This window comes from Falco biarmicus, chromosome 15 (assembly GCF_023638135.1).
Source record: "Falco biarmicus isolate bFalBia1 chromosome 15, bFalBia1.pri, whole genome shotgun sequence".
In the NCBI taxonomy this organism is placed as follows: Eukaryota; Metazoa; Chordata; class Aves; order Falconiformes; family Falconidae; genus Falco; species Falco biarmicus.
This window is the reverse complement of record NC_079302.1, coordinates 17,522,077-17,594,165: the sequence shown is the minus strand read 5'-3', so window position 1 is coordinate 17,594,165 and position 72,089 is coordinate 17,522,077. Positions and strand designations below refer to the sequence as shown.

The following is a 72,089-nucleotide window of genomic DNA, read 5'->3' as shown; positions in this document are numbered from 1 at the left end:
GAATGCAAAGTTTGTACAGTGAGATGTTATTAACTGAACAATCTAATTTTCAGGTTTTTAGTATAACTACTGCAATTCAGAAAAACAGAGGGAAGCTCTTAAATTTATTATAAATACAGCTGTACAGCAATGCTCTCTCAAGTTCTTAATAGGGCTCTGCCTTTTTTTTTTTTTTTTTTCTTACAAATGAAATAAAATCACTGGCCTGTTCACAGAAAAAAAATATCTTTGGTCTCAAGTCTTTTGTATTCAATAGGGAGGTTGGACCATGCTCCAACAAACAGAATTATTCAGCAAGTCATTGCCTTCGAGAAGTAATGTGTAACACCTTGTTTTGTTCCTTGGTTCAAAAGGCACTGTCACTGTTGTACACCAGTGGTTTGGGGTTTTTTTAAAAGACTATAATTCATATGCAAACTAAGGGGGGGATTCATGATTTCATAATAAAATGTTGAAACGCTTTGATCATGAGCTGGAAGGAGGTGTGAAACAGTGCTTCAGAAACAGACAGATATTTGTGTAATCAGCCTTTATGTATTGCCAGTTCAGAATAATAACATATAAAAAGCCCCAACTTACCTCATCTGCCTGGTACAGCCAAGGCATAAATAAAAGAGAACAATGGAATTACTATTACTCACTCACTGAGCCCCAGCTACATCACTGTATTCTTTATAATTGCTGGCAAGAAGATTAATGTTTTGTTAAATATCAGAGTAAGGTCACAAGGGGGCTTGCAGGGCTGTCTAAACATCTAGGCTTTAAACTCCTTCCTTCCTTCCTTCCTTCCTCCCTTCATTTCTTCCTTCCTTCCCTCATTCCTTCCTTTCTTCCTTCTTTTCCTTTTCTGATTTTTTAAATTTTAATTTCATGGAAATTCACTTGTAGTGTTTCCTTTATTTATGGGGAATTTTACATTTTTGCGTTTGCAAGGCAGCTTCCAGTTTTGACAATGCAAAAAATAAACAAGGGCAACAATTGTATGACTGCTAAAGTTTAATCACGATATTGATATGAAGATGGTAGGTTTTTTGTGTGTTAGAAATAGACCCAAGTTCCATTTTGTGTGCCATATCTCTTATCTTTCATGTCTGTTAGTTTTGTATTCAAATTAGGGTTTTTTTCACCTATCAGTGTCAGTTATCCTAAATAATAACATATTCAATTTAAAAACAGTCTTTTTAAATTTCTATTAACTTACAGCTCATGAACACCAGGACAATAACAGTTCAGGAGGAACCCTTATAGTTTTGCAGAATGAGGAGATTTATACTTTATGTACCACCAGGCTGAGTTTATCTCCAATTTCAGATCTTTTGCAGCAAACAAATACTGATATTTCTTCTTTGTATAGACAAAATCTTACAGTTATCCATCTTCCCCATCATTCTTGGCCTAAGTGAGCTATGGAAATAGTCAAAGAAATATTCCATCATAATTTAACTGATTTTTAAATTTATTTTTTTTTTAGGGTAACTAAAATATCTGATACATATGGTAGACCAGCTTCACTTGGGTATGAATGCTAACATAGGAGATTTCTGATAAGTATAAACACAGTTGTTTCTGGTGAAGGACAAAGAAATTATATAGTCATCTTAATCTCTTGTTTAGACTATTGCCAGTCATTTGAAAAATGCAGTATCTTCCTCATTTGGCTAAGATTATCCTCCAAATTATACAGGAGCAGTCTGGGCAGCAGCGACCACTCCCTTACACAAAAATGGTAAATGCATTTTACAGACCTCTATATGTTTTAACTTTTTAGAGGTGACTAGCCCCAGATCCACCTAGCGTTATCTTTACTTTGCAGAAGGCTTCTCTGAAACAGGTGCTTTTAGCCCTGGAGTGCTCAGCGTGTGGGGCAGCACAACAACCGGCGGGTACCCGAGTGCCACAGGAGCAAGATGCCCCCCCTCTTTCCCTCTCGTTGTGCTCAAGAAGCTCCCTGAGCAATCGCTTCTGTGAACATTGAGAAGGGCATTAACGGGACCAGCAAAGCAGAGAAAGTTGTGTATTCAGTACTTATTCCTTGGTGTCACTTGCATGCTAAACCACCCTGAAGTCCAGAATTGAGAGAGGTCCATAACAGAACAGTGTCATTAGGAATCAGTTACTGGTTTTCAGGGGAATAAGTCTTTTCTTGAAGAGGGGTAATTTTATGTAGTCCTACTAACTTCTATGAGCATTATCTTCAGTTATCTAACATTAAGCAAAACTAAGGACCTCAAAGAGCGATATATGGACAGCAGTGGTGAAAGCTGTACATTTAAATTCTACTGCTTAGCACAGAAATAACAGTGCCGCAGAAGAGCAACAGCTTTATAAGCTGTCTGCAACACCTGGGCAGCTCTGAGTGGTTTCAGAAAAAAAGATTTAGTGATCTGAGTTAAAGGAGAGAAGAGATTCAAGAACCCCTGTTCTTGATCTAGTTTAACCTATGACTCTTCAAAAAAGTATTTTATTCCATCTTACTTAGTTTGCCTGTTAGAAATGAAAAATAGTGAAAAATCTGTTCCTATTTTCCTAGAGGTCTGTTGTGAAAATACCATGTCAGTAATTAAGTACCAACAGGCATCAAAGTGTTGTTATAAGAATTCTGTTCTTTACATTCTTGGATGTGGAACTTGAAAATTAGCTATAGAAAATAAGATTTGAGACCTAGACTGACTAATCTTGAAAATATCCTTTAGTTTCATCGATTCCTGCTATCACTATTAAGTGTACCAAGTGGTATTATCACACCACAATCATTAAGTACTGGAGTTTTTCTATATGGTTACAATCCACTAGAGTCCTAAGGAACAGGGAAGAAGCCTGGGAAGAAATGGAAGTGAATGGGATTTGTTACAATTAAAAAAAAAAAGAAGAAAAAAAAAAAAAAGACCACTTGCAGTTCATATAATATGTAAGAATTCTTTATGAATCATTACAATATTGAGAACTAATTACTCCATAATTTCAGTTTGTATGTCTCCCCTGGAGACATGGATGCTATTCCTATTTCCATCAACTAAGGGTCTGGTGCATTTTTCTCTTCTTAGCCACAAGTGCAGTGAAAGGTATGGACTGGAGAACTTGGCAGTCTTGCACCTATTTCTGCAACAGAAAAATTACTAAATATCAATCAATAAATGTTAAACATAAATCTGTCTCTTCTGATGTTGCAGCTTCAGCAGGGCTGGCAAAGAGCCGGGATGTCCAGTCAGAAGATGTTTCGAGCTTTAACACAAAGCTGGGTTGGTTACTTTGTTCTCTTCACAGGGAACATCCACAGTTATGCTCACTCTGATGTCGCAATTACATATTACCCCATCTGTTCTCGATATGGTTTATCTAGAGAGTGGAGCTGAAGCCCAAGACTCTGCAGGGAAAATAAATGAAGTAGGAAAACAGCAGGGGAAATAAATGAAATAGGAAAGCAGTTTTAGGGAGCAGGTCCAGTTCTTTAGCTCTTTCTTAGCACTAGAAATGAAGACGTTGCCAAGATTTTCAGTCTGCTTTCAGAATGCTCGACTCAGTAACATAAATCTTCCCAAATATGGGATTTCTTAAGGCTTCCTCTCTCAGAGATACCAGCGAGGTCTGCTTATCAAGTTTTGTCAGTCCAGGTCACATAAGTCTGAAAACTGCCTATTATTACTTTCATATGGTTGATCATGAAGCTCATCTGTCAAAAGCCCTTTACCTTTCCTCACATTTTCTTCCTTGTGCATGTTTCTTTGGTAGAGTTTCTGTAAGAATCATGTCTCTGGAATTATTAATGAGATTTAAATGAAGAGACAGAACCTAGGTTTTGCCAGAAATCCGAGTGGTTTTGGACTAAGCCAAACCTGTGGACAATCAGCTGAGACCTGCAATCCAGAGTTATTTCAGCTCTTTTAATTTTGGCTTTTGTTCAGCTAAATCCTTAACCCAAGCCCTAGAAAACACGCTTCTTAACCATCCTCAATGGCTCTGTTCCATTGTGTGAATAAATTTCTTTTCCAGTTCCTCTGGGGTGGCAGGAGGCAAGCCAAGCTGCCGTCGTAACGTCACTGCATTACGGGTCCCTGAAGGGCAGCTTCAGCCATACAGCATAGCAGAATCAAATATTCAGAAACCTTGTAGGCAATGTTTTAGCTGGAGTTTTGTTTTATATGGTCAAGATTGGAAAGGAAGATGGTGGCAAAGTCAAGAATGGGAGTTATTTTTCTGGACTCTCCTTTCTCAGCTCTAAACGTGATGCCTCCCAACAAAAAAAGTCTTTGTTGTACATATAAAAGTCAAAGGAAACATTATTATTTTCAAGTTGTGAGCATTTTTCCATTGGTTGAAAACCAAACACTTGGTTAAAACTATTGATATGTGGTCAATGAATGAAAGTATTAATCAGTGAAATAAATAAAAAAAAAAGTAGAACACCTTTAAAATAGAGAATCCTTTATAGACACAGTAGGCACAGCATTTGAAATATATATATATATATGTAGAAGTACGTATGGTGTGGATAGAAGAAAAATAAGGTTGAAGAAACAACCCTAGCAGTTATTTATTAAAGACATGTGACACAATAATACTGAAAAAGTCAAAAGACTGTTCAGGTTGAGAACCTATAAAAGGTATTAACATGTACAAAACCCAAGAATGTGAAATTAATTAGTCTTGCTTTAAAGGAGAATTTTCCAAACACTGGAGCCCTCATGATTTATGTTAGGCAGCTATGGGAAAGCATAGTTCCACTTATTTGTTGATCCATTCAGCTGAACTTACTGTACTTATTTATCACCTTGTTAATTCAGACAGATGTGATGTCATCTCTCACTGCTCTCATCCAGCCTCTCTCGGCTGCAGTTAAGTTAAACCACTGGAAAAGAACAGTCGGGAGCACAGAAGAGTGCCATAATTGAAAATAGGTGCATTTTCCAGTTGAACATTCCTGTGATTTGGATCTGAAAACAAAAGTGAATATACAGCTTTGCTCCTGGGAGGATAAGAATGGGAATTATTTTCTCCTATAAGTCTGTTCATTCTATAAAGTTCAAGTCAGTGATCATATTTTAATAAGTACCATCTCTCCAGTATTTCTACTACTTTGAAGTACAAAAATGCTACTATGTCAACTTTTTTTCTCAAGTGACTTGTGAACAAATAAGGCATTAAATGCCTAGAAGAGGGAGAGGCACTATAAATATCAAAGGTAAGAATTAGTAAACTCAGAAATACAGTGTGCCAGTGATAAACATCAGAATAGAAACTGCTGGTGGTATCATGGCCCTGTAAAACATATTTTTTTAATCAGAAGACAATACTGGCTTCTGGGATTCTATTTTGCCCATCACTTTGTGATAGCTGTTGGTTTTTATGAGTAAATATCAAAGAAAACAAGAAAGACACTGGCAAATGTAGAGTGAGTTCAGTGGGGGGCCACCATGAGTGGCTCAGGTGTTGGGACTTGTCCAGCCTAGAGAAGAAAAGACTTTGGGGGGACCTCACAGTAGCCCCCAGTTTCTTAGTTACGAACAACTTTACCATAAAATCTTTGATTTCTTGTTAAACTTTAGACTGAAAGAGAAATTCTGAAATGGAAAAAGAGGTACTTTTATTTTTTCCACGAAGATGAATGTGGCCTGGATTTTGTTAAGTCACAGCTGCCCTTAGAATCTGATGCTGTGAGTAGATAAGTAGGAATAAACTTTAATTTTAGTTGCAAGACAGGTTAGACAGCTTTTATATCTCTGAGGAGCATTTGGAGGGACACCGTGGCAGGCCCTGAAATACTATAGACCTCCAACGGTCTGGTTTCCAACGGTCATCACATTACTTGTTTCATAAGGTCAAACTTTACAATGCAGTTACTACCATAGATAATTCCTTCAGAGATATTTTATCTATTTCATCTTTCCTGTACATGAATATGAGAACTACTTTTGCAGAATTGCAGTTTGGAAAGATAGACCATGTGAAATTTAATTTCTTAAAATGCCACAAAAATATGCTGTTACAGGTAGGCAGAAATCAGTGATAACTACAAATATTTTAAAAAATTATAGTAAAAATAAATAAAAAAGAAGCAAACTGTTGAGAGAGAAAAATAATAATGGCTAAGGATAAAAGAAAAAGAAACAAACCCCTGGTTTATTAACTACTCAAGGAGAAACAGTCTCTCAGCATTCTGAATATTTACATTTTTTTCTGTCATTCCATATATTCAAAATCCAAAATAACAAGAAGTATCAAAACTATTGTAATGAGAAGCACAGGAGTAAACCTAAATCAGTTATGTGGGGCATAATCTTTTGAATCTTACTGTGCTCCAAAGTCACCTACTGTAATGGATACTCTCTTTGGATCTGGGGAAGAAAAAAATAAAATACTTTTGTCATTTTTTCCTTACAGTTAACACTAAGGAATTCAGGAGGCATGCCTGCCTACACGTGATGAAAGGCTTCAGGCTCTGAGACTCACCACGATAAAAAAGTATGACAAAGTCAAAAGGAAAAGCATCAGGTAAGGTGTGTTGAGTCAAGGTGGTCTGAGACCTTCACTCATCTAAAGCCAGTTGAAAATGAGTAAGAGAAATAGCAGTTGGAAGAAATCAGAGTGAGAACAGGAAACCTGGTGGGGTTGGAAAGGGTGGATGTGAAGAGAAGTCTCCAAATTTTCACAGAAATTTCTCATCTGAATTTTTCTATCAGAATTGCCAGATCTTTATACACTTCCATCATTCCTTGAACACCACCATTATCATGCGGTCCTGGGTTTGCATGAAACCCCCTGCTACTGAATATCTAATCCGCATTCCTGCTCGGAGGGCTCCAGCCCTTGCAGTAGGAAGTTCACTGAACAGCAAGGGATGGGGTGTATGTTACTGGGCGTGCACACTGGAGGGTGCTAGTATTTAGAAAAGAGTATAATAATTGTGGTGGGGTCATCCCACACAGCAATTGGAATGGAAGGTCTGAGGGTTTGTCATCTAGCTGCTGCAGGAGAGCAAGCCGTGACTGCCTGTCATGCTTATTATCCAAGGCAGGCAAACATCAAGCAAATTTTAATGCTTATTAAAAATTTGGAGTCAGATTATGATTTCCATTGCTTATATTACACATGCTTAATGTACCTATATGCAAGCCTGTAGCTTATATCATTTTGCTATTAGTGTCTTTGTCCTTGTTTATATGTGTATTTATTTGTGTTTTCCTCAGGCTATTTTGAATGTCATTGGGGAGTTAAAGATGATATATGGCATGTTCTAAAGAAATGTAATAAAAGATAATATAGCATATTTCTTCTATGCCTGAGTATATTAATTCTTGCTTACATAAGAAAACACACAACAAATTGTAAACAAGGAATCATTTGGAATCAGATTATGCATAAATAATGATATGCATTCTCATCTCAGATATATTAAAAAAATAATCTAGTTTAACTACTAATGGGTTTAGGAAACATTTTTCTTTTTCAAAGGGAATTACTCAATGTAATAAAAACATGCTTTTTAAAATAAATGGATTAATTCCCTTTTGTTTCAAGATAAATAAATAATCATAAATACTGTACTTAGCCCTAAAAGAGGTATAACTCTTTCACACATGCTTGTCTTGGTGATGGAGTTTGACCTTGGCTTTATGACACTCATGTCTATCTGCTTTAAAAACTCTTTATGGCTTTTATGGCTGCTGCTTTACCTGCAGTCCTGTTGGTCACTCTGCAACTGATTCAAAGCTTATCAGTGGGGAAATTCTTCCTGTCTTCACTGGGCTTTTGTATCAGGCTCTGTAGGTTTGATCGTTTTGCCCATAAAGCTTATTGCAAAACTTCTACATACTTCAGTATCTCTTCTGACCAGGATTTTTTTATACCATTATGTGCATACAGGCATAGTTTGTTCATCGACTTTTCCAAGTCTGTTGCACCAGAAATCTTTTCCACATAACGGTAATTTTTAAAAAGATGCCATTTCAAAAACATTGTCGAGTTGTTTGCTTTCTTTGTAACGTATAATTTCTCCCTTGACTATATGTTTTTAACTTTAATACTGGATGATGAAAAAAAACCCCAAAAAATAAAAAAAACAAACATTGTATTTAGGTTGCAGATTCAGTTTAAGTGTGTGAGTATAGAAAGAGAATTTTTTTTGTTGTTGTTGTTCACATGAATAAAGCTCCTTAAGTGTTTGCAGGATTGAGGTTTTAATTTGTAACCCTGATCTGGCTGCACGTACAATTCTAATAAAGTTTAATGAACATTATTAAAAGTTTATATGCAGGCAAATAGGGTTGCACATTTGGAGTAGTCATTACTAACCTCCAGAAGAGAAGTAGCTTGAGGTAGCTCCAATTTTCCATTCACAGAAATAGGGGCATCAGGACAGTAAGGAGGAGAATAGGATCCCCTCATTTTCCAAACAAAACCCAACAGTATATTGGGTTTTTTAATGGACACCAGAAGTGCTTCTTTTGCAAAGTAAAATAGGAAAGAACACTATTGTACAATACCAATTCAAGTTTATACCTGAAGTATAATACATGTGCTGTAATAACGTTCAAATTCAGTAGTTTTAGAGCGCAGAAGGAGAGATCTGGCCAGTCATCCCCGAAGAAACCGCTTGTTCACACTAGTAGTGTAGAGTAAGAAGGAACACCAGCAAAGTGCAGCTCACCTGTGTTGCACTAAACCACACCACGTAGCTGTTTCCCAATCATTGACTAATTTTGCTGCTCCAGTTGACAAAAATATTACAAATACTACTCAAAGACTCTCACTGGAGCCAACTTAGCAGTACAAAGCCAGTTTAGCTTTGCCCCTTTGTTGCTTTGGCTTTATCATTCATAACCTGGAACAAAATACTGCTGTAGGATTTGCTAAACCCAAGTTACCGAAACTCGGTGAACTGGATTCTACACCTGTGACTTAAGACTGAATTTCTGAGACCAGAGGGTCTGGTCTGGAAGAGATAATCATGTCAATAAGTTGATTTTTTTCTAAAATTGTCACTGATTCCAAGGGAGGGTAGTCCTGCAAATGAAGTTACTCATGTACTTCACTCTTTGCCAGATCAGGTACTGTAAACTCTCTGGGGGAGGACCCATGGTTTTTTTTATTTGTCTGTAAAGTGCCATGTATACCTATGGCACTGTATAAATAAATAATAATAATAGAAACAATAAAAACCATCTAGGGATTAAGCAGGCCTTTTAAAGAGGCCAAATGTTCTTCACATAAATCTTGGATCTAATTTGAGCTCTAATAAGCTCCATTTCCTGCTTTTCCAATATTTTTAAGCCGCATTGCAATAGCTATCTTTTTTTTTTTTTTAACAGTTGTTTTAAGAGAGCCCTAAGGCAAGTATCTAATCAACCTAATGGAATTTTCCATGCAGTTAAGTGTTTTATTCAGCTCAAAACGTTGTCTTTGATTAGACTTACCACCTTCCCTTTTGCCCTTTTACATTATTTTGGCAGGCTCTGCAGGTGTAAAAGCTCCATCTCCACTGCAGCTCCATCATGTGTGAAATAGCCTCGCTGTGCGTGCCTGCCTGGTTGCCTCTGAGCTATGGGAAAAAACATCGAAGCCAGCTCTACAGTTCCAGTCCCAACCTTGGATCTGCCAGTGCTACGTTCTAGACCTATGACAGCCCTTGATAGAAGGTACTCAGGTCAGCTTTTAATTAGCCAACTTGTATCCCGCTGGTGACCACAGAGTGCTGAGTGCAATCCAGGCTAACTCTCCCACAGCATTTGCCTGGAGTCTGGGGTATGCTTTGTAGTCTTGTTGAACCCGAGCTGTCATGTTTGTGTTGAGTCCATAGTAGATTAATTAAAGCTAGCTCATGTTGGAATTAGTCCTCTTAGATGGCCGCATATGTTCTCTTCTGCAGAATGAGGCCAGCTCAGGTGCTTTAAACCCTTTTAGCCTTCTTTTTCTTGGTTTAAATATATGAGGGCGTAACTTAATACATTATACTTAATATTTAACCACCTCATGAGGTGTTGAGAGGATTTTTAAAGTAATATTTATACAGCATTTTGAAGATTGCATTTTGAAGAAAGCATTGCATAAGCGATAATTATTATCTACATTTATTTTCATGCCTCAGTTGAAACATCTTTTACTTTTTGTCTAAGGTACTTAATTTTTCTTTTGCTCCTTTTTTAAAAAAATAATTATTCTGTTGTTTAACTTTATATGAGATTTTTGGGATATAGTTTTGGAGAAGAAAGCGGCTGTACAGGTTATATTATACTGTGTCAGATGGTTCTTCTCTGTTATTTTTTTCATTCCATGATGAACTGATGCTTTCACCAATCCAATTTGCAGCCAGAGGTTTATTCATGCCAGAACGGAAGAATAGGTTTGATTCTTCAGGAAATCAGCCAAGACTCAGGAGGCCTAGATTTTCTCTGTTCTGATACAGGTTTGTTGTTTGACATTGGAAAAATCACTTCTTCATGTCTCAGCTGACCATCTGTAAAGCAGAAATGGTGTTTCCCTACTGTGTACTTCAGTTGTAATATTACTTTTCTATATTAGGCAGTGTTCATAAGTGTGATAGGAGAACCAATATACTTCAAAAGGCATTGTTAATCTCCTGTGTGCAGATCACTCATAGCATCCAGTGACCTACAAAATGGATATGGGGCCTGTATTTCAGAAATACATATTAATTTAACTCTCACTTAACTAAAGAAGACAGCTTCTATCTTCTTTAGAGAGAATCAGTAAACAGTTTTTCCAAGATAATTAATAGGTGTATCTCCAAGTTCTCTGCCAATGTCTGCTTACAAAAAAAGAAGATATATACAGTATTTATGGTTTAGCCCCCAGGAAGATGATTGTGAAGTTTTTTCCGTGAATTTTATTTTGGCTACACATTTCTGTGATTTTTTTGTCAGATACAAGCAGTTTCATTCTGTAATCTGGAGTTTACTTGTTCTTGCCATGATATGCAAAGCCATATCTTCTGGGGGATGACATGTAACACTGGTTGCTAGTGATGGACCGTATATTAGTAAGTAGATATGAGGCCATACATATCCATCCACCTTTCTAGGAGGAAGCTGTTATATTGAAGTTATTCCCTACTATAAGTAGTAGGGGAAAAATATGAAGGCATTGTACAATGTGATCAGACAAAAGCTTCTAAACATAAACAGTCATGCTTTTATCAGTTTTTTGATCAGCATGCAATGCTGAAACTGTGGGTAAGGTGGAGATCAAAATTTATCATATTTTAACTGAAATCCGTTATGCTTTTCAAATGGTTGCTCTATCCCGGTGGGAATGATCCATGGCAAGATAATGTTACTTAATCGTTTTATTTCTAAAACGCACCTTCTTTTCTCTGTGCATGCAAGTGCTTTACAGCTCAATAAAAACCATTGTGAAACAGACACTAAAACATTACCCTAAAAATCATTTCACTTTCCGCCTTCAATGTAGCCATTAAAGTAATAAAAGGAAGTCTACTACACAAGGAAAAAAATGAAAAAATGAAAACCAGAAAAGTTTATACGTGGGGATAACAGATCATTCTAATCATGCTGAAGTTTCTGTCAGCTGCAGTTTCGCTATCCTGAAATCATACTAGACAGACTCAGATCCAATATTCCTCACTCAAATAAGTTTGGTTGCTTGAAGATGCAGACTTTTTCTGAATTTATTACTTTGGAAGAATGAAAACAAACTTATAACCTATGAAAAGGTATGAACTCTTTATACTTTGGCAGCTGTTACGTTCAAAAAATTAACTCGATTATTATTGGAAGCTGATCCAGTAGTATCATTGCATTCCTGTCCAGTTCTGATGGTCTTCCCCTGTACATCCAATACAGAAGGTGACACGTGTGCTTCAGCAGAGCCAAGAGAATTTGCAATTTACATGGTAAAGGCAGGAATTCATCCTAACTCTTTCAATTTGCCTTGCTTTTCTAGTTAATATAAGAGATGTAAAGGAGTGATAGAATGCTTTTCTTTTTGTGAACCATTTGAACTCAGAATCTACAATGCTCCTTTCTGAAACCAGGTTGGTTCTAGGTTATCTATTGAGCTTATTCTAGAATAGTATCTCAACACATAGTATGCAATTGTACCTTATTGCTCTAATATGAAATATTAATGTCCTCCTAACATTTCCTTAGAGATGTCCCATCTCATGCACAGTATTAAGACAGGGTTTGAAGTTTTTATTAAGACACTTTTAAAGCTTGATACTTGTTTCCGGTTTTCTCCCAGACTTTTCAGAGATTGGTACTTGATTGGGCTGTCCCCCCATTCTCATCTCTAAAATATTATTTTCAAAGTTTCTAAAAGCATGATGCAAAACCTGTATTTCCTGTAAATTTGAGATCAGGAAAGTAGAGGTTTCAGAATCTTTCTGTGAATCAAAGAATTATTTCTTGTGATCATACTACATGATGTCCTCTCATAAAAGTATTCTCCTCAGATGTGACTACAAATGAGTTTGGCAAATATTTTTAAGCTTTAGACCTTAGAATGTTTTAACCTGGTTCCTCCTTTTCTTATTCACTTTGTAACAGTATTTTAGCAGCTTTTTTGCCACAGCAGCTGTTAAGGTAACATTGTAGAAAGTATTTTGAGTTCTTAAAGTCTTCAGCTGTAATTATGCTTCTCAGAAGAATCATTCTGTACCTATACGTGTGTATATATGTACATATGCATATGCACATATATATACCCATATAAACAGAGACCATCAATGGCCGTAACTCCACTATATAATCCTCTGCATTTGGTCAAACTGACTAGGGAACCTGCTTGTAACAAAGAACTATCTGTTTAGAAGAAATATGCCTCAAAAATTAACAATTCATTCATTACTGGTCTGAAATATAGACTACATCCAGAAATTTTGTATGTTCAGCATTTTTTTACAAAAACAGGTATTGACAGATAAATTTTGTCACATTATGAACGAAGCACTCAAAAAGACAGCTTGGAAATTGTGTCCTGCAATCTATTTTTACAGATAGAAATAACGGATTAAGTTAAAATGATTATCACCATGGCAGTAGGTCTGCGCATCAAATAGCATTCTCTTAGCTGATGGTAGCACTGACTCCTTACAGAAACCTGTTTTCTATAAATTATGTACCAATTTGCAATACAAAGAACACCAAAGTATTTTACTGTGTTTTGATATCTACTGGCTTGTGACAGATGCATTTTTTTTAAACCTGCACATTGCTATCATTAAACTGCCTAAAGGCTTGATTTTCAACTGAAGCTTCTACAGAGCTGCAAAAGATGAAAATGCCTCAAAAATTAATTTGTTTGCCATTCACAGTGTGTGGCAATGCAGGAATCATAAGACAATACTGTGAAATCTTGAATAAGAAAAAGTAGCTCCCTTTTAAAATTCTTTTGCCTAAAACTTGAAGCTAAACTTCCTTGTGTGAGATCTCATAAAAAATAGCAATGAAACCTCATTGAGAAATGAATAGTAAAAAACTGAGGTGTTGAACAGAGCCCTGGTTAGCTTAATTTTAATTGTAGGTTTGACAGTTATTAAACTTTCAGAAAAGACACCCAGAAATAAAAAAAAAAACAGAGTAGTAAAATCTCGATATTACAGAACCGAACATGTACTTACTAAGCATGTAAGTAAATATTATCATGCCAAGTCAGTCTTTGAGTTAAAGGGTTGTATGCAACTCTGGATAGTTAGCAGGAGACAGGATGATGTCAGGAAGTTATTTCCTATAGGTTAATGGCCATGTGGTTAAATTGCTCAGTTTCCATACATTGGTAAGTATTTTGATGTGTTTGCCACCCACAAGCCCAGAAACGCCACGTGGGACTCCTGATAAACAACAGTGCAGGCTGAGATCAAGCTCAAGTAATGAATCGACTGAAGGATTGCTTTGGTCCCAGAAGCCCCAGGGGTTATCTGTAGTCACTGCTTGGAGTGGTATCTCATTTGAATGCTTCAAAACTAAGAATGCTTTCCCAGGGTGAAAAATCTTCAGACATAACCCTAAATGTCTTTTCCCCCCTTCATTGATGGAAGTCTTCCATTAGCTTCTGCTGTTTGTCACCTTGGCATCACTTGTACTCATGATCTTTTTCCATACTGCTCCACACATCACCCTTTTCATTACAGAAATGCACTCTCCTGAAGGAATTCAAGTCAAGTGGTCCCAAACATCAAAGGTATTTGAAAACCAAACCTAACTCTACATCTAAATTTTACAGTCCTTAAAGAGAATAGAAACAAAATTCATGGGTGAAATGTGGGCTTGGTAACATGATTAACAAATTTTTAGTCAGATTTGCACCCAAAATATCAACAGCTCTACCATCAAGTTTTGAAATAAGAAGCTGGATGTGAATCCCGCTTTATTAATTTCTGTTGACAGGTGAATTGCACTTTGCAAAGTGTTTTCTGCTTACATTTTATTTAGTTACTGTCCCAACTAAATTTAGCTTTCCTAAAACAATCACTGAATTTAAATGAGTTTCCTGTCCGCACACATTTGTAATTTTTGTACTAATAATTTCTTTTTTGATAGCACATTGTTTTATTCTTTCAGTCTTGAAAAAAAAAAAAAAGATAAAAGAAAAACCTGCCACCAAAGTGAATTTTTTTTTATTGCATTTCATTTTAAGTCGTCTTTTTAAAGATCTGTCATTTATACAATGACAAGAAAACTTTCTAAATTGGAACTAATTTATGAATTCCTTCTTTTTGGCATAATGTCACTTTGCAAGTTAAAATGATAATGACTGCAAAGATCAAATATGTTTATCTAAAAAAAGAAGAGGGGGTTTAAGAGTTTGCTCTCATTAGAAATCTTTGCAAACTCTGTACACAGCAGGCATTATAGATTTTTTTGAGTGCAAAAGTCCTTTAGGTTAAGAAAAAGCTGTAGCTGAGAAAGGTAAAGCTTGAAGACAGATCAGAATACCTTTTTCTGGCTCCAGGTGAGTGAAATATCTGGTTTTCACTTATGTGATTGTTAGAATGAAATTTGATTTTGTTGCCAAACCAACACTTTGGAGTACTCCATATATGTGAGTGGCTTCTTCCTACTCACCCTTCCACTCCTGTGCAGTCCTTTGATGGCACAAATACTCACAAAACAGTGTGGTCCCTGGCACTCTACCTGATGAGAGGTTACAGCACCGAGATGCACAACTGAGTCTTTACAACTAGTAAAGTGACATTATGTGTTGTTTTTTAATAACTTCTCCATTGTAACAGAGTGGTGTGGAAATATGCGTCCAAATGGCTTACAGTGGAACTTGGTACACTGGAAAACTTTCTGACCTCTTGTCTTTTCATTAGAAGGATTTTGATGCTAAGGAAACAACTAAGCTGTACCAAATGAAGTAGAATTAATACCATTATGCTCACAATATGCCCATTGCCTGAGGCGAATGCTGTCGACTGATCTAATAATACCAGAATCGCATCCTCACACCAATGTAAAATGCATCCATATGTTTCTTATCAAGACCACTGGTGGCACAAGTCCTTGATCCGGGTAAATAATAGTCTTTAAAGCTGTACAGAAGAAAAGTTTAATTTGGTGCTGTTGCTGTGCCCTCTGCTATTGCTTCCCCTTACGCTTCTGAATTTCTTGTTACTACCAGTAGTGTTGGCATTTCACCATCTGTTCTCTCTTCCAAGATATCAGTTTGTATTTTTGCCTATAGCTCAATCTCTCATGATATGCTCTTCACCATTAAATGTTTAAAAGTAGCACAAAGAAGGTATTAGTCTGTGATATAAAGGGGAAGAAATATGTTTCCCCTACTCATTTTCTTTCATTGAAATTGTAAGTCTTTTTAAAGAAGTAGTTAAAAATAATTATGAAATATTTTTGAAAATACTACAAAAATGTCATATAAGATGTTCTAATGCTTTGTCTAGGCACACTGCATTGAGTGCAGATTCAGGCTGCAAGTGAATAAGGAAACAATTTCTACCTTATATTACCAAAAATAGATGTTGAATGGGCTAGTAATTTCACCTAAATCTTGTTTTAAGTATAGCTTTCACACTAAAAAAAAAAAAAATCCTTCTAATATCTGATGCAAAATTATACAAAGATTAAAAACAAAGATGCAAATATGAACAAGATAAAAAAGATTCAGACTACATTTTTTCCTATTTAAACCCCTATGAGGATCTTTTTTTCTCCTTTGAGATGTTGAAGGAAGTTCCTATGCAGGGTTTTCCTTTGACACCACGTACAGCTGATGATTGTGTCACTGAAGGAGATCTCACAGTTGAGTGGTGATCTCTGAATGTCTGTCTTATTCTCAGAAGCTTCCACTGCCATGCCCAGATTGTGCTACTTCCGTTGACTAAACACAACTTTTGAGGACTGTTTGTTTTGAACATGCTGACAAAAATCAGTGAATTAGTGATTTATTCACAATATAGCCTAGAGACAAATAAGTATGCTTTGTCTTCTGTCTCTAGAATAATTGTGGGGTGTGGTGTGGTGTGCTATCCTTTATATGCAAAATTTCTGATGCAGTTCAAGTGTGATATGGGACAAAAGATGTCTTTTATGTTTGGTACTCATGCTGATACTACTGAAGCATACACTTCAATGCCGTTCTCCATTTTATACTCAGATTCTTGAAGACGAAAGCATGACTAGGAAGACTACTATTAGATAACATGCCCATGAGCTGTTAACGAAGCTGCAAATTACTAGTGAAATATGAAAAGTGAACACAAAAGCAGGTGCCGCAGCTGGCTGGAGTAAAAAAACAAGTTTCATTTCTGTCATGTATTTGAAGTACAAGAAGATGGGAGTTTCTACGATCAACAACATATTAGAAGCCTTTTCAAAGAAAATAAGCAATCCCAAGGTGTCTGGACGCTATCCAGATTTGTTTGGAAGTGCTTTAATATGAGGATAATTGGATGCCAATCTCTGGATAAAAATTTAATGTTAATTTTTATTCTGAGATCAGAAACCTGTCCTATCACTGTACGTTAGCTGTCATGTTTATAGGGCCTTTACGTGCCTTCAAATTCTTTTATTTCAAAGATAATTTGAGAAATATTGAAATGCAAAGATGCATGCTGCTCTGAGTCCTCAGTGTTTGTGCAACGTATTCAGGAAGCTTTTCATGAAGCCCAGAGACTGTAAAAGATGATTATACAAAATATTCCTGAACTAGGTCATGTCAGTCCATTAAAGATGTCCTTGAAAGTATGTATTTAAACCTATTTAAGTCTTTTGCAGATGGTGGTGAGGCAGCATTTAGGTTTTTTAAGAAATCCAGCAAAACCACAGTTTACACCAGCAATATCAGAGGTAAGTTTTGAGTAATCTTTTCTATTATTTTTTTTTTAATGTATTAAGCTAGTTAACAACATGACATATAGGAATGAAAGTTCAGTTCCAGTTTCACTTTGTGAACTAAATCCTGTTCCCTTTCTGCGTCTCTCCATATAGAGAGCTGGAGCATTATTTAAGAGACAGTGCAAGAAGAATTAGTTCATGGTTGTTTTTTTTTCCTTACTCATAAGAAGGAAATGTGGTAGAAAGATCATGACACTGTCTAGAAAGATTATCTTTTTGTATTTTTTCTGGTTTTCAGGGAGGAGGAAGAATAATAGAGATCCCAGGTACTGAACAGTTCCTCCTTGCTACAAGAATATCCTTACGTTTATTACATTTCCTTCATAGAAAGTTCAGTACCTGACTACAAGTGATCACAGAAAAAGGTTTTGCCTGAAGACATACCTGGGTATTGCTTGGTGCAAATGTTGAGTTACTACAATGATGTCAGGGTGGTATCACACAGATGTCTCTGGGGAAGTGGTTTGGGTCAAATTTTTTGTTTAGATACGTGAATATAATTTTTAGTGAAAGCTTTAGAATTCTTCACAATTATGACCAGTCCTTTTATTTTGGATACAGCATGCCTGTCAGGCAAGCATTAAAATAGTAATTTTGGAATGTTCTTCCCCCAGCTTCTGTAGTATTGTGATTGTGCATTTGTGATATTGCCATATTGTAATATTGACAGGTTAACTAATTTTACCAATTTCTTTCTTCTGTTTGAGCTATCTATTTACCTTGACAAATCTTTGAGCATGGACACCATGGGGGGAGGTTCTGAATATTATTTTGATACAAATTCTTCAGATTTATCATGAGCACAATTTTTTTCTGCAGTACCAGTGTGTATATGTACCTACTATGGTCAAGCGCTGTTTCCAAAGGAAACTCTGCCAGAGTTGGATACAGTTACAATAATTCCAATGGAACTTCCACTGGAATCACCCAGCTGGTTAAAGCTTAAAGACCCTCAGTCAAACTACCAAACCCTGGTACTTGACAGCAGAAATTGTTAAGATTCTTTTTCTTCTGTTCCTTTTTGCTTTTGAAGAAAGGTAGCTTAGCAAAAGTCTGTCATAGCCTGGAAGGTTTGTGCAGACAGAAGGTAGTTAGCAAATGGAATTATGTGCAGAAAGGCTTTAATCCCTCCAGCCCTTATATAAGAACATCTGCTTGAATTACAGGCCGCACATAAATTGTGTGTGTGCTTGTTTTTGTCACAGATCCTTCCCCTCCACCCTCTGCTCCCCACATCTTATAAGATACAACGCCAAAAAAAAAAAAAAAAAAAAAAAGAAAGAAAAAAAAAAAAACCACCAAAAACCCAAAAGCTAATTAGTACTTCCAGCCCCCCCATTAGCGAAACTTGATATGTTTACTAAAAAAATAATTACGACATTCCATTCATAAATCTTTAGCAATGTCAGCATTATACTGATGGAATTATGATGTCCCAGTACAAATTGTCTGACCTGCTTTATGTTCCCCAGCACATAATTAAGGTGGCGGTGTGTTAAAGGAAGTAATTTTGTTCAAAGCTTTGGCACCAGCCGTGCAATGTCTTTTGCTCGTATTACTAACAGTTACCAGTCAACGTAAGGAACTGCACCGCGTTTGACTTGTAAGACTAGACATATTCTTGTAGCTCTGAGCACAAGGCTTTGAGCAACACATGCAAAGTTAAAAATAATGTTCTGTGCAGTGACTTTGTCAGGGTTTGGGTCTTACTCTCTTGAGGATATGAGTAGAGCAAATAAATTAATGAATGATGACAAGAAAAGCTTAAAACCAACAAGCTTTAAATTTTTTTCACAGGTATTTTGAAAGAGAGCTTGTTTCCTTCCTTTGTAATCTTTGAACTTTCTTGCTTTGTTCTTTGAAGATAGAAGTTTTAAGAGAGTCTCTAGCAGGCTTTTGAAACTTTATTAGCAAATATCATTTTTATTGTCAGAGCACATCTTCTGGATATTAATTCTAGAGGGATCATAGGAGTGTACATTACTGGAGAAAGTACCAGTGGTAGTATAGGATCCTGATCCTACAAACAGCTCAGAATGTGTGCCTCACTGAAGTTCCTGAGTAATCCTGTTGACATTAAGAAACACAATGTTTCCTTACAATTCACTTGTGCAAATGTCTTCCTCACCATTTGCAGGCACCGGTGAGGTCTCCAAGCCTGTTGGCTGTAAGCTGGGCCTGAGTCTTTGTAGAATCACATTTTATGAGCCTTTCTCATATATTCTTCACTAACTTCCAGGTGCAACTTATATTTGCAAAATTACCTTGCATTAGATGGTAGGATTTGGTTGAACATAAAAAAATTGATAAAATGCATAATTACTCACTTGGTAAATGTGATTAAATGTATTTTCTTTATCCTTGTGAAGCACTCGGGCTTGGGTGAAAGATAGGGAAATTGTGACTGTTAATTTAATTTAGGAATTTAAATACCTAGTACCTTGAAGACTCTGAAATTGCCTCTTGACTTCACTGGGCTTTAGGAAGGGATATTGATTAATTGTAGAATCAGCAAAATAAGTCCAGTGCAAAGAATTAATGGTAGGTTTCATAGGGCTGATTATAAACTGCAGTAGTTTATCGTTTATAAAAATCTTTTAGTTTAAAATTATCATCGTTTTGCATAGTCTATATCTTTAAACGGCTACAAATTCAATTTCTAAGTCAAAATTACATGCACTTTAATTCCTGCTACAGTTAGCACACAGTATATTATTTACATTTATCAAAAAGAAGGAATAGTCAGCTATGTGTCTAGAAGCATGGACGCATATTTAAGCATGGGTTTATATTTGAGCATGGCTGAAACTTTTCCCATAAAGTCAGGAGAACATTTAATCCAGGCTAGGATTAGCTTTAAATTTTCTTTCCAGCTAGTCCCATAGCCTGAGTGTATACACTCCCATGCCATCATTTATACGGCATCTGCCATTTTTTTATATAACACTCTTAAGATTCCAGTAAAGCTTCTAAGATGTATTTTGATATCATTGGATCCTTAACACATTCAAAACAGATTAATAACCCAAAATACACATTTTTAAAGCAATTTCCCTGCTGTGAGATGGTACATTACTGGCCTTTCTGCTCTGTTCTCTAAATGAAAATACACTGACTAGAAGACCAGACTAGAGATTCCTTGAAACTTGTATTGTTTGTTTCAGCTGATCTGAATGATACAAGCATTTCATTTCAGCATGCTTTTCTACTGTTGATTCAAACCTACAGCTAAGGCTCCTGAATAAACCACACATCTGAACATATAGTGAAGAAATATTGAAAATTCTGGATTTTAATAATCCTATAACAGTGTCAGCCTGTTTTAAGTCTGTTGCTTCTGAGATCTAGAAAATACATCATTAGGCACATTGTCTTGTGAGGTCAAAATTAGCTGTTACTCTTTCCTGTAAAATATTAATTGCTGAATAATTTCCATGCAAATACACTAGCAATTATTAATTACATTGCAATGACTTGGCTGTTTATAGCCTGTAAATTGAAGCATTAGATGTATGTAAATATCTTGACTATAGTGGGAAATGGAAAGACACTGCTTAGTAATAAAAGCTGTCTTATTCAATTAGCAGCATGTTACATATCCTGTTTCCTTCTAAACACCATAGGGTCTCCTAAACATTCGGAGAGTTGGTGTTGACTAAGCAGTCTGTTGCATTTCAGACTACAGCAAACCTTGTACTTAAAATTACCATTTGAAATAAAATAGAACAAAAATTTTACCAAGCCTAAGTAGGATTGTGGCTAAGCTATTTGAAAATCAAAGCTTAAGTGGGGGAAAAAAAATCAGGGTAACATTTATTTCTGAACAAAGAAGTTTCAGAGTGGCTGAAACTATTTGATAAATAGTCTGAGTAGAAACAAAACTGACAAAAACGTTTCAACACAATGTTGAAATGCTTCATTTTGAAAATGTCAAAATGAACTGTTTTGACGTTTCAAAATGTTTTGGGTTTGCGCATTGTAATGGAATCAAGGAAATAAAAGGCTAAGTTCACAAAACTTCTTGAGGGCTGTGTCCTCTTACCAAATAAATGCAGTGAGATTCCTTGGCTCAAGCACATCTCAGCCTTACTGCCTTCCAAAAGAGTGCCCTCACCCTTCCACAAGACGATGTGTACTCTGATTCTCATCTTCTTGATGATGATCCACTTTACATGGTCAGCTTGTATATCATTGAGCAGAGAAAGCATCATTCTCACATTCTAGTAGTTTGGACATGCACTAGAAAGACACAAAAGCCTGACTTTCTACCAGTGCACTGAATCCAGCAGAGACTGAACCTTAGCCAAGGACTCTGATGTTTCAAGGAACTGTATTACCCCCATGATATCAACTACTTTGGGGTAAAACATCCTTAGTCTTCTCCATATGAAGTATTTAAATATTATTTGCTGAAGGGAATGGAATTCACCACAAGCTATGTTTGGAGTATCTTTGGTTACTAATCCTTGGGTATTGATTTTTTTTTCCCCTTTCTTTTTCTTATTTTCCCCAAGTTAAACTCTCTCTATGAGAAGACTTTTTTATAACTTCTGGGGTTTTTACTAGTCATCTGACAAGAAAAAAATAATTAGTATTTTCATAGTCCTTCTCCAGTTGATTAAATCTTCAAAAATAATGTTGTAACATGATTCCGTATTTCGACTGATGGAAGTTGCTGGAATGTGTCAAGGATCAGTTTATGCTTACATCTATTAGCTTGCTGCCTCAATAGGTGTAAATCAGCATAGCTCCATTCATGTCAGTAAGGTGTGCTGTTTTATACCAAACAGGAGATTGACTCACTATATTTTCACTTTTATTAGGTAAGTTACAAATAGTTGTGCTAATGGGTTTGCTATTTCCCTGCTAATTTCAGTGAGTAAGTCTTTACATGCTGTTATGCATCTGTTTATCTAAAGACACACAACTAGTTTCATTGACTCAAATGACTTCTTCATAAACATCAGATAATTAATGCTCTAATTTTCTGAGATCTGGGATTGTAAATCTGGTACATCTTGAGAAATAATATCTATGCTATATAAATATGTGTGTGTGCTGTGTGTGGGTTTGTGCATGCACAAGTATATATTGTTAAAATCCATCATTTCTGTTCTTTCCACCTCACAAATGAACAAGATAGTAAAAAGCAAACTTAGTTTAAAGAAATTGTATTAGTTTCCATTCAAACAGTAGCATAAACCTTTCATGTCACTAGTTCCTGTGAGCGTGCGTACAGAAACAGCTGTAAGAATCTTATTTAACTTTTTTCAGAGTACCATTGTCATCTATAACTGCCTAACTGAAAACTGCTGCAGATCAATATTATAAGAACTCTAAAAACCAAGGAATATATACATAACAGATTAGTCCATAATATTGTCCATGTGCCATGTCCTCCCATTCTGTTTTAAAAAAACTCCCCCTTGTAAAGCACATTATTGTGACATTCTTATGAAAACAAAGAGTGCATATTTATCTTCCAAAATATTCTTCAAGAGTTTCATAAGGTTACTTCATGAAATGTTAGACTGAGCCCTTTGCCTTTTCTTCTCATCATTTCCATCTACTAAAAATAATCTGCGTGCAATGCAGCTAAATCAGAGTAGCCGTGGTGCATAAGGCCATGATGAGCAAGCCTAACCACTTATATAGTGCTAAGAGTCCTAAATCCTCCTGTTTTCAACCCCATTGATGCTATCATCAGTGGTGTATCATTGTATACATGCCTGATTAAAGTTTAAATAAATGTCATGGTTCAGATTCAAATAAAAATGGGCTTTTCTGAATCAGGACCTCTTAAATGCTCTTCCAAAGTCCAATAAATTCAGAATACTTTGGATTGCTTTCACTGTACTTAAAGGTCAGGCCTTTAAATAGATGTTTAGGGAAAACTTTTTTATTCAGCCAAAAGCGTATAATGTGAGACCTTTCTGTACTGAGATAGTCCTGTTAAATTACGTCCCATTACAGCGTTAGACAATTAAAGCACCGGCTCTGACCTCTTCCTGTAATACAAACAAGGAGTCAGATTTAGGGGAATGAAGATGTAGGTCAGTATCTCCAAGGATTTCACAGGAACTGAGTTAAGCCTTTCTCAAACATCACTAGGTGTGCCTTTGAGTCTAGATGGTCTTGTAATTTTGAGTCTAACCCTCTGTAAATCTAATGAATAACTTTGTTTTCTCAGTAAGGGGTGTGTGTGTGTATATATATATGTGCAGGACATATATCATAGATTGTACATTTTTCTTAAGCTACCTTAGATTCCTGGTAACATACATATTTAAAAAAAACGATCAGCCTAATAAAAAAAAATAGGCAAGTCCAACCAATCCCAGTTTGAATTCTTTGCTGGTATATTTGTAATATCCAAGTGTGTTAATAGAAACTGAGAGATTTATCCAGTAAGTGATTTCATAGCTTTTTCCTGTTTGACTCAACACATTTATACATGAGAAGTTAATTTATGTTCTTAACAAGTTTACATATACAGCAATACTTTTTGTATGTAAAATAAAATGCCTCTTAAAGAAATTAAGTCAAGCCTATACCTCTAGTACAAACCTTTGTTCAACTCAGTTTTGTATTAGTTGTAAATATTATGCATAAATATGCAAGCCAATTATGATGTTTTTATTAGAAGATAACCTATGATTCCTAGGCAAAGTATTAATTTAAATTTCTCTTGTTTGTCAGTAATGAATTGATTGTTGCTGTTTAGTGGGTTTTGTGACAAACTGGTTTTTGTAGGTTTCAACAATACCGTGTGATTGGAATCAGCAATACTGTCGAAATAAGGATATATCTAGAGAAGCATGGAGTTACATTCATAGTATTTCTTCTCCTTCCACATGAAGTCAGAAGTCAGTGTATAAGATATTTTAAAATATTTTTTGAGTAGAAGAAAGGCATGTCACTGAGAGAATTAAATGTACTGAATTAAACAGTAGTCAGAAATGTAAGTATATGGGGGGGTTTGCTTCAAAACATAACGTAAAATAACTATTTAGTTTTGATTTTAAAGACTGTCACTGTATGGCATAACGTGCATGAATAAGATCTCAACGTTGATATCCTAATTTCATTTAAGTGCTTTTTATTCAATATTTGACTAGGCGTTGCTGGTCTTACACTGGTACCGAGGCTATTAAGACCTGTACAGTGGATAGATTTCTATCAACTTTGGGCCGAATCTTATATTGGCAAAAGCAGTCGATCATATGCCATTAGCAGTAATGTTCACACCCACAAAATTTTAGACCTGATTTTCGTAAGATGTATTGGGGCTGATGTAAGACAGTGCCATATTCCTTGTTTGGTTTGCGATGGCTCATGTATGGATATTTGAAAGGCAGAAACAGACCTCAATTTCAGCTTTGATAACAGATGTGTCCTTGAAAACTACAGCTGTCTTGATGCTCAGGGCCTGCCTTGACATCCCGTTATGCATTATTTTGGGGGTCCTGTTTGATTCTGTTTTCCAGGGACCTTTGTGCCTTCTCTGCTGCTGGCTGTTGCCAGCTGCTATGTGAAAACTGAATTCAGCCATATGAGTGCAGGCAGCATATTGTGAAAAAACCTGTCCATGGTGGTTATCACCAATCTTTGAGCCAGTCCTTACTCGCAAGCTGCTGTGAGTGTGGACCTGGTGTGAATGGGAGCACTGGGACTGATGTTCATGGGACACTGGGCTGCGACTCAGTTCTGTTTGGTTTGATTCCTAGATCATCCAGTGTGTCTGCTGCAGATCACTTTGATAACTGTGATTTTCCCCCCATCAGACTGCAGCAACACTTCCCTGTCTCTCAGCAGGATTATGAAGACAAAAATCGGTTCATGATAGCAAGATGTTTCATTTCTACTCCACTAAGGAACTTGAAGACTTCATACAGGTAACTCAGCCTCTTCTTACCTATCAAAGGGCACTGCGCTGATAAGTTGGTGTTTAAAATTCTCCCCCTTTCTCTGTGTCCAAACTTGGAAAAATTCAGTAACAGTTTTGTATGCTAACTCCTAACTTCAGGCTGTTGAAGGAACACATCAACAGAAGGCCCAGATCAACACCATTTCACAGATCCTTGGGCTTTTAAAGCAACAGTGTAGACAAAACAGGCAAGGTGTTGAGCTTTCTGTAGGCCCTGAATGTTTAGCTTTAAGCCATTCCAGATCAATATCTTCCATTGTTTCTTCTGCATATAGGAAGAAGCATATTTTTTTGTGACAATATAAAATATAAAGCCTGTAAGAACTTCTGTGATCTTGAGAATCATCTGAAAATACCACAGACAATGAGCAAGCTGAATCAGTGCTTCTGGTCATTTTCTTCTGAATCCATATTCCAGAAAAACCCAACCAGTACTTACCACGTATTTATGGGAAAATATTAGATGTGGTTCTTTGGTCTGTGATTTTGAAGAATGCAGATGAGCTAATTAGCATGGGTCTCTGACAGAAAAATCTCTAAAGCTCATTATAGCTTAGAGTATACCTTTGAAAAGGCAAGTGCTTGTGTAAGCATCTTTCAGATGCACTTTCCACACAGGAGAGTTCTGAAATGCATATGCAATGGGAGGCTTGCCCTGTTCCTGTTGTGGTTTAATCCCAGCTGGCAGCTAAGTCCTACCTAGCCGTTTGCTCACACCCCCATGGTGGGGTGGGGGAGAGAACTGGAAGAGTCAAAGTGAGTAAACTCATGGGTTAAGATAAAGACAGTTCAATAGGTAAAGCAAAAGGCACACAAGTAAAGCAAAACAAGGAATTCATTCACTACTCCCCATGGGCAGGCAGGTGTTCAGCCATCTCCAGGGCAGCAGGGCTCCATCACACGTAACCGTGACTTGGGAAGACAAACATCTTAATGCCAAATGTCCCCCTCTTCCCTCATCTTCCCCATCTTATATATACTGAGCATGATGTCATACGGTATGGAATAGCCCTTAGGCCAGTTCAGGTCAGCTGTCCCCCTCCCAGCTTCTTGTGCCCCTCCAGCCCTCTCACTGGTGGGGTGGGGTGAGGAGTAGAAAAGGCCTTGATGCTATGTAAGCACTGCTCAGCAATAATGAAAACATCTTTGCATCATCGATGCTGTTTTCGGTATAAATCCATAACATAGCCCCATACTAGCTACTATGAAAAAAATTAACTCTATTCAAGCCAAAATAAGGACATTCTCTACCCCTTATTCCAGATGATTTACATCATGCTCAGGTCCCACATTATCTAATGCATCCTTATTAACATCCTCCCCCCTTCCCATCCCTTGATATAATACACAGGTATCATTCCCCTAGTCTGTGGACCACCCCTGAAAAATGTCTGTAAAATGTCTACACAATGTTCACTGGGTTCACTTAGTCCATGACTTTGGGCTCCATCTGTTGTGGTTGTCACTCTGGACAGAAGAGGTGGTCTGTTGAGTGGAGTTATTGGGCACCAAACCCAGCTCAGGTCACTGCTGCACTTGCACTGCTTCTCATAAGGCTTGTCCTCCATTGCTTCAGGTGGTTCCTGCTATAGTAATTCCTGTGACATGCAACTCAGAGCACAGGCTACAACAATTTAAGGGTATATCCATTGCAATCTCCACTCCAGTCCCTTTGGGCCAGGCTATATGGAGTTTAACACTGCAATGAACTCCTCCCCTTTTCTCTGCTCTGGCTTGGACTTGTCCACAGACTGCAGTCCCTTAGGGATGTACCAGCTCCAAGTGGAGCCTCATCTATGTACCACAGTCTCTTCGGGAGTATACCTGGTGCGGCATAGATTATGCACAGCCACAGCTGCTTTGAGGTGCACGTGTTCCAGCATGGCCTTCTCCATGGGCCACAACACCTTCAGAGACATAAGTGCTCCAGCATGGCCTTACCAATAACCACAGTCCCTTCAGAAGTAAACTTGCTCCAACACGGCTTTACCCATGGCTGCAGTCTCTCCAGGGCTGTACCTGCTCTGTCATGGCCTTATCCAAGGCCACACACTTTGAGGAGCTCCAGCATGATCTCATGCACAGCAACTGATGTTTCAAGGTCTACCAGCTGCAGCATGGAGTAATCCACACCACTCTGAGGTGTACCTTCTCCAGTGTGGACTTATCCTTGGGACACTGCTGCAGTGCAGACATAACTATGGCCACAGATGCTTTAAGATGTACCTGCTCTGACATAGGCTTATCCATAGCCACAAGTGTTTTATGGTGTCTTGCTTCCATGTGGACTCATCCACAGGTCACAGTCCCTTTGACTCAAGTTCACACTGGAGTTCCAACCGGTCCAGTACAGCATCACAGAAACAGCAGCAGTGCCCTGGCCATCTGCCAGCCCAGGCATGGAGCCACTGCCCTTATCAGAACATCCCCAGGCACAGCACAGTGAGAGATAAGCAGTGCAGCAGCAGCAAAAGCAAAAGCAGCCACTAACGAGCATAAGACTAATTTACAGTAAGGCAAGCAAGCCCCATTGCAAGCACTGGAGCCTGCCCATTAATAGCTAAACAGCACTAACAGCTATAAATTCAGTCTAGCACATTCCAATCAAACCTGTCGTTATCTTGAATCCTTTGAGCCTCACACTGGGTGTCAGAAAGGACTGCTGTGGCTTAATCCCAGCCGGCAACTAAGTCCCACACAGCCGTTCACTCACTCCCCCATGGTGGGGTGGGGAAGAGAATTGGAAAGGTAAAGGTGAGAAAACTCTTGGGTTAAGATAAAGACAGTTCAATAGGTAAAGCAAAAGCCATGCAAGCAAAGCAAAGCAAAACAAGGAATTCATTCACTACTCCCCATGGGCAGGCAGGTGTTCAGCCATCTCCAGGGCAGCAGGGCTCCATCACTCATAACCGTGACTTGGGAAGACAAATGCTATAACACTAAATGTCCCCCAGTTCCTCCTTCTTCCTCCAGCTTATATATACAGAGCATGACATCATACGGTATGGAATAGCCCTTGGGCCAGTTGGGGTCAGCTGTCCCAGCTGTGTCCCCTCCCAGCTTCTTGTACTCCTCCAGCCTTCTCGCTGGTGGGGTGGGGTGAGGCACAGAAAAGGCCTTGATGCTACACAAGCACTGCTCAGCAGTAACAAAAACATCTTTTCATTATCAATGCTGTTTTCAGCACAAATCCATAACATAGCCCCATACTATGACAAAACTTAACTCCGTTTGAGCCAAAACCAGCACACCTGTCTACCTTCCCTCCCAGGATTTGTCACTATGGCACTGTCTACAACCACTGGCTTTATACAGTTTTTGGATAAACTTTAGTCCCATTCCCCAGCCCCTAGCCAGGTGCAGGATTTATACACAACCTCCTGGCCCTGAGGCAGGAATGCTCCCCGGTGAGCTATCCTGACACTACAGTACATCCTGCCATGAGCTTTAACATCACTGGAGACATTTTTTCCCCCAAAGGAAATAATGACTTGCAGTAACACAGCTTGTTGTGAGATCTTGTTGGAAATCCAAACATGTGGCAATTTACGAGTGTCAGCAGATTTTTTTAGACTTGTGTGGCAATACGTGCTGTGCGTTAGATGTTGGAATCTGACCCTTCGGCTTTGCCACAGTGGTGTCCCAGGAAAACCATGTAGAGTTGCCTCTGCTGTCTTTTCTATTTACTTACTTTCCCTTAATAGATTGCAATTATAGTTTATCTATAGAGCAATTTGTATATATTCTGCCTGCAGATTGTTTTTCATGACCTGAAATCCTGCCTAAGGCCTTTTTATTTTATCTGTTCAATCAATTTTGCTTTTTGGTTTTTTGGTGGGGTGTTTTTGTACCATTCATGCTTTCTTTTTATGGAATTCCTGACTAACTGAATTAGGGTTGTAAAAAATTAAGAGGCAGAAAATGGTGAAGGTCATAAATTTATTCTTTCTCCCCCCAATCTTGTAATAATTAGTATTTTTTAATAAGAAGAGGGTGGGGGTTTTTTCCTACAGAAGATGAAACTCAAATTCTGATATCCAATTTGAATACCTGTGCTCTGCCTAACTGGAACTATAGTTATATAGTATAGCATATATAGTATATAGTTATAGCAGTATAGTTTCATACCGTTGCAAGACAAAACAGTTTTTACATTCATCATTGAAAAAGTGAAACAGGGTTTCTGGTTATGACTATTAAGAATAGCATAAATAAACCTGAGCACACTGCTGTGTAATGTTCAAGTAGAAAATAATCTTGTTGCAGACTAACCTGTGTGAAACTCGGGTTTGGCATGTTTAGAAGGTTTTACATCATCAGTTTCTGTTACAGCTGTTGGCACCAGACTGCAACATGATTGAGAGGCTTTGATGACCTCAGCTTCTGCAGTTTATTAAGTCATCCAAATAAATAAAGAGGCTCTGTCAAGTAGCTAGCTCCCAACATCTGCCTTACCTGTATATTGTTATGATCTAGTATAATTATAATTTGAATTTTAAGTGTCTATCGGCGAGGGAAAGGGAAGAGAAAGGTACTATTCTGTGGCTGAAGGGACGGGGGAAAAGACAGGAGTCTTGGCTACCATCTTTACTGAATACACAATGAAGGGCTAAGAAAGCAATCTTTTAATGGCCTCAAGAGTTGGTTGTATCAATAAAATAAGCTAGTTTTATTCTGAAGGCTAGTAGCAGCCTATTATTATTATTACAGGTATTGCTACAACTGCACAGAGAAGCAGGAATGTGCATGTATTGCATCAATTGCAAAGAATCAGTGAGGAAGAGCAATGTATTCATCCAGAGGGAGCAGACTGGTTTTTTGAAAGTACACTTGCGTGGGCCAGGGACATACCTAGCGACTCCTAATTCTCTGGTAGTATTCAGGTGGTTCTGCATTGCAGAGAGAAAAATGCCATTCTGAAATGAGTTGGTTACTTTTTAGATTTGGAGTTTTTTTCAGAGAGCTTTTTCATCAGCTCTCTGGTGAGATAAAACTGATGGAGTTAGAAAGTATATGGTAAATGACAAAACCTGAAAACTCAGAAGCTTTATTTTTTCCTAATTAGATGAAAGTCTTTGGTTTTCCTATGGAATGTGGTGTGGTGGTAAAACTGATGGTTCCAGCCAGGTTGAAATTGGAGTGAAAATATCTTTCCCACTGGTATTTCAAAACATCTGTCGGGCCAGTAGGCTTTGGCACATCGGGAAAAAGAGGATACTGAAGTGACATTAAACAACTGTGATGGTCCTCAAAACCTTATTAAAACAGAAGTCGGTAAGATTTACCACAGTGGAAAGTGTGTTCCCAGTTTTCATAGACCCCGTGTGTGTTGCTTGGAAGTGACTGTATGTGGCTGTGCTGCCCTGGCATGCTCCCCTGTGCCCTCAGCACTAACTGCCTTGAAATCAGACTGTGCTGGAGATTAGCTTCAGCAGGCAGGAAAATATTTAGATATTATATGAATAAATGCTCCTATTTTCTTTTTCCTTTGGAAATTATAACATAGCACATAATGCCTTGTAGGTGCTAGTACAAGCTGACTCTTATATTTGCGGAGGAAAAATGCCTGAAGTCAACAGCAAGAACTTCATAAAGCCTCTGGAGGCTAGGTGAGTGGAGGCAAAAGCAGGCTAGAACTTGATACGACCTCTAACTGTGTGATTGCTCTGTGGCAGTGTCACTACCTGAAGTATATGATGTCATGTCTTCCTTGACGAAGGTCCAGCTCACCTGGATTATCTGATGTTGGCCCTAGGAAGCTGTGGCGAACGTCTCTTCCTGGCAAGTGTAGCTATAACTAGGTACCACAGATATGAGATGTGGCTAAAGCTAATTGAATTTTTGGATAAGATCCTGTAATCCCTGTGCCATGCTTCAGAGTTCATCCAGGGACTTTGCATTTTTTGTCTGCGTAAATCCAAACAGATGATCTTGAAGGCGCAGTCAGTGACTTTGGGTTTCAGTACCAGCACTCAAAACACACCAGAGACTTCAGTGAGCCTGGATTAGATCACATTCTAGAGATCACATACCGAAATGCAGCTTGCTGTTTTCTTACAGAGCGAAAGGGAGGGTCAGAGTCTTCTGAGTCATGACAGAAAAAGCTCCATTTATTCTTAAGTTAGGAATTTGCTGTGTAGCAGTCAGGACTATCCTGTCACCAAGAAAGTGCTGGCACAGGCCACTAAAATGACAGTCTGCTTGGCTGGGTCTCATTCTGGGGGAGTTTGCAGTGATGCCAACAACTCAGAAGTGCATCAGAAGTTGTTTTAAAGTACTGAAAAGTAACATGTAAACAGTGAGCAAATACATGAGTAAATGGAGAATGAAGTTGTCATCAACTGTCCTTCTGTGGAAGTAGGAGAATGCATGTCGTAAAATGTGGCTAAAAGCAGAACTCCCTTTTCTTTGCTGCCTCAGTGAGTACCCAGCTTTCAGAAATACAAAGCTGATCATTTTCTAATCCAGCGGCGCAATATGTCTGCCTCAGGAATAACCCTTATGGAAAATGATGAAAAAAAGCAGTCATACTGTCCCTTCGAGTCAATATTTTTCTTGTGGTTTTAGCTCAGGTCCCGGTCAGAAGCTGTATAGGATTTATTTTCTTTTGACTTCCACTGTCTTTGAATCCAGTCTTTAACATGCACAAATTCATGAAAAGCCGGTGAGCATGTTTATTCCCAAAGTGAAGCAGTCTTACAGACATTTCTCTTTTTCTTCTAAGTCTGCCCTCTTCTCTTCATGCTTCAATGTCTGGGACCATCTGCCAACACAAACAGAAAAAAATTAATTATGAATGGTGTCTTCCCATGCTAATCATTTATTGTAAAGGACTTTTTCAGCTTGTTTGTAATGGTTGTAGCCTAAGGGTGCACACTGTATAAATTGCCTGATTACAGGATACAGAACACTTCTTAATAGGCCTCAGATGATTAGGAGAGGGGAAAGAAATTAAAAAGGCCATTTCCCTTTAGGTATGCAAATGGATTGCAGAACAATAGACAAAGATATGATAGACCATGATAAAACATACCCTCTTTTCTTTTACCTTAAATTATGTACTAGGCAAGTAGCAAGCTTCATTACATGTGTCAGCCGAGATGTGAATTGTTTCATAATTGAAACAATGCCGTTGCCAGATAGCGCATGTTAGATTTCAAGATAAACCACCAGTTTTTGTGTCCTCAAGCAATTTGGGGTTTGCTGCCTAAATCTGTCTTAACAATGGTTACATTCTGACCTTGGTTTAATTTAACTCTGCCTACTTCAGTCTCTTTGAGCTGCCTATTCAAACAGTAAAGACTACATTTGGTTTTGTCACAGTAGATCCTCCTCCTGAGTCATAGTTTGCCCGTCTGTGTGTCCTAAACAGCTAGTATTTTACTGCCCATTTGAAAGTAGTTGGGTGTGTTTAACCAGTTAAGCGAACAGCAGGAGCCATCTCCTAGCTGTCGCACACTTACACGTGTGTGCATTCCTCCTTTCCCACACACTGACACACCTACGCATCTGCACAGGTCAAGCATCTGCTGTTTCGTGTGAGTCTGAATATTTAGGGAGACACAAATTCATGTTCCCTGGTATTAAAGTAACTTGACTGTCTTACTAGTCAAAAGCAGCTCCTATGAAATTGAAAGGTGAGAGGTGACAGATAATATTGCCTTTAAGGGCTCCTTGGAGTTTAAATCACTACAGAAGCTGGTCAGAGCTAAAACCCTTTGAAAAATCACACCCCCAGCCCTCCCTGCTCTCCCATGAAGGAAAGTTTTCACAACACACGGTAAAGTGCAGCTGATGTAGCTAGCAAAAGCTCCCGAGTGCTAACGGTGGGGCAGTCTGAGGCAAAGCTTCCCCTCGTATCCAGCTGAAGTGTTGGTTCTGACAGCCACATTGCTCTGTCACCAGTGTTCAGCAGACAGAACGCTGAGAATCACCACGTGGGGGTTAAAAATCATAGATTTTTAAAACTGTGAAAGTTTTGACATCTTTTTATTCCAATATATAAGCATTTGGGCTTAAGATTTTCTTTACAAGAATGATGTGTCAAAAGTAGCAGGGATTAAGACCCCAAGTCCAGTCTGGGCTGAATTTTTTGGATAGTCAAAGCTAGAATTTTCCCATAATTATAAAAGGCCATGACCTGAAGATAAAATATGAAGCCTGTTCTAAAGCTATCAGACTAGAAAAGTGCCTACAATTTAAACTGCCTGCATTTTGCTGTATTTCTTACAACATCTTAGGAACGGACAGCAAGTTTGCAAATTTAGCCAGGGGAAGCCCTGTGGGAGCAGAAGGGACTGAATTGTGTGTTACAGTCATGAGCAGCTTAGCTATGTAAGAAACAGTGATGTTCTAGTGTGTCTCCCCAAATAAATCAAAATCAAGATTCATGATGTAATCAGGTCTAAATTTTTTTAGATATTTTGTTTCTCATATGATATGGAAGAAAACAAGGAAGTGAAAAAATTCTCCAAGTACGTGAGCTGTGTCGGTGTGGTGTACTTTCTGACAATTCAGTCTTCCCTACTTTTTCAGCTCAGTCTTTCTCCAGAGAAGAAATGTATTTTCAGGTGCAACTCACATGTAGAGCCCCATCAGCTGATCCAAGCTCAGATTAAGTCCAGGACCACCCTTCCTTCCACTTGGAATCTGTTGATCATTGTAATAGATTCCCCTGTTAAGTGAGGCTACCAGGTCAGCCTCTAGCTCCTGGCAGCGGGCAGTTGTAATCTCAATCAGATGCAAGGCAGAAAAGAGTGGAGGGGGGAGGGTAAGGAGAATTTTATGATACAGTCAGCTGGGGCTTCCAAGAGCTGTAAATTGGGATTTAGATTGATATTGCTGTTCTTTCATTTATTTCACCAAGTAACAAGGGAAACAGCACTTTGAATGTAGTACTAATGAATAAATAATGCACTCATTTGAAAGCTGGAGTTGAGATTGAGAAATACGTCCAGTATTCCTTTAGTGGCCCTGAAGTTCCATTTTTGTACTGGATCAGAGAGAGGAGCCAGCAGAAAGATGCACGTGGTGCAAAGGTGGCCCTGCCACCTGCCCCAGCCAACGGGGAGGCAAGTGTGTGGTCTTCCTTGCACACCTTTGCTGTGAGTGCCTGGGCTTCACATGCATTGTTGAACTTCTTTCACTTAAGAGATGCGAAAAGAAGAGAATGTTATGTTAGATATTGTTTGAATCTGGAATTCCTTTTATTTAGTGTCTGTATGATACTGGCCTGCAGACTTCGGCTCGGCTGCATCCTGGGAGCTCCTTGCCCTGCTGGAACGCGCAGTGAGCGATCACCAGGCCCTCTAGGAAAGCTCTGACTGCTTCTTGCAGTGCTCTGCGACCATGACCTTGGGCTGTTTGATGAACGTTGCATAGCCAGTTGTGGTCCATTTGGTTGACAACAAACAATGCTCACTGTAGTAATATGTAAACTTGCTGGATTAGATGAAACATTACCTGGTCTCTTAAAACCACCGTCATCATCTTCAAAGATGATCAGAGAGCAAAACACTTCAAAGTTACCTGCTCTCCCGATAATTTCTCTTTACTTCACTGTGTGTATTTTCCTCTGCAGTTCTTTCTAAACAGTCACCCTATATGGGGTTGTATAGACCTGCTTACAACTGTCCCTTGATTGCCCACTAGGTCCTTTCTAGAGTATTTCTCTTGGGTCAGTTACAGCAAGAATAAATTATAATTTGTCACCTTGCACAGCTCTGAATATACTGCTGCTAATTACTTTTCCTATCAATTTGCAAACAGGGTGGAAATCTGCCATGTGCATCTTTTGCATCTTTAGTATACCTTGTTAATAAAATCTGTAAAGGGTTAGAAGCTGTGGTGAATATTGGTGTTGTTTTGGAAGAGTACCTTCTACAAATATCAGTTTGTGGAATTTCCCCTCCCCACATCTGTGGATTGTAAATTGTTGATGAATAGCTGAGATCATGTCAGAATGGGATGAAAGCTGTGAAAGATTATGGATTTCTTTTAGAAATTAAGAAATCCTAAGCCATAACATGCATTTTAAGATTGGTCCTGCTTGCAGTTCACATGCTGGAATCAGTGGTTCTCTGTGGATACAGGCATTTCAGGATCACTATCATCATTCAGACATGAAAAATTAATTTTAAGCAGATATGTAATAGACTATTAATTTTAAAAAAATGAATATTTGCAGTTAGCATCAACAAATACATTTCATTTCATTTGATGTTTGTGTTTTTCCTTGTTCTTAACTATTAGATAGATGAAAAGCTTTGAATCCAGTTTGAAATATGGTATTATATATCCTACATTAGGTATCTTCGAAATAGCATGTGTGGGTGTTTATGACATTTTTTAAGATTGATGATTGACAGTCACTCCCATAAAAAGTAGTAATACCAAGAATCACTTGTTCCAAGAATGCTGAGAACATTCCTTACTTTATTTTTTATTCTTTCGTTTCTGAAACCTGAAAAACAGTTTTATTTTTTAAGAATAGCAAAATATGAATAAAAAGGCACTGAATTAGGCTAACCTACTATTCTTTTATTTGACTGCACAATCAAAAAAACCAGCTGATATTCTCCTCCTAATGTCATACAGAGTATTTGTTCAGCTCTTGTTGATTGTAAACTCAATACTGCATGGTCCTTATTACACCGCAGAACCTCAGAAAGGCAATGCAAGTACAAAAGCAATGTAAGGAAAAGGTGATTTTGTGAGGAAATCCTTTCCACAGAGTGTGAAAACCAGCAGCAAACAGCATTCTCAGAAGGGAAAAACAGCTTTAGCTTCTAACCACTTCACCACACATGGGATAAGTGTCAAACAGCATTTTGGACTCAAAGGCAGCCCCAGCAGCAGAGAAGCTGCCTGGATAGCGCTGTCCTGTCTGAATTCAGACAGCTCTTTGAGCAAAGCTAATTCTGCACGAGTCCCCTTTTGCTTTTGATATGATCAACCCTGTTTCTACTCTGGTCATTATATATTGATGATGTAAAATACCATATTGTGGTGATATTGTTTAAGATTGACTGGAATCTTAAAATGGTTTTACGTTCATTTAATTTTTCAGGTTTGTGGCAACAATTGTACCCCACACACACAGACAGAGAGTCTGTTGTTCTAGAAGGTTTCAGGTTTGTACGCTAGGAGGAGCGTATTAAGGACCAAAGCAAAAACTGATGATGATGAGCGCATTAAATTATTTTTGTTAACCATCACAGGGTTTTTACAGGTGAAGTGAGTTTTTATCATAACATTTAAATTTCAGTTTCTCTAATGTTTAGACTGACTTTTTGTTTCCTCCTCAAGCTTCAAGTAGATTCAGCTGACTTTGATACAAAACAGTCATAAATTTTATCTTGTCTGTTCCAGCTCACTCCTCACTATAGACAGTTTTTGTTAACTAGTCATATAACATATATAACTGAAAAATCACCACATAACTTAGTAAATTGCTAAATGAAGTGTTCTAATTTATAAAAATAAATTCCTTCCTCGTGGACTTTTCTGCCAAAAGGTAGACCTTAGCCAGCACTTTTTCACTTAAATTGCATTGTACAATATAGATGGTACTTCTGTTGTGTTTGAGGCGTATTGGTTTGTGATATTAGAGGGTTTGGGGAGGGGCAATTAATTTTTCTGTTGTGAATACAGAGCAGAAATATGTCTATCTGCAGACTGTTCCTGTTCAGCATGCTGACAAATGAGATATTTAGTTGGTGCAAATACATATAGCTCCCCCAAACCTCCTTACAACAGCTGTGAATCTGGGCAAGTTTATAGATTTCATGCTTTAACAGCTACCACCCAGCTCTAAAAGATAACACCTTTCTGTACACGCTTCACTGACCTGTCTCTTCCCACAGCGATGGTGCAGTACGCAGTAACTGAAAGAAGTGCCATTTTAGCCTTCAACATACCAGATTTAGAAAAAGAATCAAGTCAGATTTCAGGGCTTGAAAACTATTATTTTTGTGAGGGAAACATGTGTTTAGCAATCAGAAAAGATCTAGTTACATTTTTTTAAAATAGTATACCTATAGAAATAAAGCCAGTACATCTAGTTTATAGGAGGGTGGGATAGAAAGGTAGGTAAACTTTTAGCTCTGCCCTTGCCCTGCTGGCTAAACTGCTTCCACTGCAGTGGACCAGCTCCTATTCAGCCTCTAAGAGTGGGATTGGAACGTTTACGTCCCTCGGGAAGTGCTTTGGTACCTGATGGCAAAAGAGGATCTCTAGGATTAAAAAAAATAAATAAATAAAATTGCTGTCATAAAAATAACAAAGATATTTTCTTGATGTTTTAAATGACAGGTAACTTCTCAAATGATGCGTCCATGCAGAAGAAGGTAGGACCGCCTTTGAATACCTGTGTTTATTGACTTAATGTTTTCATGTTTGCAATGGTGGGAATAATAGTACTGCAAATAATATGTTATTTTTAAGGCTTTTTAAGTCCCATTTCCCAGTCAGTTTGGACATATGTACTTGCTAATTAGAAGGAAATTCTATGTAAGGCGGCTCACACTAGACAGCATGTAAATGATATCCAGGCTCTGCAGAAATGGAAGATTGGTATTGATTTTGTAATGAAGCAGTTGTGCATCTTCCAGTTTACAACCCTTCATGCTTACTATATACAACAAAAGCAATATATATTTCTAGGTTACCACTACTTTCACCTATATTTTGTGAACAGGAACGCAAAATACCATGATTACAGCTAGCTCCTGGGTGATAGTTCTATGTGTTTTAATAGAAAAAGATATGATAATCTGCTGAAAGAATGATTAATAACTTGTAAAAAAGTTAGCTTCTGGCATACTCTGAAATGTCTGTTGTCCCCATCATAGTATGAATTCATCGTAGTATGAATCACTCGGCAATCCTGAAAAAGACATCACATGTAGCATATACCTTTATATTCCAAAATAGTGACAAACATGGTATTTTACAGTGCTGTGCATGACTGATGATGTGGGAATAAGTAGGAGTAGGAAGTACACTGGAGTTTTAAAGATCTCTATTAAACGTAGCCTAAAAAGCATTCAGCTAGCAAATTTTATTTTGCAATTGTTTTGTGCTTGAGATAACAGGATCAAAAACTAGGCATTGTTCCAGACCCTTTAGCATATTTGGACTTTCCTGACAGACATGTCCAGGAGGACACAATCTATTCTTGTCTCTATATTTGAAAACTGGGAGCTTCTTGGGTTTACCTGGGCCATTCTGCATGTTTTTTTGCAAACCAATGCCAGTGTAGGGTTTCCTCTTGGAGAGGTTGTTCACTGGTGAGGCTCAAGCTCTGCAATTTATTTCCCATCAGGTTCTGTGACCTGTTTGTGAACTTAGTGACATAAGACACACAAAAGTTGCCAGGGAAAAGATAGCCTCAGATACAATTCCACTATTTCTTGTGTAGCACAGCTGATTTAAGAGACTGTTGCCAACCTCACATCTCCTGCCGCCAGCGATTCACAACAGCTTTTGAACCCAGATCAGTTTACAAACTACTTTATAGCGTGACTTCATAAACAGTTGGAGTGGTATAATTCAAAACAAAATCAATTGCGGCAGGAGATGGGAACAAGTGTACCAGCTCAGGAGACTTCCTTTTGGGAAACTGACCTGAGATGTGCTCACACTCATCCTGCTGGTTAACTCCCACTGACAGCAGAAACAAATGGGGGGAGGGTGCTGGAGGTGTTTCTGTAGGCAGTGTGAGACCATGGGTTGATGCATAAGAACACCGACCTATAGGCTAAAGGTGGTTTCTCTTATGCACATTGATCTTTAGTTGATTTGCTTTAATTTTTTTCTGAGTCTCCATGCGTACCACTCCTAAGTGTGTTAAAAATATTTGTATTTGTATGTTTGGTAATAGACCTAAAAATATAGATGTATATTGAAGTAAGTGATGAGATATTGGTAAAGAAAGCATCACCCATGCAAGGAAATTCTTCTAGGCACGCTCTTTTAATACTGATGGGACCATTGCTCATGTAAAATGTCTCAGTCCAGTTCTGTGGCAGACATTAAATACTCACAGCTTAATTTCTTAGACTATTTTACTTGATAAGGTAGACTTAGCATGCTTTGAAGCAAAGAGTTTTATGAAACTAACCTTTAGGACTTTGCAGGTATTCAAAGTAAAACGTTTAGAAACAGATCAGTCTATTGTTGATGCAGTCCTGGAATCTATTTTCTTTAGTGGTGGAGTCACCTTCAGTTGTTCCCTGGCTTCTGGGTCACAGACCACACCTTTGCTGTGCTACTACCTGTTTCTGTGAGGCCACTTCTGTAGGTTTCAGCATAGCAAAGAGGATTAATTGCAGCACAGGAACAGAAATGAACAGTCAGAGACTGAAAGGAAATACAAGAATTTCTTTCTCTTACTGTCAGAGAAAAATGTCAGCAACACCACGATTGCATTTCAGTGATTGCTAAGACAACAGATAATCTGTAATCTTCAAATTTGCTTCTCAACCATCTCTTGCCTCTAAAAGGGCAAGTTTATTCTCAGATTCACTAATAAATGTAAACAGCCTTTATGCTGTTTTATAGATTAGCCATAACTGTAGGAAAACTACGACTTGAACTGCTGCTCAAGCGTGTGCTTTTTGGATGGGGGCTCATGGGTTTGTGGACAGGGAACTTACAAGTATTTGTGCGTGGGAGCTAAGGAAGAGGCAGAATTGGAAGGTCTGCAGGTGAATTTTGGAGCTTTGTGGCGTGTTTGGTGCTATGCATGGGCATGGTAGAGGTCTGTGCTTCAGGGAAATCACTCACTCAGTGAGGCCAACGAACAAGTATGCCACAACATGTAACATAACACGTATGATGTGCGTGTAATTATTTTACATGTAAGCTATACTTTGAGTGATTTCAGGGTTTTGTTTTGGGGTGAGGGGTTGGATTTGTTGGGGTTTTTTGTTAACAAGCATCCCGTTCAAGTGTGTACCTCACTGTTAGTGTGCCTGAGCAAAATTATTTTGTGATTGTGCAATGATTTTTTCTCTGAAAAAAAGGAAGACCCAAATCACAGAGTCTCCTAGACATCAGAAAACACAACTAGTATCTACTAGAGGCTTTTTTGATCACTCTTTTAAATAAATCAAGCAAACAAAAAACTTTCCTCCCTTCTAGCTAGAAAGCTCTGGGATCAGCATGGGTAAGTAACACTCACCAACTATAGCAAATGATTTCTTAGGAACTGTCTTTTTTTCATTTATATATATGTATATATGCACTGTTGTATCTTGGCTTTCAAGCATCATGTGTTTGTTTAGGAGAAAAGGACACACACCTTGAAAGTCAGTTGTCAAACAAAGTGCTTGAATTCCAGCTGAGCGGGATTCCCAAAAGAGCAATCCTTGCCAGTTTGTATTATGGAAAAGCCTAACACCGACATGCTGTTCTGTGGAGCCTTGTCCATGCACTAAAGCAGCCTGAATTAATTCTCATGTTAGAGTCAATCAGCTTGAGAGTTTTCCTGAAGGCAGGTGTTTCAAAGTGCATGCAGTTTTAATGAAAAGCGAAGATAGCTGTTCTCAAGCATGTAGACCTAGAAAGAGAATTTCCCAGAGGTTGCTGTAGATATACCAACCCATTAACAGTTAAATAAGTAAGATTCTCTCCAGTGTCAAGCATGTCTGGTAAACCAGCTTTGCAAAGGCAAGAAGCTTGTCTCTGTTCTCAGATCTCCTTTTCCCTTTGTCTGATGCTGTTATGCATGCTCAGTACTAAAATACTGTACTTTGTGCTTTTGCTGTGGCACCGTTTATCATTTTGGTGTTATATTTTTACTCCTTGTTCTCAGTGGATATTGTTATTGTGATGGATTTTGTCTTCTTCAAGAAATGAGGAAAGGACTTTGATAGGATTAGACTGCCACCATAAAAGAAGGAATTTTCAAATCCCAGACAGTTGGTATATATAAGATGAGGTTTCACTGACACTCAGTATTAGCATTGTGCTTGTTTAACTTAAGACAGCAAGGAGGAAATGTTTAAGAGAGGTAAGCTTATATGGGGACAGACTGTTCTTAGACTTTGTTTATATTTATTTAGTTAATAAACTCACATAATAGATTAGTTTCAGTCTATATAAACTGTTTTGAAGAATTATTTTAAGAATATGCGCATAAAGTGAGTTTGGGTGTAGATGGGGACAAATCAGTATCTCAAGCGTGCCATGTATATTCTAAGATTAATAGGAAACTCTTGCAGTGTGGTCCGATTGCATCATCAATGCACCCTCCCTATTGAGGCAACTTGCTTTTGCAGCTGTTTGATATAAATTCCTTGCATATGTCTTAGTCCAGTTGGTTTATTTTTATAAACAATAAATAGCCCAACATTCCTGCAGTGTTTCCCTTCCCTCGGACAATCTCATGGAGCCATTTGCCATGAAGACGGTGGCTGAGATTAGTGGCGTTTGCACAGATGGCGGCCATCATTTTGGAAATCTCATAAATAGTGGAACACGTGGACTTTTTCCTCCCCCTTCAACATGATCACAATAGATTATGAGGGCCTACAAATCACTACCAGATGATATTAAGTTGCTTTGATAACACTCTGGGTCCCTTCCGGTGTGATATTTTTCTTCATTAGAAAGGATAGCTCAAGCACACCAAATCCTCTTACTCTTTTCTCAAAATTTATAGATCTCAGTCTCTAAACTAATTGTTAGTTGCACAGCATGCCTTAAGCTGTGCCCAGACAGAGCAATTACATCCCCCGGCCCTGATTAAAGGCACAGAGGAAACAGAAGTGCAAAGAAAATGAAACACTCTTGGCTGTTTGGGCAGGATGTCATTGCTGTTGTTTGCCTTTTTTGACATTTGTTGATAAAAGTGAGAAAGGAGGTCAGTTATCCATCACTGACCCTTGTTCAAAGCCAAAGATGTGACAGGCTTGTCTAAGGCTACTGACTCAGTTTATGAAATTATAAACAAAAAGGGGTTTCTAGGCCAATGTGCTGCTTTTCTATTAGCAACTCAAGAATTTCTTCATTTTCCCCCTGCTAAATTATATTGCTTTCTATGTCTTTTAAACTCATTTACTTCTGTGTGTATGCCTAAAACCACAAAACATCTTTGTTCATGAATGACTAGAGCTGTACTAGCATATAAGCTCTGCAAATTACCTGGAACAAGATAAAACTGATATACAGATGTTTCTGCATATTCAGGCATTTCTTATTGCATGTTTCTCACTTTAAACCGCAGCTTTCTGAGGGATGTGTTTCCCTTTTGTGACTTACAGTAACTTTATGGCTGACTGTACACTTTTAACAGTCAAGATCGAGTTTTTCAAAGAAAAATGGGAAAGCATTATTTGCTTTCACCCAGTATCTTTCTGAAATCATCATGTCTAAGTTTGTAAATCTGAAGCAGTGTAGTACTTATTTTTAAATTACTGAGCTGGCTTAAAAGTCAATCATTTTAAAAAATGATTTAAAAAAAGTCAGGCATTTTAAAATTAGATGATGGAGAGCAACAACTTTCTTGTGTTAAATCTGATCTTACGCTTTCAGTGACATCTCCTCTACTGGGAGTTACCTGTTTCGTAGAGCAGTCTGTGGAAAAAGCACAGTGCACTGTGTTGTATTTTAAATATTTCAGCCAGGACTACCAGAGACTTCACGTTTTGAAGTCTTTGTTTAACCAGTTTCTGTAATTGCTTTACGTGATATGCTAACACTGCTTCACACTAAACAGATGGGTTGTACAGAGGATCAAACCCGTAATCTCATGGTGTCTATAAGGAGACAGAAACAAACAGCTTAAATGTTTTTGAAAGTAATAATAGATTTATGTCCCTAAATTTTTTCACCTCATATTCTGTTTTCTCACTTTTTAAGACAGAGGGATTTTCTATTAAATGACCACACCCGGTCCCAATGTTTAAAATGTCCGATAAACTCAGCTGTATGTGATGGTTTGTAAGTAACAGTGGTAGTTATTGCTCTCCTTTGTGTCACTTGCACCATGCCTGAACAGAAAAGAAATTTTCAGCAGTCACTCTCTCTTAAAATGACCAAACATCAAAGAAGTTCAGTGAACTTGAAATTATATCAGGAAGCAGATCAGACAAAACCTTACTGGGGCGCATCTGTAGTTTCCCCAGTTTTGTGCTTCTAAGTGGATTTAGTTTCAGATATTCTGTTAGTGGAAACTGTACACTTTCAAAAGTAGAGAGCACTCCCCCATGAGCCTTGGTCCCGTAGACAGTTTTATTATTGCTGTTGAAGGCTGACTGATCCGGTATTAGTAGAATAATACAGTAAACAAATGGCATGTAATAAATTAGAGCGTCACACTTTGAAGTCTTTGTTTAACCAGTTTTTTAATTGCTTTATGTGATACACTAACACAAACTGCTTCATGGTAGAAAGATTGGTTGTACCACAGATAGAATCTATATGGTGTCTGAAAGAAAAAAAAAAACAAAAACCAAACAACAAAAACCACCAAACAAACACAAACTAACAAACTCGTAGACAAAATGCTTATGGCCTAGGACCCCTACAAAACTGCAGTAATTAATGATGGAGCATTGTCAGTGTGGGAGTCAGTGCGTTAAGACTCCACAGATGACAGAAAACATGAAACCTTCTGTTACATTCCCATAAGAAGCAGTGATGAGCAAAACCCTCTTTTCAGGTGCAGAGAGTTTCTATCCTTCTCAGATGATCAGAGGTATAAAACTGACTTCAGATGATATTTGCTGAATGCAAATTGCCTCGTGCTTGCTGTGATCCTTTAGCTAGAACCCTTACAGAAAAGTGATGCCCCCTGTCCCACTACCTTTTTACCAGTCTTCACTAACCAGTACTGCCAGAGAACCCCTGCAAAAAAATTCCAGTAGCCTTACTTCCAAGGTTGGCAGATACAGCTGTTGAGAGACACACCTCAGATGAAGGGGTGATTCCTCTTTTCTTGGCAAAACCCCACATAGATTTTCCCTGTATGCCTTTTTAGAGCATGCCTGTTTAGACATTTATCTGCGCGGTTCAGGAATCAAAAAGAGTCAACTAGGGGTCTTTTGGGTGGGAGACAGGGGAGTGAAAAAGCTTTTTTTATGTTGCCTTGCTATTTAAGAACCTTGCAAGGAAAAGGAAATCCTCTCTGCTGTTCTATTTTCAAGCTCCCTTTAAAATAATTTTCTGATAGATTTCCTGAAATAAACAGAATGCACAAGATCTGCCAGCTCTGCGCATGTGCTTGTGGTGCATTGGGTGAATATAGCTACTGTTCCTGTAAGACAAGGCAGAAGTGAGACATTACATGCCATGTGGGAGAGGCTGTTAACAAATTGGTGGAAATGGTTACGGTTTTCAACTTGTCAAGCATCATTTTCTTAGCTTGATGACACCTTGTAAGACCAATAAATAATTTATGGGGTATCTAAATGTTTCAAATAGGAATTTAAGGACTGGAGGAAAGAGGTCTAGGGTCTCATAGTTAATCCTATTCAAGCAGCTTCTTATTAAAACAGCCCTCCACAAATTGATTACAGCTGCAATCCCTTTTAAGAAGGATTATTTAAAAATCCCAATTATAAAGACTATTTGTAAAGAGTAAAATACTTAGTGTCAGTTTTGCATAGAGACTGTGGCTTGACTCAGTTGGCAGAAGTGGGTTATCCTTTTCCTGCCGTTATTTTCAGGAGAATCTGCTCATTTCAACCAGTGGCTTTAGCACGGTTGCTGCAAAGGAGGGTAGCTTCTTTTCTGGTCATTTGTATTCCTTGGCTACCTCTGCTAGCCCCTAGGTTGACCTTTACCTCCTTTTGGCCCTTCCCTTCAATTTTATGATGTAAAGAACTGATATTTAAGGCCCGATCGAATTCAGGACCTGGGCCTGAGATCCTTTGATAGCTTCCCCAAAAGGGCACCACCGCCATTCTCATAATTCACCTGTACAAGCTACAGTAAATGTGTTTACAACAGAGACAAGGGGCTAATATGGCAATGTTTTGCCTCATTTCAGGTGCCTAAGCCCACCTTTAAAAGGCTTCTTTGTGCCCTTCTGGTGACATCAGCAGTGGTAAACTGGCTGTGAAGAGAGTTTTACAACTGTTTTGTATAGCTGGAGCCATGCAAAAGAACCAGGGCAGGCCTGTGGTTTTTATTCTGTGGTCTTCATCCAGAAACATTTCTAACAATTGGATTATGCCATTACATTTTAAAATGTTCTAGGGAGTTCAGAGGGATCCGTATAATATACTTTGTCTCCTCTAAGGAATAGTTTTCTTACAGCTAAGCAATATAATACATCATGTTTGCATTTTCAAATAAGACGACCTCAGTTGTACTCACTCAAACCAATAACGCACCTTCCAAAACTTCGGTCACCAGAGACTGTTGTTTGAACTGCTGCGACAAAGCTTATTTTCTTATGGCAGGAATGTTTGAAAGAGTGTATATTAAATAAATATTGAAGAACAGTCTTAGAAAAAGAGTTGGAAATTTGTAAACATGAGTATTCAGTCAAGAAACTGAACACTTAGAGATCCAGCCAGGGACAGAAACATACCCTATAGCCATTTATCTAATCAAAATTAACAAAGTACTTAAAGAGTGAACGCTTGTAATGAGCTGCTTGTGAATAAGCTGGCAACCATGAATAATTCCCTGAATACAAATACACTTTCAAGGAAAAGCTAAACTGCTTCTGAGCAGTTAGTGAATAGAAAAACAAAAAACAGGTGGCATTTACCAAATAAATTATGTTTTCCCCAGTTTTGCTGACCATGACAAGAGTGATAAAGGCAAACAGTACTTCCTTCCATAGATAAAGAAAAAGGATAGTCGAGTAAGAAAGATGGTTAGATTGGGCAACTTTTATTCAGGTCTCGATTTAATCATATGCTCACCATTTTGTTCTGGTCTCACTCCTTTACCCTCATGTTTTATTCTGAGTACTTAGGGTCACGTTTTTCAAGGCTGAAATCAACTCCAGTTAATTTTAGCAGGAGTTAAATGCAGGCCTTCGTATTCCTGTATAGATATAGCGTATCCTTATAGATACACTTTCGTTAATGTACACGGTAGCAGTTCCCTACTCCAGATAGGCCCTGGGAGGGTGCTTGGTGGTAGTAAGCACGTAAGACATTCAAGCTAAACAGCTAAAATCAGGGGGTACAAACATCTCTCCAACTAGGCATCTGTGATAAATAAGTGCTGGATCAGGTCATTCCTGCTTGTGTTTATGCTTTCATTTATGTTTAATGACTGTATGAATACAGCAACATCTTTTTCATCAAAATTCGTCCAAGGGTCTGACTATTAGGAGTCTTTTGAAGTGTGTATTTTACTTTGCTATCATCTTCCAAGTAGGTTTAGGGGAAGGAACCCATTAAAAAGGTTATTTGTATTTATAATTTTTTTTTCTGAGGTTTTGTGTGTTAGTTTATGAGAAGACAGACCTTTAATATAGCTTTTAGTCCAGCATCTCACTGCTGTGTGGGCTGCTTTGTGGACTTCTTTCTACATAGAGGTATACGTATCTGCACACGTGCGTGTATCTATTTCACAGAAGTATGTAGTCATCATTCCTTTTACAGTAGTTTTAACTTTCTGCTACATGTGCTGCGCTGTAAAGTATTAAGCCTTATAATCCCTCAACCCCTTAGATGTGGTTTGCTGGGGGGGTGGTGGTGGTGGTGGCTGTAAATCTGTGATGGCAAACAAGAAAAGCCTGAAGCTGTGAGCAAACAGGAAACAAATGATCTCAATCCCAGAATGTAAACTGCCATTGACAGAGATGCATGAAAGAATCATAACAGGGAAACCTGCTGCAATTTTTCATCCAGTTACCAGCTGAATCACTGCCATTACACTGAAGAAGCAAGCTGCCAGCCCAACACTGACATGGCAGAGTTCTTTAGATGTTGTTGTGTGCACAAAGAAACCATATAGTCTGACTGGCATTTACTCCTTTTCATGCTTGCAGACTGATAATTATTGTGCACTGCCTCAAGCTTGCAATTAGAGGCCACCAAGTAACAAAAAATAGCTGAATTTCAAGATTAAGCCTTTTCCATGACTAGTCACATTTTCCTAGCAGCAAATATGTTGTTGCCAGTAAAAACAGAAATCACCTATGCCATACTGTTACCAGATTAAAGGACATATTAGCTGCAGGAACAAATGGAGAATTTCCATAAAATAAAAAGTAATAATAACTGTCATTGTTACTGGTGACACAATTACAGTTGATATCATAGTGTATCAACTCTAATACTGACTCCTATGTCACAATGCAGCTTTTGGGGGTGCGTGGGGGGGGGGTGGTGTGAGAACACTGAACTCCCAAGTCCTTGCAATTATTTATTCTATAGTAATTTTACAGTATGGATATTCACTCTGTGTTTTGAGCATATTCTATTTCCACTTTCCCAGACTCCTCTCTGGTCTCCCAGAGCTTTGCAGTTGAAGTTCATAGGAGATACTTCATTGCCTTTATTGCATAAAAAATGTGCCCTGCTAAGCATGTGCCCTGCTTGGCTCCGTTTCTGTGCTAGGCAGAGTATATAAGGTTAGTAAAGCATTAGAGAATCACTTAGGACAAAGTGGAATACATAAAGAAGAAGCTGTCAATGAGGAATGTTAAAGAGAAGGGTTTGGGTTTCTTTTTTGCTTTCTCATTTTATGACTTTTTCTTTGTTGTATAGTGATGACTAAGATAAGTTGCTTTGGAAAATCAGAGGTGCTCTGCAATAATAATCAAATCAGTCTATATATGGATGTGCTTAGTGGGATGTTTATTGTAAAAATACATTGGTTTCACTTAATGGAGGATTTGGCAGGGGGTGGGGGAACCAGAAGAAATGGCCCCAGTTGAAACTTCTCAGCACACCATTAGGAACCACTTAGGAAAGTTCTGTCAACTCTAAAGGTTCCTCTTCAGTTGTTTGAACCAGGCAAGAAAAGTCCCACAAACACAGGAGGAAAAAAAAAAAAAAAAAGAAAAAAGAAGAGTGGTAGTTTTCAAAGGATGATCTGTTGAGAGATGGGATTTCAAGGTTCAGGAGAACCTGACTGAGGCAGAGCTGCTGTCTGGGAGGAATCAGAAGCAGCAGGCCAGTTCAGGCCGCCAGAAATGACTGGCCTTAGGTGAAAGCAAACATCTAACTACTGTTAGTAAATAATACTTTTGTTTTTAAAAGGCTGTGCAGTCACTATTCGTGGCTGGACACAGCCTGGAAAGGTGACTTATGACTGCCTGGGCTCACTGGACTTGCTGAACAAAAGGTAAGTTTGGGAGCTTATGAAAAAAGTCCAGTTCCAGTCCGAGAGTGTTATTTCTGCCTTGTGGATGAATTACAGAAATTAATAGCTTGCAGAAACCATCTCATTGAGAGGTTTGATTAAGTATCTGACCTAATGCTTAGGTGAGATCAGTTAGGTGGGATGGAGGAGAAACAAGAGTGAGACCAGTCTTCTGAAGTTGATGAATATTGCATTAGTTCAGCTGCCTTGTGAAACCTCCCTGATAGCAAAGTGAGCTGCAGAAAGGGCAAAGTTCTAAAACTTAAGAAGTGCCATAAAGATATTTTGTACTGAAGTTGCTCTGTGACTGAGGGTTTAATGTAGCACAAAGATCATCCTCAGCTAACCACAAGATCATTACCCAGGTTTTCAGGTGGGTTTTGTAGCTACTCAGAAGGGGCATCAGGGATGAAGAACAGGTTCAATCACAGTGTGGATACTGCCAAGAAATTAGACAGAGGCAGAAGTACCTGTGTGCTGTGATATTTGTTCCCTGCATCTTTCTGTCATGCTTTCTTTAGTAATTTCATGAGAGCACTCCCACATCATAATCTTTATGAATAGGAAAATAGGTGTGTATGGTCAATCTGGAATCTGGGGCAGGGGAGGAGTGTATGTGCGAGTAGGTAGGAGTGTATGAAAGGAAGCAGGGTTTGGTCCTCAAGGGTAACCTTAACTCTAGCATGTCTACACACTAAACTTAAGATGGCTTCAGTTATTTAGAGAGCTTATATGTATAAGTTTTCTCTCTCATCTAGTATTTTAATATGTGATTATTAAAGCATTTTGAAAAGCTGCTCTGTCTGGGGAAAAGTAGACAATGATGCACTTTCTCTGAAGCAAAGGCTGCATATCTGCAAAGTCCTCACTTTCCACTCACTGATGGCACTGATGAGTCATGTGCAATCCATTGTAATGCCTGACATCATTTGCCATAAAATCCACTATGCACTTATTAAATCTAAATGCGCTCTATAATAAAAAAAAACCCAACACATAAAGCATGATCAGATGGACACACGAGACAGGATTAATTCCTTGCATAGCTACTTATACACATGAAGATGTGCAGTAATGTGTACCTGTTATTCACATCTAAGCCTAGACTCAAAACATTAATATAAGGGCTCAAAGAAAATTTTTTGCATAGATCTTCTCTTTGACTCTCAAAATATTCAGCAAGTTTCTCCTGAGACTTTTTTCTATCTCTTGCAAGGCACTTTTTGCTCATCTCTTGTTCTCATGAAGATAGTGTATAGCAGAGTCAGCTATTACAAGACTCATCGGCTTCCTGTCTCGACATCAGGCTTTTCCTTCTCCCTTTAGTCTTAAAAATGCACATTTCACTGTCATCCTGAAACTGCTTATGGTATGGTCACACTTATAGCATCATAGCACTCAGCAACAGATGGGAAACTGCCTCCCAGAATGAGGGGTAAAACAGCAGATTTTCTGTATGGAAGAGACATGGGAACAAAATTTGATTTCCCACTCGAGAGAGCTGTCCAGGAGATCCTGATATTGTGAATCTTTCAAAATTACGTGATGGTCTTTCATAGAATCACAGAGTACCTCAAGTTGGAAGGGACCCATAAGGATCATTGAGTCCAACTCCCTGATCCTCGCAGGACTACATAAAATCAAATTGTATGGCTAAGACAGTCGCGCAGATGCTCCTTGAACTCTGACATGCTTGGTGCCATGACCACTTCCCTGGGGACCCTGCTTCAGTGACCAGCAACCCTCTCAGTGAAAAGCCTTTTCCTAATGTCCAAGCTGAACTTCCCCTGATGCAGCTTCATTCCGTTTCCTCGTGTGCTAAATATATACGAATATATACGCCTATTCAGACTATGCTTTGCCAACACACCTACGAGATGCTTCACTTGCTATCTTAAAAAATTAAAGCAAAGATCCCATGGTGTACACTGGAATAAACACATCTTTTTCTTAATGGACTGAGAGATCTGCTGTGATGGAAAACAGGGCATGGCTCCTAGTCATGACCTCTGTTGTATAAGCAATTTGGGAAGCCAGTGGCGTAAAACCAGTAATGTTGGCCTGCACATGGCTCAGCAGACTTCTTAGAAGCATCAAATGGAGGAATTGCCAGCTTTGAGGTGGTTGATGAAATTATATCCATTTTTTCCTTTTTGACCTTTTCAAGTCACAGCGACCACACACTTTTCCAGCTTGGGAAGAACTCTTGCTGAGGGTTCCCTGCTGCCCATCACAAATGCTAATGGTTTATAGCCACAATCCATTCTACTGGCAGTGCTGGGTGCAACCACAGCTGAGCCATGTAACAGATTCACATAAATAGCACAGGTTCCAGCTTTAAGGAGAGGTGAGAATGATGGCAGCGCACTTTGCTTTGAGGTGCTTGAATGGAAGTGGTACAGATCACAATCAAATCAGAGTATAATACTCTTAATGTATCTATTACATTAAGTATAGCAGGTTGTAAGATAGCAAATGGATTCAATTCTGTCCTCCCCCTGCTCCACAAGTAGTGACTGATGCGTTATTTGTCAGTAATGCTAAATTTAATGAATAAAAATATTTTAAGGTGTGGTCCCTAAAGGAATCAGTTTGTAATTCACCATCTGTGTGAATAAATATATAGATGTGTATATATTTACACACATGGAGACCTAATTTTCATTTCAATTTATACTAAGATAGGTCCCACTGGAGCTGTAAAGTGGAGTTGGTTTGGTCCTGCATGCTTACTGGAAAAGATCCATTTCATGTGAGAGCCTAGTCTTTTTGCAGTTCGGTGGGATTTTGCATGTGATTTTAATAGGATTAAAATTTCACCCATGCCATACCATAAAATGGCTTTAATATGAAAAAGAATCAGGCATGTACAGTTATATGTGTATGGACTTGTATTGTCAGACTTACCTTTGGCATAATATTTCAGTTCTACTGATTTTGAATTGCTGTATCTCTAAACTGATTTTTTTCATACTGTTTGGAGTAAATTACAAGGTTCTTATCCATGGCACTGACTTTATTGTTCTGCTAGGATGTCTTCTTTTGTAATAAAAACAATAACTTAGTGTAAGTAGTACTTTTTAGGTTTACTAATCAGACAGACTAATTGTATCTTTAATCTGGGTCAGTCTGCTCTTGCTTATTATAATTTGGCTCCAAGTCTCCCCAAAAGAGGAACATTTGCAAATAATTTAGTGGCAGAATCACTCTCATATAAACACTATAAGAATTGCTGAAAGGCACAACAAAAACTCTCTACAATTTTGAATCCAAGTGTCCAATATTTCCTACAAGGAGTGTACAGCTTTTCTTAAACCTTGGAATGAACTTGAACGCGTCTGTATCTGTGTCTTCAGGTGAACATGTAAAAAGACTGGATAAACAGTTAGGGAATGGGGTCTTTATTTACAAAGCTGAGACTGTCTAGGCAGGGCATTTTTCCTGATTCAATCTACCAACTCAACTTAGAAAGACCACACTAATATTCAATTTTAGCTTTGTTGCCATGCCTATACAATCCCTGCTTAGATTGCTAACCAGGGTGATTATTGCTGACTGAAACTGTTAATGTTTTGGTTGGATGTTTGTCCTCTTGAAAATGGACTGAAAGATTTTTCCCTATAGGCTACTGAATTTTCATTGCATGTTAACTATTTAGGTTATTTTTCAACTCCACCACAACCCAGTAGTGAGAGAAAGTAGCTAGCACATAAGAAAATAATAATCAGATTTGTTAGGGAAACTTTGAAAGTTACTTGATACTTAGAGATTTGGGGGGGGGGGGATTACATGCTTATAGGGGGACACTGTTTATAACTGGGGATCTGAAACTGGATATACATTATGACCTGTACAAGGCAGCTGCCCTCGGAAAGCAGTAACTTTGTAGTATCAACATAAGAAAGCTTCAAAATAAGTTGCTAAAAATATCTGTTCCTGTCACCTGTTTGGAATTGACATCACACCTGCACAAAGTAATTTCTTTCTTTAGGTTGAAGGATGGTTTTGCCATCCACCTGCATAAAGAAATGCTTCAGAAACACAGGCTAGGCTGTCTGTTATCAAGAAGGCAAAAGATAGTGGGCAAAAAAATATGCCCACAGTTTCACATAAGTCCTCTCAGTGTAAGAGAAGGTGTTGAGAAAATGTGCTTTACCATAAATTATGCCTTCCTGGGGGAAAAGAATATTGAAAGGGGGTTTTTGACAAGTACAATATAAGAGATTAGTTCATTTGAGTAGAGAGAGTGCTTAAAAATGCAGCTGCATGCAGATTTCTTAAGAAACTACAACTGACAATTGAAGAGAAAACCTCAAACAAGATTACAAAAATTAATCAGTTGGCACAGAATGGTTGACATTAATGTGTGTACTTCTTTGTTTTGAAACTAGACTGTGGAGGAGTTTTCTTATACGGAAAATTTCATCTACTTGTACTTGTCTCCTCACATAGTCAAATATTTTGTGAGACAGATCAAAAACCCTTTTTGACAAGCTCATTCCCACGCTTCTCCTTTTTAACCTGTTTTTTGGGTGGTTTTTTTTTTTTTTAATTGGGTTTCTCTTTTCCTGGAGGCTTGTTCAGATAAAGAAAACTTTGCTTGAAATATATATCAGTAGCTATGTATCTCCTGGGCAAACAGTATTTAAATGAAATATGGAAATGGAGTTAAAAAATATTAAGGGGTGGAATAACACAAGTGCCACTAGCCTGTCAAAGAATTTTGGGGGCATGGAAGGAGTGTTGAAGTTGGCTTTGGGAGAGGCAGGCAGGAGGAGATTCTTCGATGAACTAACTCTATCAGTGATTTCTCTCATGCTATGGGTTTCTTTTTTTTATGTTACAAAGTATGTGATATTTGTTGGAGAAACCTTTGGTCATGGTACAAAAAAATGTAATATGACTGAATGTGCTGTAGTTTTCCTCCCACAAGAGAATAAGAAAAAATGTTATGATTGAGCATAAAATTTGAATGGACTGGCTTTCTCAATGAAGCATGATGATTGCACTATCTGTGTCTATAGACCTAAATGACGCATTTTTATGCCTAGAGTAAGAATTTTTCCCTTAGAAAGTAATATTCCTCATCATGTCTTAGTGTCATAAAACAGTTATGCTGTTAAAATGTTCTCCATTCTGACGTAGTTTTTCATTACCCTGGTAATGAACCAGTAATTGAACATGCTTATAAAGTGAGTCCTGAAATAACGTCACAGCCCTGATGATCTGTGGAAAACCCCTGTGATCACATGTGAGAAGGTAGAGCATTTGAAACCTGGCAGTGGGAATGAAAGTACACTACTTAATTGTTCACAACAAAGTTGATAGCAAATTAGATACCAATTTCAGTAGTGTCCCAAAAGTACAGTCCATGCCAAGCCTTGTTTCAGAAGGGAAGAAGAGATACCAAGTCTCTTTATCAACACAGACAAATTTAGAAATTTTAAGTGTAAATAAAAAAGAGATGCATGCCAAAGGAACATAATTTATACTCCACGGACTGGAGGATTTCTGCACTAATTTGACTTCTTTTTTTTTTTTTTTTTTTCTTCTGCTTTCCTCTTTGTGATGTGTGCATCTCCTCTGGTGATATTAATTGGATATCCAAGACATCACTTACACCTCACATCTCCATGTTCTGTGTCAGAGAATCTGCGGACTCCGAGTGTGTAATAGTGTGAGCACAACGCAGGGCAGGTCAGACAAGCTGTGAGAGGTGGGAGGACATGCGGGCATCATCTCCCACTCTGCTCCTCTGTTCTCTGCCTAGTCATTGCACAGGGTCAACCTACACACCACTTCAGAAGAAAGGAGGGAGGTAAGGAAAACAATCATTTCAATGTTAATAAGGCCAGGAGGGATGTTAAGCTCCTCGAGTAGCTTGCTAACTGCCACAATACTAAGGAATCAAACAATAAATAACGTGATATGGAGGGAGAGCACTTGGTGGAGCCTATAGAATGGCTCATCCAGTATTATCCTAGCTAAGAAGCTGGGAGTTGGAAACAATCACAGACTGTTACCTTTTTGTCAGAAGGGATGTTTTTATAGTAAAGTTTTCTTAGACTTAATCTTTAATATTAACAATTTTACCACCACATCAGTAAGTCTCCTCTTTCACACGTGCACACTCCTGTGATTTTCCTCTCTACACTTACAGAAAAACTAACAGCTTGTTACAATTCAAATGTGATAATTTTCATGTGCTAATCACTTTCCTTAATGGGGAATGTTTGCTTTCTCTAAAGTTTAGCCATTTCCACACCACGGCCATTTATGCTCTTCAAAGTCTTACATATCAGAGAATATCTGTTCTTTCCTTCTACTGAACTATTCCTCTATAATCTGCATTTAGACAATATTTGAAAATATTTTTCATGTTCCAGTTTTTAATTGCTGTATAAACACTCAGGTTAAATAACCATCAGATATCATCATGTATTTTACAAATACTTTGTTCATATAAGTGTACATATACAGATAATGTAGAGACACTAAACTATACAAAAAGCAGTGCAAGTGGCTAGTGTGCTCTCTGCTCTATCAAGTGTTGTGATAATTGATGATAGTCAAATATAAAGAGTGCAGGGAGTTGCAGGTCTGCATTAATCCATTAATATGCACTGTGTGCAGCACCATCACTCAGGGGTGAATCTCTGTTTATGAAATTTTCTTTGCATGGTTTTTTTTTTCCTATCCACCTTTGCATTTACAGAGTTTCTTTTAATCAGTGTCTCAAGGAAATTATTTTGATGCCTTTACTCTTGCTGATCAGTTTCTTACCTTATAAGTGATACACTTGCAGTTACCAGGTGAGGCATCACTAGGTATGAATACTGGTGCCCACAGATCTACCCACAGGATTACATTCAAAATAACCAGTAATGTAAGTGCAATCAGTCTGATTTCACTGATGAAGAAACTCCAGACAATTGGCTGACTCATTTATCAGAAGAGATGTCTCCCAAAAAATGTTAATTTGTAGAATAACACTGGTTTCTTCTCTCCGGTTTCATTTTCATGTCCCAGCCTCAAGCTTTAGTTCATCTATCATCACTTCTCTTATGCTAACACAAAAAATTATGCACCCCTATTTGCTGAAAACATATTGACAGTGTCATTTTACAGAATACTTTTAATTGATCTGCTTTGTTGCTAATGGTGTTTAAATTAGTTATAAAAGGCTGAGTTTATAAGCTTGTTTTGATATATTCCATAAAGCTGAGTATGATGCATCATGAATTTATGCCTCAGCACTATGTAAGTCTCCATTTTGTAAAGAGGTAAATATATATGGTATATGTACACACATGTTCATTTGGAAGACTCTTATCACTAAAGTCATGGCCTCATTTTGAAAATAAACACCTGGTTTGTCATGAGTACTTATTAAAAACTGTAGTTATTTGAGCTAGAAAACTATATATATCATAACCAGAGGCTTCTGTAGTTTTTTAACAAAACTCCCATTGATGTCTGGGGAGTTCCACATTTTAAAATGCCATTTTATATCTTATCATGATTATTCATTGTTTAGAAACTCAGAAGGATGAAACCAAGTAGTTCAAAGTGAAGTCAGATAAATATTCATAGAAAACACTTCTAAACATTAAAGAACTTCTTAAAAAAAAATTACCTAGTTTATTTGAGTTTCAAAATATCAAATATGATATAAAATTAAAATCATGATACAGATTTCTATAGTTTGAATTTATGTGTACATTTTGCAAGTGTCTATTGCTAACTGGGCAACAATACTTGGTATTACCTGCATTGAAAAAAATTGGACATTTAAATAATAATCTAACTATTAATATTTTGTGCAGGAAAACCCTGTTAATATCTCACTAATGGTAATATGGTGTAATAAGAGCAGTTGGATCAGTTCCGCATGTGATTAGGATCATGTTTCCACCCAAAGGACTCTCATTCCAGATACTTTATTTTCTCTACTCAAACCACATCTCTATGACCTCTGGAGGGGTCATTTTGTTCTGCCTGTGCTGTACTCTTGAATGTGCTTCTTAACTATATAAATCAATGCAAAGCAACTTCTGAGTAATTCCTAAAGCTATTTTGGCTCTCTGTGATGTCCTGGAATCTCTCTCTCACCCAAAACTTTGGCCGTTGGCTTGTAACATGCTGCAGCCGGGACAATCAGGAGGTTTGGAGACTGTGCTGTGGTATGGGCTTTTCTCCATGGTGGGGAACAGTCCTTGTGGTAAAGTCCTTACCTGCTTTGAACAGCAGCAGGTGAGTTACTCTCTTCCCTTTGCATGATTAAAATTATTTTTATTGTAGCAGAGTACTCTTGAATATTACAAGTTTCTTTTTAGTTGATAAATGTCATGATTCCTAGATACTGGTGAAGTGTGTCCCAGTTAAATTAAATGTATTGCTAAACTATTGCAGTTTTGGATACTTTTTGCAATGTATTTCCTCACCCCCAAAAATCTAGAAAGCCTATATGAACTTTTTGAAAGGTATCCTATGGAAGATCTTATTCAAAAGGATCAGTTTCCTTTCTTCCGTTCAGGCCATCACTGAGCGTACTGAAAATGTTGTAAAGCTTGCCACTGGTAAGAGTCCATGATGTTTAAAGGAAGGTACACATTTGATTGCAATTCTTTTCCTGGGAACGTCATCTTAGAACAAAGAGAAAAAACGCTGGTGCACTCATTTTCAGACTTGCCCCAAATACCTCCTTTTGAATTAGGTGTTAAATTCTTTGCCTATTATTTGACAAACGTGTCCGTTATAAATACAGCATTTGCTATAACTACACAAGGAAGACTCTAGCTGAGGAGTTCATGAGCTTGGCTTTAGAATGAACAAATTTGAAATTAAAAGCTAACTAAAATCTTTCCATTACAGGTATGCTTTGAATTCATTCTGTAATTCCTTTGAGGCTAGTCATGAGTGAACATAAAGTTCAGACAGAAGAAACACTCCTCTTCACTGATCCAATTTCAAATTTTCTTCCTAACTGGTCTTTTATTCACAAGCGTGCATATTAAAGGAGAGTATAATGTAGATGGGAACTGCTGAAGTGAGCTACACATCATAGTGATGAGGTATGCCTTTTCCTCTGGAGCCTTTTATCTGCTAAGGGGCAAAATAATCTGGTGATTATACAATAATGTCATCTTTATCATAGGATTGTTTTTGCCTCTTGTGATCCTCTTCATCTTTTTTTTTTCCCCTTCCACTTTTTACCTATGCATACAGTACTTTGGACCTGTGTTTTTTATCCCAGAGCATTATTATCATTTGCTTTTAAGATAAGAAAATCTGGGTTTCTTTAAAGAGAAGTTTATGGTGATAGTATCTCAGGATGGCATAAATCTGCCAGTTGTATCAGCTCCTCTTACAATAGTACAGTGTGTACAAAGCAAATACAGAAGTTGTACATTTTTCATCAAAGCCTGTAGTAAAAATATTCTTAGGATCTTTAATTTCTGTAGCTCTCCTGCCTAACATCTCCTCCAGAGGTTTGATTATTGCACTGTGATAGACTCCTTAGAAAAACCCAAGACAGGTAAGATAGATCTAATTTCTAACCCTGACATCTCCGCCACCCATTCATTACTCTTTTTCAGAGTTCTTGCTATGCCCTGTGAAAGCAAATGTGTCAGTTACATCTGCAATTTCTATCAGAGGGGGGAAAACTGTTGTCTATTAACATCAGAGCTGTTAAAACGTGGAGCAAATTGTGTACAGTTTGGAATCTCCTCACTTCAGGTGAATAATCAGTCCGGTGGAAGAGGATCGTTCTACCTGTGTGTCAGTGGGTGCAGGCAAGTGATATCTGTTCCGCTGCTGTTGCTTGCTTTAAACACATATGTCATAACTGTTGTGTGCAAAGGCACCCTTCGCCTCCTTGGCCAGCTTAGGGAATGTTTGATGCCAAGCAGCGTTTGTTTTATAATAGAAAAACTGTGTGTCCCTGTGGTTTTGCACTACTCCTAATCTCCACAGTGACTCTCAGTGGGTAACTTAGACATGTACAGGAACGTCTCAAAACACGTTTTGAAGAAAGAAGCAAGTGAGAGCGCGAGAGAGAGAGCAACGAGAAAGAGAGAGCAACTCATCTAAAGTTACACCATCATCTTTAACAGCTGTGCGCATATTAAAGGAAGTAATGGGGGAGTGGAGGTACTGCATATTTCAAAGCTGAACTGTTGCAGTAACAATAAGAAAGGGGGGATGTTGTGCAGAGTTAGCCAAGTGTTTGAAGTACATTACCGTAAGCCAAACCAATGAAGTGGACAAGATTTCTAGCATGCTGCAGTGGTGCCTCTGCGTACTTAATAACAGATGTTTGGTCTCTCTAGGCAGATAATTGTCCTGCTGTAAGGTTGGCTTGACCTGTGTGAGCAATACTGTGTACAGCACTGAAGCAGTAACAAATGATCATAGCTTTTCTCTTTTTACTGGTAGAATGCTTAGCCACGCTTCCTTTTAAGCACATAATTACTCCAAAGCAACTGGAGCCCATACATCCTCCTTGCCTAATGGCTCTGAAGCCATTTTGCTATAATTTATGGGGACAGGGTTCAAAGTTTTAATAATATTTGGATAATATCATTGCCAAAATGTCTTTGAGCTGTGATGAATAGAATGAGAGTGGGCACATTTCGATTCTGTGCATGACAGCGCGAGTGTTAACAGCACCATACTTTGTTCAACCTTTATGGAAACATTCACGAGCCAATTTGCTCATGAATTATAGATATGAGCATGAAGAATTATAAACAGCAGTGGAAAACATACAGGGTTGCTTGTTCATAAGACACTGTCCTGTTAGTGGCTCTTCTTTACGCAGATAAATGAATTACAGGGAATACAAAAATGGTTTAAATAAACCCTTAGCAGATAATGTATTAGCACATCAACATAAAATACGCACGTACTGTGGCATGCTTTTGGATATTTATGTTTATACTCTCTGCTCAAGTGGCTCACTGATTTTTTGGCTTCCTATCTTTCACCTAATAATTTCAGCATCCTAACTGCACCTTTGGGTATGTTTATCTGACAATCCAAGCTGTTCTTTGCTTTATGTTGCTTGCTGAAATTGGCTTACCAATTTGCTCTGCAAGTTGCTTCAGTGTATGATAGGTTAATGATGTTAATCAAAGCTAAACAAGAGTAGAAATGATCCTCTCATTGAAGACATAGACCAGCCTAGGCCAGGAAGTGCTAGCATTGGTGGAGCAAACAAGCCTACTGGGTAGGTGGTATGAGACCACAAAAATAACGTCAAAATAATGCATCACTAAAGCTAATGTACACCCAGAGCTTCATCCAAAGCCTATTGAAACCTCCAGGAGTCTCTACTGATTTCAGTAAGATTTAGACCAGGCACATAAGATTTGGTATCATTCTGTAGATAATTCTTTGGTGAGAGGTTAAGGATTCATTAAGCACAGAGCACAAGTATTTTTCATTACACAAATGATCTAGAAATGCTGGCTTTCTCCATGCGTGACAGCTGCTCTCAACGATAAACAGAAAGAAATACAAATATGAACAAAAATGATTTAAAATGTTCCCAACAGCGATGGTAGCTAGAAACAGTTTAATACGTTCTGTTTAATTCCATTCAACAATATTCAAGTGATGCTTCCTTTAATGAAAGGGGCGTTTGATTACAGAAATAATCAGCTGATGGAGTCCCAATTCACTCTGGCCACTAAGTGTGCAAGTAGATAGCTAGATGTGACATATGTGAGGTTTGGCAATTATTTCTGGAAACCTATTAGGATGACCTTAATTACAGTGGTCTGATTTTGTATTTGATAGCCTGCCTTGAAAATGTTTATGTTTATTATGAAAATTTAGCGTTCATTTCTTGAAGTTTCTTTTAAATATAAGCCTTAACTGGTTTGTTGTGTAAACGGGGGGTGGGTGTCCTCAGTGGGTTGAACAGTGTTTACCAACTAAAATTATTTCCTCTGATTCTGCTGAGGCCTAAAGACACCATGAACTTCCATGGCTGTTAAAAAAAATAATCAGCAAAAAGAAAATAGACTAATATATGTGTGATTCAGTTACTCTTCCAGTCTTCAAACAGTATCATATAATCATATAAAAATTTGATTGGTAACTCCCGTGCTAATCTTAAAGTAATACATGGCGTATTTAATTCTGTAATAATTGTTGACTAAGTCTTTAAAAATGGCATATTTCTATATTGGGTTATCACTAGAAGATGAAATATATACTTTATTCTTCCTCCTAATTCTTTTCCTCCTTCAACTACAAGGAGTCTGGAAACCTTCAGCTTCTGAAGTAAAAAAAACATCATCTCTGTATTTTTCTTAATTGATTTCTGGAAGAGCTATGATCTCTAAGAATGAATTGAGAGACAAAAGTGATAAAGGCAGAAGTACTTTTACATTTTTAATAATTCCAACGAGGGGCTGAATATTCAACAACTGATAGGCCAAATAACAAGTTGTTAACTTCAAAATGCACAGTCACAGAGTACATATGTGTCACTTTGAGCAAAGATTGAAAAGACGTTAGAATTAGAGATTTAACAGCCAGTTTTTATTAAATCAAAACAATCAGTGTCGTTGCATTTGCAACAGAATTAGGTTTAAAAAAATCCAGACTTGGAATACTTTGCCAGACCTCACAGTTCAAGCCTATTCAAGGATAATTTTTTCAGGTGATATCTTTGGAAATTATATATTGCAGAATACTTGAGGGCTCTTCTGGCAAATGGCAATGTATGCTCTGTTATTTTGCCTCCTGTCCATGACTTAGGACAGTCAACAGAGCCCAGAAATGCTGCTGTTTGCTTTGCTGTAGAGACAATTCCATCATATTTAAAGTCAGGTCATAGGAAATCCGGAGGTTTTAGGTCATGTTTGATGGATATGCTTAAGGGAATAAAAAAGGAACACAGATAAAGCCATATTATCCATTTCTATAAACTGAAAATATTTAAATTGAAACCAGTAGAAACCAGCTCCGGATCTGTCTCTCTTTCTCCCTTTTCATTAAATCACATCCAGTTTGTCAGTACTTGCTTTGATCAAAAATGTTCACTCCTCACATACACACACCACAAAACACAGCAATCTGTCCCAGGACATCATATCACAAATAGAGGACATGTCAGCGTAGGAGTCTGAAAGCCTCAAAAACTGCATTATGCCACAGGAAGAGGGCAGGTTTGTGCCCAAATAGCTGTGTCATTTCTACATATAGTTGGAGAATGACACTTCCAATTTATCTGCAACCCTTTTATCCCTGGAACAATTGCATTATTGCTCTATGGAGAACTGCTGATCTCTGTTTTCAAATCACATCTTGTTGAATGTCCCAGTGATGTCTTTTGATATCATCACATCAAGAGAAATTAACCTGGACACGGATCTGATACCAACCCTTTATTCTTCAATCGGTGTTGCTCTATCGAGGAAAGGTGCTCTCCTCCCACTGTTGAGGGATTTCTTAGTACCTGCATCAAATAAGAAGCCTGAGGAAAGTCACCAGAGTGCACGAGATGTGGTCCATAAGTACTTCCATGAAAGGTGTAGCCAATAATTTAACTCAGGAGCTCACATAACTCAGTAGCTTATGGGCCAAAGTGTATCCTCCCCTCCACCTGCCTAGTAGACAAGCATATGCTACTATCCCTGGATCCCACAGAGTTCAGGGGAAGCTAACAAATAATTAAGAATGCCTGGCAAACCCTCAAGAGCTCTGTGGATCATGGCATGTGACACTTTTAGGTTCACGTGCAAAGCTTTTCAAAACTTCAATGCCCAGGAAAATTTAACTTGAAATCTTACGAGAATGGCCACTTTCAAAATGTGTGAAACGTCCTAATTTTTATTTGATAGGAAATGCAACTAAATACAGCCAAGTGGATGATCTTTAGTGGTACGCCTCATTGGGAAATATGCTAGCATACACAATGGGCTGAAAGTTCTGCAGAGTCAAACTTCTCTCCATACTTAAAAGTATTTATGCAATGCCAATCTAATTTGGCAGTATGTCATGGACATGCTGAAGGTTATCCCAAAACAATGCAAAAAAATGCTCAAGGTGATTTTTTTTCATTTGTTCCCATATATCTCTTTTCATCCTCCCATTACACCACCACGTTTCTACCCCTGAAAATTGGTGCTGTAAGTTCATGGCAAAAGGAGGATTCCAGAGATCTCCACCGTTTAGTGCTGGCACATGTTGAACCTTCGGGAAGACCACAGAGTATTTTCATTTAACTTTAGTTAAAATTAGGCTGTTGTGCCTACTTCTAAATGATACACTTCTCCAGGTACACTTCTAATTCCTGCTTATCACCTCCTTGTGCGGTAGAATTTTCAGTGACCTGCTTATTCTAATTGAATGGGAGCTCTATTCGATCACCCTGTCCTTTAATTTAGCTCTCCCACCTAGAACAATGGGTGATTAACACAAGTCAAAACAAGAGCATAAAGGAAAAAGGCAGCCCAACCCGCCTTGGTGCAGCTGCTCAACTCCAATGTTTGCCTGCTGTGTAGCAGCATGTTACGGTCACTGCCAAGCCTTGATCTTCTCTCTCTCTGTGTCAGTACTCCAAGGATCCATCCTTTAAGCAGCACAGATCACACAATTATACATTGTTGGAGAACTTCAGTGTCACTTCTAAGCAATACAGATTCTGCAACTTGAAACAGAAGTGAATTAAACAGAAATGCACAAACGATTTTTTAAGTACTGCTTTGATTTCATTTTTTATTCATACTGCTGCTTCTATTACCACCAACGTTCTGTTTGCCCCGAAGTTATTGAAATGTTTGTCTGCCTATTCGTCAGACATTTTAGTCTTAAGGTTGTGGGTTTTTTTCATTTTCATCTTTATCTTAATACTGGCGTAATAACTTACTAAGCTGTACCTTCCTCAGATCAGAATATGTTTGAATCTGGTTTTAAAAGAGTTGTGCTTTGATTCTGGAAATTATCCTGTACTTGTCTGCATATAACTCCTAGAAAGTTGTCTTGGTGCAGTCCATTCTGGTGCTGGCCCAAAGGCACAGAATATCAGCGAAATGAAACTCAATGATTTAAATTACTATGAGTCAGGCTCAGGAAAGTGCATGTGAAATATTAGCATTGATAGTGACTTTTTGAAAACCAAATGGTAAGAAAATACATGCTTTAACAGGGATGAAACCATTAAGCTCTGTAGAATCTACTTTTAAAAGCTGACAAACTGTACTGGAGAGCAAGACCATTTCTGTTCTTGCTAACTAACTATTGCAAACACACCAGCTGCCCAGGTGCCTACGCGGGTTTCTGCACACAGTAAGGTGCAGTTTCTCCCAGAAACTTTACTGTCCCAATCCTGCAAAGACTGAACCACGGACTGCTGAACACAAAGGTATTAAACCCATCAGCAAGCACAGTCTGCTACTTTTAAAGTACTGTGTACAAATGCCATGGTTTTACTTTCCCGTCTGAGAGCATGTAACTCCACTTACTCAGTCCCAAACCAAAGGCCAGCAACAGCAGCAGGTATCTTGTCCTTATGCGAGTAATCTTTGCATCGAGCCCTTGATTTTTCCTTCAGAAGCCAACAAGCATGTCCTCAATTTCATACGTACTGATATGACTCCTTAGGAAAAGAAAAGTCTTTCACCTCTGGAGACAACTAACCAGGTTGCTAAAAGGATGGAGTGACTTGATATTCACTGGTTAAAATTAGACTAGGCATACCTGCTATGATTCTGTGTTTAGAAAACAAACGGGGTTAGATCCAAACAAAGGATTCATTTTAATAGTAAACATATTTAAGAGGGTGCCTGGTAAATGTGAATTGTTTAGGGGATGGATTACCATTTTGCATACATTTTAGAGCTCTGAGAGAAGCCATTAAGGGATTAACACCTCCGATTTATGAAAATGCAAGGATGATAAAGAAACAATAGGGGTGACAGCATTGTGTAAACGACATTGATTCATTTCAGAACAGGGCTGTTAACTGCTGGAAATGAAGAAATAAATGGAACAATGGATAGATGCTTTTACCAGCTTGTCATTAATTAGCAGTGAGCACAATTCTTTTATTGTCCTTTTTGAAAAATACAAAATTGGTAGGAAAATACAAGCACTGAGCAAATAGATTACTCTGTGTCACTAGGCTGACATCTGCATTTTCTTTCTTCTCTAATACATTTTGTTTTTCAAATGATATCGAACTTTTAGCCTGGCAGAAAGCCCGAATTATGCTTCCTTTGACATTCGTAAAAGGACATGTTTTCATCCTTGAAACCTTACTGCTTTATAAAAGCATAACAAAAGCCACAGTTTGAGAAAGGGTTAATAAATGTTAGTGAATCCCCTGTAACACAGCTTAGAAGCACAAACAACGGTTCGATGCACTATTCTGCTGACCTATTGCATCTGATCAACTGCGGTTTTATTTCTAGCAATGCCAGCAGGTGGGAACTGACAACATGTTTCTTTGGAATCGTAAAGAAAGATCGTCTCTGATGGAGAATTAGCTGGAAGTAAGCGAGGTTGTTTGGCACAGATCTAAGCAGGGACAATGCTTGATTATGGCTATCACTCTCCAGCTGCTGTCAGAATGTTAAGTTTGCTTTCTTGAGGCCTGACATCTAACACATTTCTTCTTCTATTTAGTATCTGGTACTGTAAGATGCTGATATTTTACTGCGTGTCAGATGTGCAGGGCTGAAATACGTCAATGAACTCAGAGGTAGGTGTGGGCACTAGGAATTCATTTTTTACCTCTCATATGGAATTCAAAGCATCCCTCTGTTTTAAAAAAGCTACGGGCAGGAGAAGTTAGTGTGTATAAACCTCCAGTGCTGTTGCCCCGGAAAGGATACAGAGTGAAGCCGACAAATCAAACATCAGCCAGGCAAAATACCTTGGAAGCAGGTTTCATTTTCATCAGCACATTCGGGCAATATTCTGCTCATGAATATTTCCTCCTCCTAGCCGCAGAGCAGTGTGCTCCCCAGGTGCAAGGCTATGGGGATATTTAAGCCATGCTAAAGAAGCAGCAGTCCTGCCCAACAGATTCAGGTGAACTAATTAAGCTCAGCATTGCTCAAGATCTGCCATTTTGCCACCTGCTTAATGACACTGTAGGTAGGGAGGAGTCCTGGCTTTCACCTGGGCAAGTATTAAGCACAGCTTGACAGGAGCAGTGGAGGCACTAATGCATGGATGCAGGTGCAGCTGAAAAATAAGATGGTAGGTGTACACTCAGCCAATGCTCAGCAGAAGCCTGATCATGCTTCTTTACTGCAAATTTCTGCGAAATTTTGCTGTATGTCTAAGTGGGGGCAGGGTGTGTGTTCTGTTTTTTTAAGATTTGTCAGGCTGACAGCACAAGCATTACTTCATAAATCGCTGTAGTACCCTGAGGTAAAGGTGAGAGTGGTTTTTCATCCAAGGTGAAGGTGGTAGTTTCTCCCCTTAAATGCATGTAATAGGTTTTGTCAGAAATTCTGATTGTTTGTAGAAGAGGGCTCTTCAGCCAGCAACAAGTAGGTGCACTGAATCTTTATTTTTTATTGCACACGGAAAGGATGGATTGGTATTCAGAAGACTAGGGCTCATTTTTCTTACTGAAGTGCTGCCATTTATTAGATGCTGCCTGGGCAAGTCACAAAATATATTTAGGAAAAAGTTGCCAATTTAATTTTTGTTTCTTTTTCAAAACTTCATTACAAGTTTGAACTTTTTAGATTGAGTCTATCCAAATTTCAGTAACGTTCTCCCAGAGAGAATAGGCATAATTATTTTGTAAAACTATCAACCTTGGCAGTATAGCTCCTGGTGCTAGGTGTTTACACCTGGTGCAAAGGTGTTTATGGTAATTTGGGGCAATTGCAATATTCTAAGTCAAAATGTTAATTACCAGTCCTCATGCAAACCGTCAGACCGCACCTTGCTCCCAGCCTTCAAGCAGTATTGGATCTCTAAAGTGTATGCTTATGGTTTGCAGAACAAAAAAAAAGTGCTTAATATAATTTTCATGAATGAAATTCTGTACCCCAAATAGTGTCTTCAAAGGCAGTCTTGCAAAGTTAAGTCTTTTGCTCCTTGAGAGGAGGGAGGGGAAACCCAAACTTTTTTTCAGCATCAGAGCTAAAAGAACCTTTTATTTGTTGCATATATAATTCTTATGTCTCAAATTATTTCATTATATATGTTTATCTTCTTTCCTTTGTTTGCCAGGAAAAGCATCCCTTTTGTACATGCATTTAACTCCCCCTGCTTATAACTAACCTGTGTCTCCCGCAAGGTTTAAATTCTGGTATCAAGTTGGCAAAGAAATGGGACACATAGCTATAAAGCTGTAAAAGGAGGTGTTTAGCAAGGTTTCCTCCTACCTATAGTAGAAATTCTTCATCATATGTGAAAGTCATTGAGGCTCTGTGAGGGTTCCTGGAATTATCTGTACAGAAGAAAACAATTGTAAAGGTCTTATTGTGGCAGAGCACTGAAGCACATGATTTACTCTCAGGCTGCAAGCAGTCCCATTGATTTCAGAAACTAGTGACATGCAGAAGGTTAAACATGTGCTTTGCTGGGTTGGGGCCAAACCTGGTATCGTTCTTATGAATAGTTTACAAAAACTTTTACTGTTATTAAAAAAAAACAAAACCAACCAACCAAAAAAAAAAAACCCCAAAAATACCCACACCAACCCCAAACCGTTATAACGATACGTTGTGTTTTAAGTCAGGATATAAAAGAGCCAGCTCTGGTTCAAAAATAAGCTAGTTATTTTTGCAAACACAGTAGGATTTTTTGGCTCTGGTGCTGCTGTAAGCACAGCAGGCTCCCTGTGCATCATCCCTTGCACGGCCAGACAAGTACTGCAGTTATATTAACTTTCCTTCACAGGTTGCCTATTCAGTGGAACTTATACTTCAAAGAACAGCTATAGACAAATCTCCAAGCACACGGAGCTGTACTGGCAAATACAGGATGGAGATTTTAAAGACATTACAGTTGACTTCGAATTCTGAGCAGGTGCAATTCAGCATCTTCCATAAGATTCACGTTAAACTCAGGTTTGAGGAATATGTTCGTTCTGAGCTCTTTATTCTCTGCTACATTCTCAGAGGCAAACTGTTTCATGCCAGTGAGGTAATATGTCATATATTTAATATGGAACTCTGAAGTTTTCTACAAGATAAAAATTCTGGGTCTATGTGTGTTATAAAACTTATGCTCTGACCAGGAAAAAAACCCCAAAACTTCTAAAAGTGTAAAATCTAAGCCATAAAAGGGAAAATCAAGTAAGGTAATGAGCTCTCTTTGCGTATCTCTAATTTCTTTTTCTGTAAGGTCTTTTACCTTGAATAGTAACTTATGAACACTAGTAGTCTTTATAGTTAATTCACCATCTTTAATTTCTTTCATATTGATTTTGATGACATTTTTAGATGTCTCCCATACTGACTCACTCTCTCCTAATTTCGATGAGGATCTGAAAGGAAAAATGTAATACGTAAAGACTGAATGATGTTCTTATTCTACACTTCTTCACTGTATGCATTCATCAGTTCTACATCAGCAATACTTGAGTCGTATGGGATTTTTAAGTTTTTAGAAACCGTATAGCATGGCTTCACTAATTCCATGTTCTCTTCCTTTGACAGATTATTGAGAAATTAACATAATATAACTAACCTAAATACAGTGACCATGGCAGGTTTAGCCAGAATTTCGGACTGTTTGCTTCCTCAGTTCTGTGATAAGAACAAACCTCTTGTTTGGAGTGGTACTTTGGAGGTACTTCATTCAGGCTGTGGAATATGTTTGAGAAGGCTATCCCAAAACAAAGGGATCTGGTTGATGAAGTGATCCACAGTCACACCCCGAGTTGTCATTCTTCCTGTACAGTGCAAGTGGGTTATGAACATTTGTAAATGAATTTACTGAGGAATACCTCTGCTGAAGCACTTGCTTTCAGGAGCTACTAGTAATGTCCATGCTGGGATTTATGGCCTGAGAAGACCTGACTGGTGAGAATCATGCATGTCTTAGCTAGCAGAGTGAATGTTTTGGTAAGATGAAAGTGCTAGGTGAATGCCAGAACATTGCAAACTTTGGAAGAGCTTCTTTTCCGCTCACCTTGATTTTTCATTGTGTAACACGACTTCCAATGTCATACCGAGCTAATAAAGGGAGAGGGGAAAAGGAAAAATCCATGCCTTGATGCCTGACGCTCTAAAGGAAAAGAGTTCTGAAAGTTTTGGCCATGTTTACATTCACACACTTGGAGTTTTATTCATGTCCTCATAAATAAGTTATCTTTAACTGCAACCAAAAAAGGATCTTGTACAGTTTAGTACCCCTTTATGGTTGACATTGATTTAAAGCACTCCATAAGGGGCATAGTACGGCAGGATCAATTAAAAGTAAATGCAGTCATGAAAGTTACATGAAGTACTGTCTGCTGGAGCCTTGCAGACACTGTTCTTCATATGGCTGATCGCCACTTTAGCTAAACAGCAAACAGCAGCTATATATGTAGTTTATTTCATACTGATTGGTGGGCTTATGATGGGAAAGTAAAAGTCCCTGACCAAATCAGGTCTTCTCAGGTAAAAATCCTAAGCAGTTTTAAAAGGATTTTAACTTAGTCTGTTGAAAAGTTCAGTCAAGTCTCTTCCAAACTAGGTGCCAAACAGGCATGTTTTTGGGTGTCACCAAGGCAGGTTCATAAAACATTATTGTTAATCACTACATTTGTGCTAAGAAAATCAACATAAACAAAATGAAAATCCAGACGAACTCACATTAGTGTGTTCAGCTCTTCCTAGTTCCAATGTTTTTTGTCCATGACCTTAAATATAAAAAGAGAGAGTGTAAAATATACTGTTTGTTGGATGGGAACCAGCTTTTCCATGTAATCTTCTGTGGGGAAAACAAGTCATGGTAAGATTTCTGTTGTCCCTGCATGAAAAGCTGGTGCTTCCAGCTTTGGTGAGCTCAGGACTTGCACTAATTTGATGTTCCGGTATAATGCTCAAAAGGCAACAAGTAGGAAACAGGGGCTAGAATTTTAACTGGTTTCACCTGTTCCGGTCCAGCGGACTAGAAGCAAACTGTACCACGCTATAGGCTGTGGCATGTTTTTAACCACAGAGGGTTTTGTAGACACCATCCCCTCTCTACCCACAAAAAAAATGTAGCAATGAGAAACCCTTTACAAGTTCTTTGAGCAGGTGTAGCATAGTGTCTTTTTTCCAGTTGTGGGGAGTTTTCTCCCTAAGGGCTGCCTGTGTGAAAAAAAAGGACATAACTTGCTATTGCACAGTTACTGTTGGAAGATACTGGAAGGGAATATTCAGCCATGGTAGAGACTGGACCATAGGGTCTCCTGTGGCCCCTGACATCCTGATTTTTGTGTCTATATTAACATTTGAATGAAACAGGAAACTTAAATTGGATAGTGCAAAAGAGTATCATCAGTTTTTGAAAGATAAGCTTTTAGAATGTCTCAGAGATGTCAAAATTATGTATTCCTTACCCTGACCTAGCATTTTTTTCTAATCTATCAGAGATAAGGATATACTTGTGCAGAAAGTGGAGACCAGTTTGCATCACTCCTATGTAGATGCTGCTTTGTTCAAACTTTTAGATTGGTATGTATTTTTTAGATACATGAAAATATTTTTTTACTTAACCTCTCAGATAACATTTTGTTCACTAATAAAATCTTTCCTTTAGTCCTCCCAATGACAGATGAAAGGGATAACTGGGTTTCTGAAGAGTTAGTGCTGACTAACATGAATATAGTTTCTACCTACTCACCCACTCAACTCTGATCCGCCGATGTTTCTATTGACATTTCATCACAACTGTTTTACCCATTTCTTGAGAACATGAGAGAACCATCTGTGAAATGCCAGTTTGTTGGTGAGCTGTTTATTTATTCTGCAAGGCCAAAGTGGTTTGTAGCTGAATTCATTGCAGGGGGCTCTAGGTAGTGGCTGGTGACCACATCCCTGGTAAAAGAATGTTAACAAAGTAGATGGGCCAGGATTTGTCCATTTAAACTTAATGTTGAGTCCCAGTAATTTCAGTGATACATGACGTGGTCAGAATCAAAGTGGGAGGTTCAACACAGCTTATTATCTTCATCTGTAAACAGCTGTTTATTGTGTAACAGAAAACAAACCATGGGACAGCTATAGGATAAACACATTTAAATCTGTTCCCCAGACTAGATGGTACTGTGTGTTATATGATAATTAAAGGATGCATATACTTGGGTTAATTGCCAGCTAGCAATATTAAGTAGTTGCAGTATGGTACAATATGGGCCAAGAAAATCCTGTATATCTGTGTTTTCTACTGCTAACACAAATACCTGTGCACCAAAACATAACAAAAAAATGCACATTTGAAATGTTTCCATCCTCCTTCCGAGGGACTGTATTTCAACACATGGTGTCAATAATGAAAAGATAGACTGTGCACGAGTGTTTTCTCTCTGTGCTGCCCTTGTGTTCTCTTTAGATTGTTGATATTTATGGTTAATATATTCCTATGGAAAACATGTTCAGGTCACTTTTATTTTCTTGCTCTTCTTTGAGTTGTCAAAACAGTTACATCTGTGTTGGTCCAGCAACTTAACATTGCTTTTTCCAATGAAAGATAGTCCAAGTTTGGACATCTTTTGGCAAAACAGAGGACTTTGGTCCAGCCAGGAGCTGGCCAAACAGGCCTGGCTGTAAATTACAAGTCAAAGTATGCTGTCTTCAGTCACTGAGTGATGGAGTTACTCCTCTTATAAGTCATTATAATTATATACATGTGCGCTGTTACAGAGACATTCACTCAGTCGGTACTTGTTTAGAATCTTAGTATTGTAATTACAGGACTCTTAGAAACTTATTTTGATAGCTTGGCAGCTCCGATAACATAATGCAATAATTGACCACGGTACATTCTTTGGAACTTTGCACAGTTTTGATTTAAAAGCATAATAATAGCTCTGCATGTGGTACTTTGACAGTTTTTATGAGGACAGAAAGAGAACTTTTTTATTTCATCTTTGTAAACAAGAAGTCATTTCCTAAATATTTTGTTTTTGGATTCATTCACTTATAGTTGCAGGGGGAGGCAAAATTCTCAAATTATTTTAGATAATTAAAACCTCCTGAGGAAAGAAAACCAAAAAAAAAAATCTAATAGTTTGTACCAAACTGGTCTGGGGGAAATACTTCATTGACCTCACATCTGAAGCTTGATTTAAGATGAGGAAAATACCCTGGCTGGGCACTCTGGTAGAGTGAGAGCCACTGCATATCAGTCTAACACCCTCAACCAGCTCCAGTCATGGTCAGTCAGTGCTGTAAGGAAAGCAAAACAAAAACCAGAAGCCAAATTATACATCAAAAGAGAAACAGTTTCTTCTGCACTGCAGGCAACCAGCAGACCACCTCAGAATGGGATTCATATACTGTGTCAGAAAGAAACAGCCAACAAACAGTCTTTTCAGTCTGCACCACCCGGTATCTACAACAATCTGTACAGCCAAGAACTCACATTAC

General features: G+C 38.2%; 1 long non-coding RNA gene across 1 annotated transcript; it reads left to right on the top strand.

The window, feature by feature from the left end:
* Positions 1 to 24,028: 24,028 nt before the first annotated feature.
* Positions 24,029 to 54,854, top strand: LOC130159433 (uncharacterized). Its single transcript, XR_008825739.1, has 4 exons — positions 24,029 to 24,291; positions 25,058 to 25,225; positions 37,570 to 37,604; positions 54,147 to 54,854. It is a non-coding gene; the product is annotated as an uncharacterized LOC130159433 (long non-coding RNA).
* The last annotated feature ends 17,235 nt before the right edge of the window (positions 54,855 to 72,089 follow it).